The following is a 61,706-nucleotide window of genomic DNA, read 5'->3' on the forward strand; positions in this document are numbered from 1 at the left end:
GAGCCAACGTCAGATGCTTAACAGACTGAGCCACCCAGGCACCACTGTGTGGCAATTTCTTTAAGTAAGAACCCCTGATTGAGAATCCTGCTAACTTCCTGTAACACCTCTCTGAGCACCAAAAGCTCTATTTTCTCCTCTCTTGGTTCCAGGAGACATTTGCTTTAAGAGAGCATTATCTCATAGGACTACAGAAACAAATATTAGGTTATATATTAAGACATCTACGGCAGCTCAGAGAGGAGGTTGCAGGCTTTTATTGTGGTCCTGTATCGTGTCTTACCTCACCATTGCCTGGTGCTTCTCTCTTTGATGCTGAGAGAAGAGGAAGAAATGCTAAGACCCAATAGGAGTTTGCCTCTGTCGTCATATTGTCCTAAGAAGTATTTTCTGATCCCAGTTCTCTACAAAAGTCAGGAGAATGGACCTGATTCATATGTGCATTTACCTCGCCCCTGTAGGCATAAGTGTGAGACCCCTCTTTGTACCTGTTGAAGCCAGAAATCTGGAATTTTGTGTGAAATCTCTTGATTTTTAAATGCTGTCCTACATCTTTAACAAACTCTTTGGGAGCTAAGGGAAGCACATCTTCAGGAAGCCTGGCACAGAAGATTCAGTATTTTGGTGTTGTGGAAGCTTACAGCTTCAGGATAGTGTTGGTGGGGAATGACTGAAGGGAAAGTCAGAGACAGATAGAAGAAAGACCTGATGGGTCATGGTGTTTGGAATTCCAGGAAGAGCACTGCAAAGGTGTGAGATCACATGTATTCTCCCTACCAGACCCTCTCCAGTTCCGGGTGGTGGCGTTTTATGTGAGGGGCAGGTTGCACAGGGGATCTCTCCGCCTCGTTTGCAACATTCTTCCTTCTCCCATTTCTCATCCACGGTCCCTAGATTACTGAGCATAAGGCAGGACCTGAGAGGGCCACCTCAATCACTCCTTCCCATCTTGAATCGATTACAGCCCAGGAAGGGTAAAGGCAAGCTCCTTTGGAGAGACAGTCTGCCTCCCTCTACAAGGCTCCCCACTCCTGGAGGGAATGGCCTTGAAAGGATATAAGGAGAGCCTGAGTTATGTCTCCCTACCCTCCCCAACCACAGGAGTGACCAAAGGAAGCCCATCTTTTCTCTTCCAAGCAGCCTCTGCTGTTCAATGCCACCAATACACAGAAGTGGGAAATATGAACACTGATAACAGCAAGGACTTTCAAACATTTCCACCACTGACCATAGGAGGGGCCACAGAAATACCTTTTATATCACTACCATATAAAAAAGTTTTGCAAAATAACACATAACCATAAACTATGTGCAGTTCACGGGTATCCTCTATTCTATTCTCCAACCTTTTTTTCAGTATGGTCTGTGACCCATTGTATCAATTTCAAAACCCTCTAATGGTTGCTAACCAAGTCTGAAAAACACCTGGTTACAGCCCAGAGTCCCTAAAACTAGTATTTCCCAAAGAGTCTCTTGTATCTCACGTGTCTGAATAATATCTATGCCTACCACCACTAGTAAACAAGGTGACCTGAGGAGAAACGTGGAGACATATTTGTTTCTACTTATTATTTATTTATTAGTTTTTACAGTTTGCTTCCATTTGGAAAGTTATCACTTCCCAGGTGATACTGATTTTTAACTTACGGAATGATTTTAAGTTTTCTTCCGAAGTAAATGTGTTTAAGAGCGATTTAAGTGAAAACGTTAAGTAAATATTAGTATAGGACATATTCAGGCATGTCAAAAATCACAACTATGTTACTTGCGTTCTAAAGTGTAGGTAATATTACCTTGCAACATTCCAAGATGAAATAACAAGAAACGTACTTCCCCCAACAGCAGATCTGCTTTTGCAGAGTGTTACTCGCTATTCCCAGGAAATTTAGATTACATGACAGTACGTTATATTACTTTTGGCATTTCCCTAGCAGCCCCTTAAAACCAGGCCGGTGCTTTTTCCAACCACTTGGGCAGTTTTGAGTTCGGCATCCATTTGCAAAGTGAGCTGTGTGGATCTTGAGAAGCTGGAGCTCGCTTTTCCTTCTTCAGATCATCACGTGCTCTTTCTTTCTCTGTCAGGCGTTCAAGTTAATTATTTCCTGTTTTTCTGGGTCTGCTCCTTATCCCCCTTCCCAGGTCCCTCTACCCTCCCCGCCACACATCCAGTCTTGGCCAAACGGCAGTCAGCTCTGCCCCAGAGCTATCTTTGTCTCTCTGCCTGTCCTAGAGAACCCTCCGACAAGAGCCTTGGAGTTTACCAGAGGGTAATAATCTCAGAGCAAAAGTATGTCCTCACCGTAGAACGAGAAGTTACTTTTCCTTTAGTTGTCTTCTTTTTAGTAACATTCTTGGTCACTTACTGACCTTTTGTTCTTTGAGTCCCTGCCTGCTAAGGTACCGTGTGAGTCAATCTGCCCACGCTGTTGTCTCTTTTGTGACTGCTTAGAATCTCTGGCATCGGCTATGTTATCACTCCTCTCAGGATTCCCACGTAGGGCCTGATGCTCCCAGCAAACTTGATCTGTTGTTCATGTAACACTGTTTCTCCTGCTGCCCCATCCGTTCCCATCAAGGCCAGAGTCTGGGCTCCTCATAATGGTCTTTAACAGTTCAGGATGCCAGGCTGAGCTGAGCTGCACCCCACAGAAGCTTCGGGCATAGTAGCCACTCCATTCCTGCGGTCTTTCCTTCCTCATGCCCGTCCTCATTCCCAGAAATCTTCGGTCTAGCCTTTTATGGCTGTCTGGCCTTAATTTCTCCAAATTCTTTAGACAATCCTGGCTGAAGTTTTATCTGAGGTCTCGAATTCAGTCTTGTCTAGTTTATTCATCATTCTCTCCCCTAGCCCCATCCCAGTTCTACTCTCCTCTTGTCTCCTCACATGCAAACACCTGAGGTCTTTAACGTCTTTCACCTAGTGTACAGCTGCTGAATATCTATTTCTGGCCCACTACAAATTAAAAAGCCCTACATGAACCGTGTGTGTGTGTGTGTGTGTGTGTGTGCGCACGTGTGTGCGCGCGCATACGTGCATGTGGCATATGTATATGTATACGTATACGTATATACGTTCAGTGTGGGAGAAGGGGTATAAACACAAAATAGACTGCCCAACGCTGTTTGGGGGGGAAAAGTGCCCGAGAGGCTCCCAACAGTTCTAGTTAGTATGTTAAGCATATTTCACTCTGTGACCAAATCTGTATCATTTTCAAACACAGCTTCAAGAAAGAAGAGCCTTGATGCTTATTGAAGATTTAGATCACTACTTCCCTGTTAAGAAGAGATTTTTTAAATTGTGTTTTCATTATGACTCCATCTCCATTTATTGATCAAGGGATTTCTTGCCTCACTTAACTCCATAATCTGTTGCTCAGATTAAGAAAATGTGAAAACTATTGTTTGGGAGCATGACTACAGACTTTAAAGTGACACCTTGGAGGTTAGATGATTCAAATACTATAATCCAAGAAAAGCAACTGATTGATCATGTAGAATGTTGTTTTTTATGCATCGCTCTTTTTAATGGACCGAGCATGCAGTGAAACGAATCGGATTAAGTGTTTTGTAGATGGGCCGTTACAGAAGCAAGAATTTACCAGTGTAGAAACATCCAACTGAAAGCACTAATACAAGAGATAGGAAATAATACATGTAAAAAGCCCTAAATAAACAAAACATATAAATCATTATTCATTCAACACATTTCAAGCATCTAGTACATTATTATATAAAGACCTGTCTAAATTCTTTTTTTTTTTTTTAATGTTTTTATTTATTTTTGAGACAGAGAGAGACAGCGCATGAGCAGGGGAGGGGCAGAGAGAGAGAGAGAGACAGAATCTGAAGCAGGCTTCAGGCTCTGAGCTGTCAGCACAGAGCCCGATGCGGGGCTCGAACTCACACACCGCGAGATCATGACCTGAGCCAAAGTCGGATGCTCAACCGACTGAGCCACCCAGGTGCCCCAAGACCTGTCTAAATTCTTGAACAGGCCTGCCAGTTAAAGCTTGGGCATCCTGGAGATTGATAGTTTGGTTAAGACTTATTGCATAAAGTTATAAAACTATGTTTTATAACTATTAATATATTAAATATGACAGTATCTGACCTGTCCCTGGAAAATTTTATAGTCAAGTGTAAGAGTATGTCTGAAGAGCAAAGGAAAGGGAACACTAATTTGCTTAGTACCTATTACCTGAGAGATTCTGAACTGTGACGTTCACACTGCTTATCTCTTTTATAGTTTACAATTTCCCAGAAAATTGTAGAATTTTCATCTTATAGATGAGTAGAATACTCCTTTTACAGATGTGGAAACTGAGGCTCAGAAATACTCTGACCAGTCTGTTTGTAAGGAAAACCCTAACAGCCTCCAAAGCACAAGCTCCTTACGGAGGAGGACCGGAGACTGCTGGCAGCTTTCACTAATCTACGCTGTCCACACTTAACATGGGTAATTGAAAGCTGACCCTATGTTCCTTTCAAAAAATCTCCAAGGAATCTGGCTGTAGAGACTTCATGGATAACTCGTTTCAACAGCTGAGAAACAAAATGCTTCTGTGGAATAAACACGGCCTTTATTTCGCTGGGGTTGTTTTTCTTCCTTCCTGAAAAAAAGGAGAAAAAGCATCCACCATAGCCCTTAACAAGAACTCTCACAGACTGGACAAGTCTTCAAATTGGGCTGTGCAGATTAACCAAGGAAATGGTGACAGCACTTGGGCACTCTGACCTAACATGTGAAAGAGACGATGTAACGAACAGCTGGGGATTTCTGCGGCACAACTGAAAGACACAGGAAGGCCAACTGTTGACCATCCTCACTGAGGGCAGCTGCCGGGCTCAGGTTTGCTTCTGCAAACCTCGTCCCTCGCCCTCGACCAGCTGCCTGCCGCAGCGCCTGCAGCGGCCCGCGCCAACCCGCCCCCGCGTGCCTGCCAAGGCCGACGCGGCCCGGATGCGACGGTGCCCTCCCCACCAACCGCGCACGTGACGGGGGGGGGGGGCAGTTTTCTTACCCCTCCCCCTCCTCGAAACCCCGCCTTCTCCTGAGAGGCTGCGGCTTTCCATTGCGCCACTACCGGAGTGACGGCCGTGCCAGCCAGTCAGAATGCGACCCTTCCAGTAAGGCCCGCCCCCTGTCGGTCCTGAGGTTCCTTCCCGCTCACACAGGAGTCACTTCCGAAGAGAGAGAACCGCCATGAAGAGAGAAGGGGGTGCCGCCCAACTCTGCTCCGACAGCCTCCTCGAGTCCCAGCAGCAAGACGGCAACCACGCACCCAACTTCTCCAGCCACAGCTCATGCCGCCGTCGCCAGCGGCGCCGACATGACAAGGCGCTGCATGCCCGCTAGGCCAGGTTTCCCCTCATCCCCAGCCCCGGGGTCGTCGCCCCCGCGCTGCCATCTGAGACCCGGTAGTACCGCCCCTGCTGCAGCGGGAAAGAGAACAAAGAGTCCTGGGGACAGGTACCGTGCAGAGGGCTGGAGAAGGGGCCGGGTCGCGGGGGCAAGGGTATGAGGGAGGACTGCGGACGCCCGCTCTTTCAGTTCCCGCCATCCTCCGCGAGCTTCGGGCCTCGGCGTTTTGCGGCCTGGCAAACCCCTGCCCCGCCTCCGCGCGGGGCCTTCTGGGACTTCGAGTTTCCTTTTCTGTAGTTGGGATGCAGGTCTCCGTTCAGTGACCATAGCCAGGATGGCTACGGAGAGCCCGCCTTAGGTAGAACGTGATTTTTGTCCTTTACGATGGTGGACCCGGGGCCCTAACTGCTTAGTGCATATTTAGGTGGGTTATTCTGTACGTTGTCAGTTCTGATCGTAGTAGCTTAACAGTATAAATCTTTTCTAAATCGTGGGTGAAATTATGTACCATGGACGAGGGAAACCCTTCCACGAATTACTTTATAGCCCAGTATACACGATCATTCATACTTAAAAGGAACGTGCCGATCGGGAATGTGATGTTTTTTCCTTCAGTAACTATGCTTCTCCAAGAGGCTAGGTACCTTGTGAAGATTTTGTGGGAGCTATGTAATGAGATGGGGAATTTTATCAAATGACATCCTCTGACAATAAAATATGTTTAAATTCTCTACGCACTTGGTACTGTCTTTTTTATTTTAAGTTTTAAAAAGCTTGTAACTTAAATTTAACAGTAATTTTATCTTCTAATATTGTGCTACAGGTCTACAATCCCTTATCTCAATTATGAAAGCCGGAGTGCTATGAAAATCAAAAGTTGTCAGTAAGTTTGGCACCACATCTTACTTGGCCGCCAAACCTGACTAGAACTAATGGAAAGCTGTATATGGTCATTATCTCATTAAGTGTATTTATATGCCGGAGACATATTGATGCGTTCGCTTTGGGGGTGCAGTGTCACACCCGGTGGGGACTTTACATAATGCATCTAAGTTACCCCCTTTCTAAAATCCAGTAAATTAAAAATTCAAAAATACATTTGACCCCAAAAGTTTCAGATAAGGGCTTGTGAGCTGTTATAATTTTTTAAAGCTAGTTATAAATAACTAATGGGTATTTCTGTGCATATGAAATTAGGCAACTGTTCCTACTTGAAAGTTACATTCATGATTATTTTACAGATTTCTTGTACGTTTTACCCAAAACCATTTTTCTCTTTGGTGTATTAATCAAAAAGGAGCCTGGGATCTCATATTTTGGGAAGAGATAGAACGTTATTTAGTAATTAATGTAAAGGCATATTTAGTATAGTCTTGAATTAGCTGCCGCTTAATCCTTTCCTGTCTCTTTCCTCCCCCAGTAACTGAGAACATCCTCTCCTTTCCTCCTTTGCAGAACCTCTAGCATTTCTAACTGTATTCTCCATTGGAGTTAATTTGGCTGGTATAATTTATTATATGCAAACAGATGCATAAATTCTTCCTTAGTCTGTCACTCCTATTCATTTCATAACCAGTTAGCCTTTCTACCAACATCTATCTCACAAACGTGGATTCTCAGTAAACCATTATAGATGGATGTGGCTCCTTTAATGTGACCTGTAAAGTGTCCAAGGGACTTGGATTGTTCAAGTTTTCTCTGAGTATTCCCACCTCATAGTGGATTAATGTTTAGGGAAACTGGTCATATACTGCTTCTCTTTCAGTAAAATGAATACATTTTAGCAGGATTTTGGCAGGAAGTTAACTTTTTGCTCTACATGTGACGTTCCTTTTTGTGCCGCTGACAAATAACTCTAGAAATATAAATCGGAGTACAAATTCCGGTAATACAATTCACTCTCTTTTACTGTAAAGTGCAGAAATCCTTAAAACAATTCGGTTTTTGTAATTGTTAACTTTCTTCCTTTTCTCTGTTTCGTGTCTTCTCCAGGCAGTGTGTTATTTTTGTAAATACCTTAAGAATTCCTAGATAAAAAATAAGATTTGAAACACTGTTTAGTCCTGAAGACTCATTCTAATTTTTGCTGTTACTTAGATTAACATCTTACTGTAGTACATAAAGAGGATAGTATAAGCTTGGTACTTAATCCTTTTTGTCTTTGGGCCAGCATGCCCTTCAATTCAGCTGTTTCCCCGGATGGGCCAAATCACCGATATTGCCATTCTACCATTTACTCTTGTTTTGAGTCTGTTTAGGTTTTAGTCTGTTTTTATAATCTCCATTATTCGTTTGGAAAACATCTATTGAGCATTATTTTGTACCAGACACCGGAGATACCAAGCAATAGGATCAGATCCCCTCAAAATCATTTATTCTACCACGTAGCAGTAAGCTTGTCAGTCCTAGGAAGGACACTACCAATTCCATACTGGATCCATACTCCAATCTTATTTTGGTACTATAGATTATATAAACCTCAGTTGTGCTTTTATAAATTTACTCCTACAGGAAATGCAAACTATATTTTCAGTTTATTATAATCAGCTTAGCAAAGCATTCCTGCCATTGTCAGAACTTGATTAAACCAGGTAGTGAAATCAAATCTATATCCTGTAAACCAACTAGTATTCTCCCCTTAATCTGAATTATTGAGGTTTTAATATTTACTTATGTGATACCATATTAGTTATGCTTTTATTTTCAGGAAGCAGTCAATTATAGATTTCTTCAAACCAGCTTCAAAACAAGGTATGTATGCTATTAATGCATTTTTTGCAGGATCTTTTGAGGAGGGAGATAGATTGAATTTTTAAATTTCTCTAACAGCTCTTATTTGATTAAACCTAATGTTCAAATTGAAAATATGAAGATGCAGTGTTTTTTACAAAGATAAGCCAGTTCTAAGCATCGTGAAGAAACTTTTTGCTGTTATGCTTACATTTAAAATATTCCAGTCAATAATGTTCATAATGCATACTATTTTGGTCCTCTAATAACATTTTATAAACGGAGCCACAGTGAGCTTACAAGATGTAGCAAAAGGGAGCTTTATGAAAGTAAGGTTATTAAATAATAAGCCATGTCTTAATCCCCACCCCCCCATAAAATGTGTATCATCATCTAAATATTGATTTGAAAGTTTTTGTTATAGTTTAGTATTTTAAATATTAACTTAAATAAATATACAAAATGTAATAGATTGTGTTACTTTTAATAACATGCAATTTGTGTTTTAATTGGCCGTTTAGACAGACATATGTTGGATTCTCCACAAAAATCAGACATCAAATATGGAGGAAGTGGATTCTCCATCACTGGGACAGAACAGTTTGAAAGGAAACTATCCTCACCAAAAAAATCCAAACCCAAAAGGATGCCATCAGAAAAGAGCACTATTTTAGAGGCTTTCATGAAAGGTGTTAAAGAGCACCATAAAGATTGTGGTATACATGAGTCACGTCGACCTTGTGTGTCAATAGCCACCAAATATCCAAAGGCAGTTACAAAAGTCTATGTTCCTCCATATTGCTTGTCAAAGGAGATGAAGACACTGAAGAAAAAACATCGATCTCCAGAGAGAAGGAAGTCACTGTTCATTCATGAAAATAGCAGGGAGAAGAATGATAGAGATCGAGACAAGACCAGTGCAGATTCCAAAAAGCAGGCCACAGTGACAGAAGCTGACATCTTCAAGAACAGCTCTAGAAGTCTTAGCAGCAGGAGCAGCCTGTCCAGGCACCACCCAGGAGAAAGTCCTTTGGGGGCTAAGTTCCAGTTGTCATTAGCTTCTTACTGCAGAGAAAGAGAACTAAAGAAGTTGAGGAGGGAGCAAATGGAGCAGAGAATCAACTCAGAAAATTCCTTCTCAAAAGCAAGCAATCTTTCCTTAAAATCCTCTAGTATAGAAAGAAAATGTAAACCAAGGCAGGAACAAAGTAAACAGAATGATGTCACACCTGGAAAGAGTAATCTTTCAAACCTGGTATGTGTAGTAATTACTGAATTAGCTTGGTTGCTGCTTTATTATATTTAGAACACTAAATCTAAAAGCATTTCATATATTTAATATTTTTTAACATTACATTGGTAGCTTTTGTTCAGGAAATACTGATACACGGCTTGTTTAAAAGCTAATTACATTAGGTTTCCTCCCAACTGTCCGTAGGACTCAGTAAAGCGGTATTTCTTGCCTTTAATTTTTTCAGACTGGGAACAAAAAATCTTTCTTAATCAAGGAAGTAAGCATTCTTTTTTTAGGCAAGTATAGTCATTTTTAAGTGAGGCTGTGCTGAAAGGAAATATTTGAGGAATAGAAAATCTAAAATAGTAGGAAATGGTTTAGAACAGAGGTTCTCAAAATGTGGTCCCCGGACTAATATCAGCATCACCTGGGAATTTAGAAATGCAAATTCTCAGGCTTAACCCTAGACTCAATCAGAAATTGGATCTAAGAGTCCAGCAGTCTGCAGTTACCAAGACTTCTGGGTGCTTCTGATGTACTTTAAAGTTTTGAGAATCACTGATTTAGATTATATAGAAGTCCTAAGGAATATAGATTCCTTAGAAGTCCTAAGTTGTCTTAGACAACTTAGATGATAACACTTAGAAAGCTATCCAGATATATCTTAACTTCATCGTATTCCCTTGAAAATAGACCAACTTTAGATTAGCATAAAAGGTGACCCTCTCCCTTAGAAAGATAAATACCTCTGTTTCATAGAGCCTCTCTATGTACAGATGGAATAAAGGAAGATCAGATACCAAGAAAAGGCAGTGTTGGTAAGATGCTATGAGATTTTAAAACCAGATAGACCAAAAGTAAACCAAACTATGACACTTTAAGAGTGAATGGAGATTGTTGCCTTATATATTGCTTGAAAATGTATTTGTAAACTCCAGGGTTTGTTTGCAAGGAGTTTGGGGTCTTTACCAGGGAGATTTGCTAACAATCAGTGGAGGTTTGTAACATTTGCTCCATCCTGAGATTTCAGTGTTTGGTGGTGCTTCAGCACTTGAAGTATTGAAGAGTAAGTTGTATCTGTTTAATTGGCAAATATTAGGCTTACTGTTTCTCTATCAAAATAATGGTATAGTGCTCTAATATTAATCTTGAATTAATATAAATCCCTAAATTTGTATTTTGAAAACTGGCTTTATTTTTTATGGCATTTTTACCTTTTTATGATATAAAGGCCCTTCGTTTTTGTAAAACTTTAAGAGTTTAAAATATTTTACTATAAAAGTTTGAGTTTACCTCCAAATGAAGTGCTTGCTTTATTTGGTCTAGAAATCTGTGTTTAGATGTTAGGAAGAAAAGTTCATATTCTTTACTGGCCCCAGTTCCTAATTAATTTTTTCTCATTTTGCTAAAAGGAAAATGGACATTTCTCAAGGAAAAGAGCCTCTTCTGATTCATGGGAACCTGCTTCAGGTAGAATCAAAATTAATTTATTAATTTTTAAATAAAATTGTACGTCAGTGGCACTTTTTAAAAACAAATTTGTTTAAATGCACAGTTGGCTTCCTAGAGGTGAATTGAATGTCTCAGGTTAGTTAAGAGTTTGGTAAAATTACATTGGAAAGGAATAGTCCTTGAATTTAGTTTGTGTAGCCCGTGGTTTGTCTTGACTTTTTTGCCTTTTTTAAGAGTTCCTAGCAACATGTTTCTCATTTTGGTATTCAGTGTTCTGCTGAATCTTGCCTACATTAAGCAGCATAATCTTACATTATTGGAATTATGGACTGTCTGAGGTCTTGGTATTATAGATGCTTTGTATAAAGTTGAAACTGCTATCATGATCCAAAACAGTGTTATCCTAATATTTCAAATACTAAGATACCTTTTTAATATCAAATTTCAAGGACACCTATATGATAACTGGTTTGTACTTCTAGTATCTGTTGGCTGAGCAAATAACATAACTAACAAACAGCTAGTGTTAATTCAGTAATTCCTAAAGTATCTTTATCTTTTTTTAAACTAGAAAATAGAACAGTATAAAATTCAAACACTTGCAGGAATTTATAACAGAAAATGAAAGGCCCTTAGAAATAACAACCATTAATAGTCTAGTGTATCAGATTTTTTTCTGCCATGATTACAAACTTTGAAAAATGGATTTTACAGATTTCTACACTCAGTAAGATACAGTGGACATAATAGCCAAGGTTTATTGAGCACTTACTGTGTGCCATGCCCTCTTCTATGTGCTTTTAATTTGTTTGATCTTCACATCTTTTTAAGATACTTTTAGAAATGAAAAAACAGGTACAGAGAGACAGTTGTGACTCCTTGTTCTTCAGGTTTCATGTAAAACTCTTAGTTTGTTTTTTTTAAGCTTATTTATTTTGAGAGAGAGCACAAGCAGGGGAGCGGCAGAGAGAGGGAGAGAGAGAATCCCAAGCAGGCTCCAGGCTGTCAGCGAAGAGCCCAATACAGGGCCCGATCTCACAACCGTGAGATCATGATCTGAGCTGAAATCCAGAGTCAGATGCTTAACTGATGGAGCCACCCAGGTGCCCCTCATGTAAAATTCTGTTTTTTATATATTCTAGAGGTACATTGCATTTTGACCAGGTGATCTCAGGTGTTAAAATCCGAAACCATAGTTTACCATCATAGAAGGAGCTTCTAGAATACAGGAATAAATTTGAAGTTTTATGTGGTTTTTAAAGTTTTTATTTAATTTTTTAAAAATTTTTTTATGTTTATTCATTTTTGAAAGACAGAGAGAGAGAGCACAAGCAGGTGTGGGGCGGAGAGAGAGGGGGGACACAGAATCTGAAGCAGGCTCCAGGCTCTGAGCTGTCAGCGCAGAGCCCAACGTGGGGCTCGAACTCACGAACTGAGAGATCATGACCTGAGCCGAAGTCGGACGCTCAACCGACTGAGCCACCCAGACGCCCCTATTTTTTATTTCATTTTTACATTATTGTTGGTTTTAGTTTCAAATTTCATTGAATTTTGACATTATGAAGTACAAGAACAATAATTTCTTAGCAATGAGATTATTCCTGTACTCAACGGTATTACACATTTGTAATAAATGATCACTTTGCACTGAGGTGAGCAGAAGAACAAAATATTTTTAGGTTTGCTCTGCCAACATAAGGGGCTGCTGGTGGTGGTGTTGCCACCAAGCTCTTCAGCTTTTTTTCTCTCTGATGATGACTAAGATAAAAATTCTCTTCAGTTCATGGGTTGCAAATTTCATCAGTGTTGCCTGCAGTGGTTTCATTTATACAAACCCACATACTGAAGTTTTTGAACAGTGCTTGAAAAAGATGTTTTCTGCATATTGTCACAGGCAGATTTAAGATGGTTGCCTTCACTTATATTTTTATTTCTAATATCTTTGCATGTTTCATAATCATTAATTATGGTTTTATACTTTTTAAAAATTTATGTTATTTTTTTAAGTTTATTTCTTTATTTTTGAAAGAGGGAGGGAGAGAGAGAATCCCAAGCCGGCTCCGCACTGTCAGCGTGGAATCCAGTGCAGGGCTCAAACTCATGAACCATGAGATCATGACCTGAGCCAAAGTTGGATGCTTCACCAACTGAGCCACCCTGGTGCCCCTTATGGTATTGCATTCTTAATAAATACACATTTATACTGCATTTGACCATCAACAGAATATAAAGGACATAAAGGGCTTTTTCACTCTAGATAACGTGAAGAATGCTACTGCTATTATACTTCTCAGTTGTGAGGGTGATATATATAATCACACCTTTATTAATCACACACAAGTTAAAAGATGTCAGAAATGTTGCTAAAGGCATTTAGCCCTGGGGTCTTGCACAGTCCTGTCCTTGTGCTGCATTCTGAGGTCCAACTTATTCTAACATCCCTTGCTTATTCTATAATTTATTAATGACCTATCTTCTATTAATGAACATTTGGGTTTTTACCTTTTTTGTATTTACAAACTCAATCCCTGTCTATTTTATATATATATTAACAGATATTTGAAATGTGCTTAAACGGTCTACAATTTGTACAAGCAGTGCAAAAAGAATCATGCAGGTAACCCACTGCCCTAGAGAACTTGCAGAAGGGGAGCCTACCTACGGTACCAGTTCAACGTCCTCTAATTCTAGGTGTCAGAAGCTCTTAATAAGCTGCTTTTTCCTAAACTTTGCCCAAAAACAGTTTCTCTCTCCTCCTGGTCAGGTCTTCAATTCTTGAGCAAAGCAGGAATTTCTCCTCATTTCTAGCTGTATGTAAATTGATTTCTCTAGGAGAATGGAACTGAATTCATACTCGCGGTTCTGTAGGTATCTTTTTTGTAACCTCAAAGTTGAAATATTATCAGTGTAAATCCACCCCAGATCTTCTTTTTCTTGGTTATGTGATTTCTAATCCTGTACTCTAAGGGACTCCTGTTCTTTTTTATATGACAGTTAACCCAGTAAACTGAGTGGGCATAGGATGGTTTTTTCAGGTAATAGGAAATATCTGGAGAAAAATGGAGATAGCAGCATTTGTTTATTAATTGATTTTTCATGTTTATAAATTGAATTTTTCAGATTATGTATTAAATTACCCAAATAATTGCTTTTAACTCTTGAATTATTTTATTTTCTTAAACTGTTGATTTGAGGACATCTACCCATATGCAGAGAGAAACTTGATTTGGGGAATACTGATTATGTAAATAGTAATATTTAATGAATAATGGGTTTTAATTAATGATACTTTATTTATTTATTTATTTATTTATTTATTTATTTATTTGGGGGTGGGGGCAACAGCAAAGGTTAGAATCCCGAGCAGGCTCCGCACTGTCAGTGCAGGGCCCGACACAGGGCTCAGTCCTATGAACCTATACATCACACTTTTAAATACAATGAGAAATTTTTTAAACTTGGTTAACTCAAATAGATATGCTTTACTAAAGGTCTTCTGGGTGGAGCTCCTAAATCTAGGTGGCTTAAAACAACAGAAATTTATTTTCTCATGGTCCTAGAAGCTAGAAATCCAAAATTAAGATTATTAGCAGGGCCGTGCTCTAACCAGTCTAGGAGAGAATCCTTCCTTGCCTTTTCTAGCTTCTGGTGTTTGCCTACAATTCTTGGCATTCCTTGACTTGTAGATGCAGCACTCCTATCACATGGCATCTTTTCCCTGTGTGTTTTCACATCATCTTCCCTCTTCAAGTGTGTCTCCATGTCCAAATTTCGCCTTTTGAAGGAACCCAAAGAGAAAGGTACTTGGGTTCAACTAAAACGCCTCCCTGCTCCGCCCAGAGAAGCACATCTTTGTGAGAACCGATGGAAAGGAGCTTGAGGTGCTGCAATCCATTCCCTATGAATTCATGGCATGAAATGTAAAAAAAAAAAAGATTGCAAATTTCCCCTTTATCTAAGGACACCAGTTATGACTGCATTAGGACCCACCCAAATGACCTCATTTTAACTTGATTACCCCTGTAAAGATCCTGTTTCGAGTTAAAGTCAGAGATTCTGGGAGTCATTTTCCAGAATTCATCCACAACTCATAACTCAGCTGAAGACTAGAAGGATGCACAGGAAAAATGAAACACTGGCGAGAGAAACTTGGGTGGATTTATTTTAATTGAGAAATTAAAATTTGTCTGCTTTCAACTAGTGATTGTATACATGTTTTAAGGTACTATAAATTTAGATGTAGAAGTATTTCATTTCTGGAAGCAGAGAGTCCTTGGTCTAAGAAAGAATATCTGAACTTTGAGGGAAAGTGCCTTTCCAATCCTTTCCATGATACAGATAAGCAATTTTTGTGTTTGGGGAGCAGCACCTTAAATTTTGTTTGGGTGATAAACTTTTAATAGCTTTGGAATGAAAATGAGCATTGTCATTAGCTTTAAATTTCTTAAGACACCAGTATTTATTATTAATGAAATAAATGGTAGTATGAACTCTTTTTCCTTATCCTACATATGTTAAATGATCTCAGCCTAAACTTTTAGAATTTAAGCTTTTTGTTGGAGTGTTCTAAACACTCACTGAATAAACTTTACTAAGATAGGAAAATATACTTTTCACTAATCTGGCAAAAATTAAATTTTAGCAGGGTCTAAGCAGAATAAATTCCCTGACAAAAGAAAAAGGAACTCTGTGGACTCAGATCTGAAAAGCACAAGAGAATCTATAATGCCAAAAGTAAAAGAGTCCTTCCTTGAGAAGCGTCCTGACGGATCACATCAGAGAGAGAAATTTATAAAACATATTGCACTGAAGACACCTGGGGATGTATTGCGCTTGGAAGATATATCCAAGGAACCCAGTGAAGAAGTTGATCGCTCCTCTGGAGGCTTGACACCTTCAAATTCTGGCCACCATTCTTCCAGGAATAGTGACCAAATCCGTGTGGCAAGTACCAAAGAGACTAAGATGCAGAAACCCCACTTATCTTTACCTCAGGAAAAGTCTGCCGATAAAAAAGCTAGCAGCCTTCAGAAAAATAAACCTGCTAGCTCTGTGGCATCAAAGGAGACAAAACTTCTACCTTTACTTTCCCATGTTCCAAGTGCTGGTTCCTCTCGGGTACCATTAAATGCTAAAAATTGCACTCTTCCAGTTCCTAAAAAAGAAAAAGAGCGTTCCTCATCTAAAGAATGTTCTGGGCATTCTACAGAGTCCTCCAAACACAAGGAACACAAAGCAAAGACTGATAAAGCTGATTCTAATGTATCTTCAGGGAAAATTTCTGGGGGATCTTTGCATTCAGAATATGGCACTCCTACAAAGTCTCCCCCAGCCGCTTTGGAAGTTGTGCCATGTATCCCAAGCCCTACAGCACCTTCAGATAAAGCCCCTTCAGATAAAGAGAGTTCAGGAAATTCCAATGCAGGTAGCAGTGCACTGAAAAGAAAACTAAGGGGTGATTTTGATAGTGATGAAGAAAGTTTAGGTTACAACCTAGACAGTGATGAGGAAGAGGAAACACTAAAATCACTGGAAGAAATAATGGCTTTGAACTTCAATCAGACTCCCACAACTACAGGAAAGCCTCCTGCTCTTTCCAAGGGGCTTAGATCTCAGTCATCAGACTATACAGTAAGTAGTTCTGTGACATTTATCTTTACTTGAAGAGGGAAAGATTGATTAGTAGAGGGATAAATGGTTAGAACTTATTTTAAAATTTAGTATTTGTTGTGATTCATAATTGGACTGAAACTGGTATAGTTCTTGTTTGGTTGTAATGGGTTTCCCATATCTTTAGTTTTATTACTGTAAATCAGTGGTCTCCAAACTTTTTAGATCATACACACTTCTATTAGTAAAAAAAAATTTTTAAGCATGTACTCCAATATATATGTATACGTATAGATTATATACATGTACCACTATACTACTGTGTACTTGCTAAAATATATACAAAAACAGAATTTAAAAGGAAGAAGAGAAAAGTATTTTCCTTTAGAAGTTATGTAGAAGTTACTATAGACTAAGTTCTACTGGAGTTTCTATAGAAGTTCCATATAAATAGAAGTTCTATTATTTTCTTCCTGCACCCCAATGGATCACCTTGCACACCCCCTGCTTTGGAGACCACTGCTGTAAATGAAGGTAGAGTGTAGAAATGTTGTTAATTGTGGTGTGCAATTTTATTTATAAAGTGCTTCATTCTATCTTGGGGATAAGCTGCATTAAATTCTAGTATGTCTGTAAAATTTGGTGGGGAAGGTGTTAATGTTCCATGGTAACACCTAAAAATTGGTAGTTTGATTCCACTAAAATAAAATTTAAAAATAAAGACAGGGTAGCCATGGAGCCCTTGGGTGTTTACAGTCAGTTCCTAAGGCTGGCAGGGTTTTGTAAGTAGTGCCTTTCCTAATAAGTGGTAAAATCAAATTGCCTGCAGTACAAAATAATAGATTTAAAGCATGATGGTGAAAATTCTCTAAGAAAGGTATCCTCCTGGCCTAGGTTATTAAAAGAGAAAATATTCTTTAGTACTCTGAATAACTTAAAACATCCCAGTTCTTCTAAGATATGTTATGAAGTATCCTTAAATTTTCTTCTGTTTTAGGAACATGTTCATAGTGGAACATATACAAATACTTTAGAACGTCTAGTGAAAGAGATGGAAGACACTCAAAGGTTAGTTAGCATCGTGACTACCTTGCTAAATTTAACGTTCTCCTTATTTGCGTGGCTGGCTTTCAGTTTACCTTAAAAAATCATGAGAAATTCGCATTTTGCACTAGTACTATTACCGCAGTTTTGCAGTCAATTGTGTTAGAAATAAAGTATTCTTGTTCACAGGCTGGGTGAAAAGCTCAGGTTTTTGTGGTTTACTGCATTCAGTAATAATACAAATTCCTTTCCACTTACCACAACTAGAATCTAACTAGTAGCTGAAATTCTTGATCAAAAGTATGGGGAGGAATTTTTTGTGCATTTTTTTTTTATTGTGATAAAGTATAGATAACTTCAGTTACCATTCTAATCATTTTTAAATGAGCAGTTCAGTGGCATTAAGTACATTCACATTGTTGTGCGACCATCACCACCATCCACCTCCGGAACTTTTTTTTTCATCTTCCCTAATGGAAATTCCATACCCATTAAATAATAACTCCCCATCTTCCTCTTCTCCCAGCCCTTGGCAGCTACCATTCTGCTCTCTGTCTGTATGAAACTAACTACTCTGGGTACCTCGTATAAATGAGATCATACAGTATTTGTCCATTTATACTGGCTTATTTTGCTTCGCATAGAGTCTTCAGGGTTTATCTGTGTTGTAGCATGTATCAATTTCCTTCCTTTTTAAGGTTGAATAATATTCTGTTGTGTGTATATACCACATTTTATTTATCCATTCATCCTTTGATGGACACTTGAATTGCTTCAATTTTTTGGCTGTTGGACGTGTTGCTGCTGTGAACATGATGTAGAAATATCTCTTCAAGTCCCTACTCAATTCTTTTGTGTATATACCCAAAAGTAGAATTGCTGGATCATACAGTGATTCTATACATAATTTTTTGATGAATTGCCATACTGTTTTCCCCAGTGGCTGCACCATTTCACATTCCCACCAGCAGTGCCCAAGGGTTCCAGTTTTTCTACATCCTCACCGAGACTTGATATTTTTTGGTTTTTTGGTAATAGCCATCCGAATGAGGATGAAGTGGTTCCTCATTATAGTTTTGATTTTCACTTTCCTAATAACTAATGATGTTGAGAATCTTTTCATGTCCTTATCAGCCATTTGTATAGCTTCTTTGGAGAAATGTTTATTCCGATCCGTTGCTCATTTTTTAATTGAGTGGTTTGGGGGTTTTTTGTTTGCATGGGTAGAACTTTTTAAAATATTCCTATGTTCACCTAGTCCAAATTTTGAAACCAGCATGGCCAGACATGGTATTTCCACATCAAGTTGCTCTTAAGGAAGAAGTGTAGAATTATGTGTCTCTCTCTTTCTCTCTCTCTGTCACTGTACCTCTCTCCCTCTCTCACACACACACATACACACACAGAAACCAAAAAGTTGAGGATCATAATGGCCCTAATAAAATTTGCGTCACTAGTTGCAAACTGATTTTGCTAATGAGGGGAAAAATATATTCCTTATTTAAGGAATATCCTCAAAACTACCCCAGAGAATTTCACTAAAAGCTCAGCTGACTTGAAGTGGGTATAGATGTGTCCCAAACTTGATAAACAAGTTAGCTAACCATAGGAATTACAATTAGTAGGTCAGAAGTGTTCCCTTTTCTACATTTAGTTAGAGAAATTATCTCTATTATAAAATTCTTTTAAACATTTCATGAATTCATGTGATTTGTGATGTCAGATCTGAAGTGGTTTATTTAAATTGAACGTTGTACAGACCAGAGGCAAAGATGCTAGTTTGATGTGATGATTGATTCTTTCCTGTATTGATAGAGCATTATATTTACTGCTCATTTACTCTTGTCTTATACTCATCTACTGTGGGACGGGAGCTGGGAGTAAGGACCTTGATTAAAATAGCTTATTCCTGGCAAGCAGTATAAGCCAGGACTGCAGAGCTAGATTCTCTGGCTTTGAATCCCAGCTCCTTGCATTGTGAGCTTGAGCAAATTAGCTTTCCTAAAGTCTGTTTCCTCATGTATAAAATGGGTAATAATAAACTACTACATGGGGTTGTTGTGAGGGTGCAAAGAATTAATACATAAAGTCCTTAGTACATGCCTGTCACGTAGTAAGTGCTCAGTGTCAGCTATTGTGATGCTAGTGAAGATGACAGTGATGCTGCTAGAAAGCCTGATTAACATGGTCACGTTGTGTTTTATCTTTTGGTGCTGCTTTTAGGCATAAACTAAAGTTATTTTTAGGGTAAACCATTGACTGTAACATTCTTTCAATTCTCAGGCTAGATGAACTGCAGAAGCAACTACAGGAAGACATAAGGCAGGGCCGAGGTATTAAATCCCCCATCAGAATTGGAGATCAAGACAGTACAGATGATGAGGATGGCCTCTTAGAAGAGCACAGGTATAGCATTTTTCATAATGTATACTCTATTTAAAGCTTACATGTTTTTAATTTTGTGTGAAATAAATGGACCTTTGATGGGTTATTTACTTAGTAATCTGTGGTGGTTTTCTAATCCATCCATGATGAGTTTGAAGGGTAGATGTTAAGGCCAAGTTGCATTTTTATCTTTTCTCCTGGTTATGGTTTCTTTTCACACAGACCCATTTACTGGTTTTGGACTAACTACTAGCGAAAAGTGGGAGGAACAAAACACATGTTCTCATGCTAGTCTTCTTATCTGGAATTAACATTGTTCCCAAGAAGAGTTTTCTTTGTACCCAGCCTTTAAATACAAAACCATATACAGTGTAACTGTCTGGTATTCAATAATTTTTTTTTATTCCAGGGAATTTCTAAAGAAATTTTCAGTTACAATTGATGCTATCCCTGATCATCACCCAGGTGAAGAAATATTTAATTTCCTCAATTCCGGAAAAATTTTCAATCAGTATACCTTGGATTTAAGAGACTCTGGCTTTATAGGACAGAGCGCTGTAGAAAAGCTTATTCTTAAGTAAGTAGAAAAATAGAAAAACATTTTACTTTTTCCCATATAAAAATTTTCCTTAAAGGAGTTCTAACTGGCATAATCTCCTAAAAGATTAATTTCTGTGATAACCTATCCAGTTTCCTAATCCTCATTACTATCGTTTTTTGTGTTTTATTAATTATGGAATCAGTGTAAGATGGTCTCTTGGCATATTACATGCCTAACTAATAAAGATTAGTTGGGATTAAGATTAGCATATAATAACAGCAGCTGTCAAAATAGCAGGGGCTTTAAACAAGAAGTATATTCCTTTCTTATGTGAAAGAATTTCAGAGGTAGGAAGTCCAGGACTGGTGTTCCACCATATAATCTTTCTTTTCCACCACCCTTAGCACCTGGTTGCCTCAAGTGCTACTGGTATTCCAGTCTTTACATTCAAATTCCCAGAAATCCCACACATTTCTACTTATGGCTAGTTAGGTAGAACTTAGTCAACATGGCCACACCTAATTAATAAGGAAGACTGGGAAATTATTTTTGTTTCAGGCAGCAAGTGTACCTAGATCAAAATCAGTGTTCAGTTGCCAGGAGGAAAGGCAAGAATAGGTATTGGATTGGGCAGCTACCAGTCTGTACCACAATGCCCAAACTGGTCTATTTTCTCTCAGTGCATGAAATCTCAGATCCAGAGAGATCACATTAATTCCGGTGGTGAGGTTTTGGAAGTACAAACCCAAGCTGGCAAAAGCAGATGATGCGCTAAGCTTGATACTTTCTCAACACTGCCAGCTAGTGTAGATTTGTCCACCACATAAATCTGGAGGTAGGCCAACAGACTGGATCAGCTTTAGACTAGCACTTGAATTTCCTTTATGAGTAACCCATCCATATTGGGGTAGAGTCCACCTCCAAGGACTGAGGATAGTGTGCTTGCTCGTTTCCCTATAATGTCAGATGTGATGGTGGTAGAAGTTTCTTACCGTGAGAGTAACAGTCATTAATTTCATTTTGTTTTTTCAGATCAGGAAAAACAGATCAAATTTTTTTGACAACACAAGGCTTCCTTACCTCTGCTTATCACTATGTCCAGTGTCCCATACCTGTGTTAAAGTGGCTGTTTCGGGTAAGAGAACGTTTGGGGAGTATAGTTGTCTCCTGTTGCATTTCCTAGTCAAAAGCAAGCAAAATACCACATTTGCACATTACTAGAGAAAAAATTAGCATATCAAACCCATGATTTCAGTGGGTTAAAATGAGGCAAAAAGAGTCAGTGTAGGTAGATTATAAAGGAAATGCTAATACCAGTAGTGTGCAGAATAGTCCGTAATGTTAGTTGTGCCTAAGACATTTCATCACGCTGGTAAATCATTATTATAGTTAGCCTTTTTTTTTCTTTTTTAATGTTTATTTTTGAGACAGAGAAAGACAGCGCAAGTGGGGGAGGGGCAGGGAGAGAGGGAGACATAGAATTCGAAGCAGGCTTCAGGCTCTGAGCTATGAGCACAGAGCCTGACATGGGGCTCAAACCCACGAACCAGGAGATTGTGACGTGAGCTAAAAAGTCAGACGCTTAACCGACTGAGCCACCCGGCCACCCCTATTACACTTAGTTTTAGAAGAGTTCTAATTCTTACATTATCTGTTTTGGGGGTGGGAGCTTTGTGGGGTTTTTAAAAATCTTTTTTTGTCCCATTTTTATGGAGATTAGTGCATAGATATTTTTAGGATTTTACTTGTTTTCTAACATTTCCCCATTTGTATATAAATATCTCCAACCAAATGTTTCTCTTCCCCATTCATGTTTAATTCTTAAGTCTACTTAAGTAATTATATAAATTTGGGGCGCCTGGGTGGCTCAGTTGGTTGACTATCTGACTTTGGCTCAGGTCATGATCTCACAGTCCGGAGTTCGAGCCCTGCATCAGGCTCTGTGCTGACAGCTTGGAGCCTGGAGTCTGCTTCAGATTCTGTGTCTCCCTCTCTCTCTGCCCCTCCCCTACTCATGCTCTGTCTCTCTCTCTCTCTCTCTGTCAAAAGTAAGTAAACATTAAAAATAATAATAATTATCTAAATTTTGGGGTGCCTGGGTGGCTCAGTCAGTAAGCGTTTGACTCTTGGTTTCAGCTCAGGTCATAATCTCATAGTTTCATGGGTTCGAGCCCTGCATAGGGCTCTGCACTGATAGCGCGGAGCCTGCTTGGCATTCTCTCTCTCCTTCTCTCTTTGCCCCTCCCCCACTCACACTGTCTCTGTCTCTCTCAGAATAAATAAATAAACTTAAAAATTTTTTTTTAATTTTATAAAAAGTAATTATCTAAAATTTTATGTTATCTGCATGGTAACTTTGTAACAAAAAAATATGATTATTGTGTGTGAAGTGAGAAGTGAGAGAAACATAAGGAGTTTATTCTGGGATTTAAGATAACATCTCAAAGAATGATGAGAACCTAGATATTCCAGTGTAGCCTTTTTTTTTCATTTTTTTCATATAGCTGGCATTTTTGAGTCCCAGGTGCTGGAGAGAACAGCAATGAGAAAATGTACATTTCTGATCCCCTGAGAGCCACATTCTAGTACTATAGAGGAGACAGACAGTAAATGTGTATGTGGTGTGCATATTTAGAGATCTATTATGTCACATGGTAAGTGCTATGAAGAAGTAGTAGGCCAGAGTAGATACAGAGAAGTGTCAAGATGGGAAAGTTTGCTTTTTTATTTTTTTTATTTTTTTATTTATTTTTTTTTTTCAACGTTTTTTTTTTATTTATTTTTGGGACAGAGAGAGACAGAGCATGAACGGGGGAGGGGCAGAGAGAGAGGGAGACACAGAATCGGAAACAGGCTCCAGGCTCCGAGCCATCAGCCCAGAGCCTGACGCAGGGCTCGAACTCACGGACCGCGAGATCGTGACCTGGCTGAAGTCGGCCGCTTAACCGACTGCGCCACCCAGGCGCCCCAAAGTTTGCTTTTTTAAATGTATGTGTAAGATAGTTGATAATGAGTGCCTTACTGATAAGGTGACATCTGAATAAAGATCTGAGAAGAAGGTGCTGGAATGAGTCACGCCACTGTGTGGGAAAAGGGCATTCTAGGCAGAGAGGATAAGTGGTGCGGACCATGAGGCAGGAGTATTACTTCCAGCGGTGAGGAGCTTCCTACTTGGACCCCGGTAAAAAAAAAATTTTTTAAACAGTCCTAATTAAATCAAAATTTGCCTCCCCGTGGTTTTTATATAGTGGTACTAATTATCTTTTCAAGAGCTCTCCAGAAGACGTTTCATCTAACAGTCCTTCGTTCATTTTAAAATAGCTATCATGAGGGGCGCCTGGGTGGCTCAGTCGGTTAAGCGGCCGACTTCAGCTCAGGTCATGATCTCGCGGTCCGTAAGGGCTGTGAGTTCGAGCCCCGCGTCGGGCTCTGTGCTGACAGCTCAGAGCCTGGAGCCTATTTCAGATTCTGTGTCTCCCTCTCTCTGACCCTCCCCCGTTCATGCTCTGTCTCTCTCTGTCTCAAAAATAAATAAATGTTTAAAAAAAAAATAAATAAAAATAAATAAAAAAAAAAAAAATAAAATAGCTATCATGACCCTCATCTCTCCCCAGCACTAAACTCTCTCCAGTCACCAAATTTCTAGTCTCTTTACTGATCATCTTTCTGAATGACCTTTAGCTCCTAAAATGTGTCCCCCATAAATGCACATATGCTCCAGATAAGGTCTTTTTTTTTTTTTTTTTTTTTAATGTTTATTTTTGAAATAGAGATAGACAGAGTGCGGGTGGGGGAGGGGCAGAGAGAGAGAGAAGACCCAGAATCTGAAGCAGGCTCCAGGCTCTGAGCTGTCAGTACAGAGCCCAATGTGGGGCTCGATCTCACAAACCGTGAGATCATGACCTGAGCTGAAGTCAGACACTTTGCTCCCAGATAAGGTCTTTCTTAACAGCAGTCTCCAGTGAGACTCTTTCCCATCTACCCACCGACATATTTTTGTTTTATGCTATATTTATACTTTACGTATATTTTATATTATATATACGTAAATATGTATAAATATATATGTTTTTATATTTTTTATATTTTATTTTATACTATTTTGTACTGTAGTTAAAAATTTCATTTGCAGTCATGCCAGAGCTTTGTTATTCTCTGATTATGTAACATATCTTTTCTTAAACTTACAAGTAAAATTTTGCATTTATCTGTGTTTATTTTTATCTTGTTGATGTGGGTCCTCATATCCTTTTTTTAAATGTTTATGAGAGAGAGAGAGAGAGAGAGCATGAATGGGAGAGGGGCAGAGAGAGAGGATCACAGGCAGGCTCCGCACTACCAGCGCAGATCCCAATGTGGGGCTCGAACTCATGACCCATGAGATCACAACCTGAGCTGAAATGAAGAGTCCGATGTTCAACTGACAGAGCCACCCCGGTGCCCTCCTCATTATAGCCTCTAAAAACCCTGATGATAACGTTAAAGCATATCTTCGTGTAAGCAGTTTTTATACTCTTTGTATTTATTATTTGAAAACTGTAACAATCATTCATTAATTACTTTTTCTGTGTAAAACACTGTCTCATCTCTCTTTTTCAATTCCAAGTCCATTTTTCATGATGGATGGAGCATACCAACTTAAAACTATTTTTTCTTTTTTAGAAAGTGTGTCAGAATTTATTTTAATGCTACGGTTCTAGCATTTTTTTTTTTAATCTTTTTGCCCAAAGAATACGAAAACACTAACTCAAAAGGATATGTACATTCTTACGTTTATTGCAGCATTATTTATAATAGCCGAATTACGGAAGCAGCCCAAGCATCCATCAATAGATGAGTGGATGAAGATGTACATGCAGCACACACATACACACACAACGGAATTTTTTTCAGCCATAAAAAAGAATGAAATCTATGGTACTAACAGTTTGTAAATTTAATTGTTAAAGGGTAATTAAAATGTTCGCATTTTCCTGATTTTATCCTAACTGTGTAAAACTAGGAAGACACTTTACTACTTTTTAAAAGCGTTTTCAAAGGGATTCACGCTCAATTTTGAAAAGTTCAAGTAAAATTAAGATTTTTTTTAAAGGCTTGTTATTATTTAAAAGGCATTAGCCTCCCCAGTTTCCAGGGACTGCTACATTTTAGTGTTTTCTAGATTGTTCTCTGTGTGTACATAGATTGCTGTATGATAGTATCAACAGAATGTGTTCCGCCTTACGATTTTTTTATTGCAGATAACAAATTATTTTCACATCAGTATAGGTATGTTGTCATCCTTTTCAAGGGCTTTATAGTATTCTGTTGTAGTGTTATGCTGATTTATTTAACCCAGTCTCAATTGATAGACATTAGATTGTTATATACACCTCTTTGCACATTTATTGAATTATCTCCTAGTATTGTGTTGCCCACCTTAGAATTCATTATCCCCCCCCCGAAAAAGATTGTTATCTAAAACTTGTCCTGTTTCCAAACATGCCTTTGAGGGGTGCTGCCCACTAGTGGCAAAACATAACACAAACATGATAACCGACTTTTTGACTCAGGTAGATTTTGAAAATGGCAGAAACACACAAATGACACAAATACTAACATACAGTAACACAGGTATGCCTGATTGAAACCAGTGTTTGAGTTATTCTCCCTTATGTGTTAGATTTAAATTTACTGTAATCATAATCTATGGCTACAAAACAAAAGGGAAAGAGGAATGTTTTCCCCTACAAAACCACTTTAAAATTACTTTCAGGGGTACGTGGGTGGTTCAGTTGGTTAAGCATCCAACTCTTGATTTTGGCTCAGGTCATCATCTCTGGTTTGGGAGCTCGAGTCTCCGATCAGGCTCTGCCCTGACAGCGTGGAGCCTGCTTGGGATTCTCTCTCCCTCTCCCCCTCTGCTCCTCCCCTTCTTGCATGTTCTCACGCTCGCTCTCTCTCTCTCTCTCTTAAAATAAATAAACATTAAAAAGATAAAATCACTTTCAATATGTCACATGATTCTTTAAAAATTTTTGAAACTTGAGGGGCACCTGGGTGGCTCAGTCGGTTGAGCGTCCGACTTCAGCCCGGGTCACGATCTCGCAGTCCGTGAGTTTGAGCCCCGCGTCGGGCTCTGGGCTGATGGCTCAGAGCCTGGAGCCTGCTTCCGATTCTATGTCTCCCTCTCTCCCTGCCCCTCCCCCATTCATGCTCTATCTCTCTCTGTCTCAAAAATAAATAAACGTTAAAAAAAAAAAATTAAAAAAAAAAAAAATTTTTGAAACTTGAGATTTTGTTCCCAAAAAATGGTCTTGTAAAGTTAAATTTTATGCCTCTGCATATAAATTCTGTATGTAAAAAGGCTAACTGGATCAAAGTATAAAAACAATAACCTTGCTTAAATATTACCAAATTCCTTTTTAAATTTTACCAAATTATACTTACACTAAGTATACTACCTCTTTCCTAGTACCCTGTGAATACTGGGTATTATCAATATTCTTGATCTTTAACAATCTCAGTCAAGCTTCTCTTGACAAGCTAACGATAGCTTGTCATTTCTCTTTGTATTTCTTTGATTACTAATGATATTGAACATCTTTTAAAAAGTATATTGGTATATTAATTTACATGTATCTTTTCAAATACTTTGGCTAGTTTATGATCTGATTAGATCAACTATCAATCAGCCTTTTCCTTGATGATTAAACAATCAGCATGTTTGAATTGAAGGGGCCCTGATTTTAGAATCAGACCTGGATTTAAATTCCAGCTCCTCATGTATTACTTTGGGTAAAGTATTTTAATTTCTCTGAGCCTGTCTGCTTATATGTAATGATGTATGACCACTTCATAAAACTATTGTAAAGTATTCAAATGAAATGCACATAAAATACCACATTAAAGGAAATGCACATAAAACACTTTTATATATGCATGGCAAATAGTAAATGCTCGTTTTCTTCTTTCTTAATACTTTTATCTACTTTGGCAGATGATGTCGGTTCATACAGACTGTATTGTGTCTGTACAGATTTTAAGCACATTGATGGAAATAACAATTAGAAATGGTGAGTATGTAAATTTACTGATTTAGCATTGTGAATTATTGGTTGCTATGTACGCAGTCTTTCATATCGCTAAACATGTAGATTATTCAGAAATATAGAATAAAAAATTTTTTTTGATCTAAAATCTTTAATAATGAAATGAAACTCCAATCAAAAATGAGTATCTGCATTTTTCTAGTTGCACTGAGAAAAAGGGTATAAGATCTTGAGGTGACAACCCTTACCTAATACTTACCTACCAACTCATGGGTTACTGTCCTGGGTAAGTGGAAATAGCAAGTTTGTTTATTTATTTAGCCATTTACTTTAACTGGCTTATTGGCAAACAAGTATTGTGCTGATTATGCACTGAGGAGACTGAAAATATCCGCTACAGAAATGTGACAATTGCTTTCTCACCTTTGAGATCCCTTATAATGAAATAAGCGTTATGATTTATGTGTTTCATTTGTTTTGAGGATTGGGACTATATGGGCACTGAAGATGATAAAATCTTTCTGTATTAGCAGTAGTTGATATTTTACCATTGTTATTTTCAGATTTTTCAAAATGTGTTACTTCCTCCTGAGTTACACCCATTTATTCATCATCACTCTCAGATACTTTCATAAATGTCATTTCCTTCACATTTACTTAAACACCTATAATTCCTATATGATCATTCTAAATAACTATATTGCTTACATATCATTACCAGATGTCATTTCTGTAAAATGGTAATAATCCATGTTTCACATGCTGACTGTGCATCTGTGAACCTGGAATTTGGGATAAAATATTTTTTTCTATTAACTAGATACCTTCAGTGATTCACCAGTTTGGCCCTGGATCCCATCATTATCTGATATAGCAGCTGTGTTTTTCAATATGGGAATTGATTTTAGGTCTTTGTTTCCTCTGGAGAATCTTCAGCCAGACTTTAATGAAGACAATCTAGTGTAAGTTTTCTTTTCATAATTAACTTCAAAAACATTCTTTTAAACAATTTGTAATACACTAACAGTTAATATTCATTTGATAGGTTCAGTACCCATCCTTGATTTTTTTAAATCTCTCAAAGTTGAAATGGATCTTAAGTTAGACACATTTTTAATCTAAAAGTCATCATCATGGGGGTACCTTGGGTGGCTCAATCGATTAAGCATCTGAGTCTTGATCTCAGGTCAGGTCTTGATCTCAGGGTTGTCATTTCAAGCCCTGCATTGGGCTGCATGCTAGGCTTGGAGCCTACTTAAAAAAAAAAGGCGGGGGGCATCATCGTGTTTAACAAGGAAGAAATAGAAACATTTAAAATCTTTAATTTTTTTTTTTTTTTAAATAACACTGCCCATTGTTATTTGACATTATTCTGTTGGAGGTACTGAGTAAAGCAACTAGGTAAGAGAAAAAAATAAGAGATACAAAAACTGCAAATGAGTTGAAGGTTTCATTATTTGCAGAAGTATGTTAATGTATGCAAAGAAGCCTAACACTCAGCTAAAAAGCTATAACAAATTAAAAAAAAAAAAGAGAGAAATTGGTATGGGGCTCCTGGCTGACCCAGTCAGTGGAGCATGTGACTCTTGATCTCAGGGTTGTGAGTTCAAGCCCCACATTAGGCATGGAGCCTACTTTAAAAAAGAGAAATTGTTATGGATGCCAGGGTACAAAGTTAATAAAGAGAAATTAGTAACCTTCAGATAGATGAACTGTACCTAGTTTAAAAGATAAACTGGCTGGCTTAGTCAGTAGAGCATGTGATTTTGATCTCAGGGTCGTGAGTTCGAGCCCCACATTGAGGGTAGAGATTACATTTAAAAATGTTTTAATAAAATCTTTTAAAAAGAGATAAACCAGACTTCATTTACAATAATAAGAAAAATATATGAAGTACCTAGGAATAAACTTAAATAGAAGAGAGTGTGTGTGTGTGTAAAAACATTACTAAGAGACAAAATAAAAGACCTAAATAAATGAAAGAGCATACCATGCTTTCAGATAGGAAAACTCAAAGCATTGTAATATAAGTATGTGAGAGCACCTAAAGTTGAGCCATTAACTTAATGAAATTCGAATAAGAAATGCCAGTCAGATATTTTGTAGGGAGGGGGAGAGTTGAGACTATACAAGTGATTCTAAAGTCATATGGAAAAAAATAATATGCTGAAAATCTTTGAGAAAGAAGAGTTAGGAGGCAGGATCGGCCTTAGCAGATATAAGTATGGGACAAGTACAAGGTTCAAAGCTGTCAGTGGAATGAAATAAGTCCAAAATAGAACCAAGTACATATAGATACTATGTAAATGCTAAAGGTGATATTTCCACAAATGAGGAAAGAGTAGGCTTATTGAGTATCTGGTATTATCCAGTATTTGGAAAAATGAGTAGCCATCTAGAAAAAATTTTTGCATCCATACCTCAAACTAATAGAGCAAAGATTTAAATGTATGCAATGAAACCATAAAAGTAATAGAAGAAACAAGATTTTTATAACCCTAGAAAAGACGGTTTTATGTATGAACTAACACTCAAAAGGCATAAAAAGGAAAATTAACTTATTTGACCACATTAAAAACAGATTACCATGACAGTGTTCACTTTACACAAAGTCAAAAGAAAAACTTCAAAAAGGAGTGGGAAAGAGATACATATTCAGATGAATTTTCCATGTTCGTATATGTATGAATGAAACAACTCTGGTTACAGACAAAGGTTTAGTTTCAAATTAAGAAAAACAGAAAATAGACATAGAAAAATGGACAAAGGAATAAACTGATCACAGGAATAAAAATGGTTCTTAAGCATGATAATATACTCATCTTAACTTCTAAGAGAAAGGTAAATTCTTGTTACTTGGTATATCTAAAGCCAAACTCTTATCTCTCCAGTTCCCTTTCTACTCCATACATGTTCCTTTATTGCTCCGATGCAATCTGTATCTAAAAATATATTGGATAGCACATTTTCAGATAAGACTATATTCCAGCACTTAATTTTTTTTTAATTTTTTTTTTTGACATTTATTTATTTTTGAGAGACAGAGACAGTGAATGAGCAGGGGAGGGGGAGACAGAAAGGGAGACACAGAATCCGAAGCAGGCTTCAGGCTCTGCAGGACTCGAACCCACAAACCGTGAGATCATGACCTGAGCCGAAGTCAGACACTTAACCAACTGAGCCACCTAGGTGCCCCTCCATCAGTTTAAATAGGGAAAATAATGCTTTCCCAGCCTATCTAAAAAACCCAACCATTTCCCCCAGATATTACTAAGATAGTCAAACTACCTATATTTAAAAAGTTAAAATACCAATGATTTTATTAACATTTAATGAATTCAATCATGTGTGGTAATTTTGTATGTTGTATGCAACAGATTTGAATTTTTCTTCACTGTTGCAAGCAGGTACTATAGTGGAAATAGTGAAATAAAGATATAAATGCATTAAGACGTAACACATGCAAATGATACTTAGTAAAGTAGTTTATTTATTGGTTACTTATCAGTTGAAAAGTTGACCTCAGTGAGGTTTGGTGACTCCAGCAGGGAGGTGGTGGCTGTAGTCACTGTTGCTGTGTAGTGATAGGCATTGATGAGGACAGGAAAGCAGGAGGGAGCTGGTAAAGGAATGAGCGAAACGTGATGAAATGCCTGCGTAGGCAACACAAGTACAAGACTGAATCCTGTTGAGATACGACTGCAGCTCTTCTCACTAAGACTCACATGCAGCCTAACCATTTTTGCTGGTAGGCATGAAATGTTTGAAGGTGCTTAAATATTCAGATAGGGAGACTAAGATACTAAAAGATAGATAGTAGAACAGTTCTTTTCTTTTTTTTCTTTTTAATTTTTTTTTATGTAATACTATGTATTGCCACATTATTATTTTTTAATTAATTTATTTATTTTGACGGGGGTGGGAGGGAGAAGCCCAAGAAGGCTCTGCGCTGACAGTGCCCCAGTGCAGGGCTCAAACTCACGAACTGCGAGATGGTGACCTGAGCCAATATCAAGAGTCAGATGCTTAACCGACTGAGCCATCCAGGCTCCCTGAACAGTTCTTTTCTTGACCGTTATTCTGTTAGATGTACAGACTTAAAATATGAGTCATAACTCTTTCTTTTCTACATTCCATCAGCTCTCACATCCCTGTGTTCTTCCTCTGCTCATCTCACAGCTGTTCCTTCTTTTTTTGTTCCCAGGGTCAGTCTGATTCAGATCCTCTTTTCATGCCTACTCTGGTAATAAAAAAAAAAAAAAAAAAAAATCTCCTTTTCCCCAGGGGCTTTCTACCCCCAAGATATTCTTTTCAATGTTGGAGGATTCCTTTTATGAAAGTATAGCCTTAAACTTCTATCTCCCCTATTCTCAAACCTTTACATCTTGTATTTAAGACTACAGTTTGATTCTGACCTATTTTCTATTTTGCTCTCCCTTTTGTTCTAACCAAATTGATTTGTTCACTGTTCCTTCATATTAGTCATTGTGGCATTGGCTTTTCCTCCTGCTGGTCTCTCACCTCCATCATCAGTGTCTGCTCACCAAAACATTACCTGTCTCACTTATTGAAGCACTGTCGGAAAGAGCAAGACAGTATGGAGACAGATTAAATAAATCATGATACGTTTATAATCAACACAAGTACTAATAGTTATATATTGCTTACTATGTGCCAGGTGCAGTTCTGAGGGCATAACATATAGTACTTCATTTCATAGTCACTACAGCTATTAGATAGTATTTTCACTCCCATTTTACAGGCAAGTCAGGCACAGAGAGGTTAAGTAATTTTCCTGAGGTTAACTAGCTAAGAAGGCACACAGGACTACCAAGCAGAGACTTTAAGAGATAAGAAAGCTTTTCACTTATAGTTATGGAAGTATCTGTAAGATATATTAGGTGAAAGTGCACAACAGAGCATATAGTATATGTTACCATTTATATTAAAGGGGGCCATATATTCATATTTATTTGTGTATACATAAAATGCCCGTGGAAGGAAGGGTTAAAACTAGTAGTGATTGTGGGGAGGGAAATGGGTGGCAGAAGGTCTAGACTGAAAGGGTGGTTCTGCGCAGCGTACCATACCTTCATACCTTTTGAGGTTTTTTAACCATATGAAGATATTTATTCAAAAAAGTAAACAAGGGGGTCGCCTGGGTAGCTCAATTGGTTAAGCATCTGACTTCAGCTCAGGTCACGATCTCATGGTTCATGGATTCGAACACCGCGTGAGCCGTGCTGACAGCTCAGAGCCTACCTACAGCCTGCTTCGGATTCTGTGTCTGACTTTCTCTCTGCCCCTCCCCCCCCCAAAAATAAGTAAACATATAAAAATTTTTCCTTAAGTAAAATAACTTTTGAAAGCCAAATTCATGTGTCTCCTCCTCCATGAACCTTCACCGATTACCTCAACCGGAATTGGGGTGCTTAAAATTGTTTCTTTATATTTGCTCTCTATTCATGAGGTCTTTATTATGAGTTCTTCGTAGCCAGAGCTACCTTCTACATAGTTCTCTGACACCAAGAGCAGTGAGGATACTGCCTTATAAAAAGTAGCTTTTCAAGGAAAAACTAATGCATAAAGACGGAAATCAGACTGTTTACTGAAATGGGAGATAGTAAAGTTACTTGGATCTGGCATGAAGGGACTTTTGTGGGTAATGGAAAAATGTTCTACTTCTTGATTCTGTTGGTGGTTATGCTCCTATATACATTGATCACAACTTAAAATGGATATGTTCCTTTTATTGTTTATAAGTTATGCCTAAACAAAACTTAGTTTTTGTTGTTCAGTATTTCTTAAAATCATTATTTTGTGCCCAATTTCACATTGTTTTATTCACTTTTCAATAGTTCTGAAACACAGATGACATTGGGAGGGAAAGGAAGTGAAGATTCATCTTGTAAGCCAATTTTTTCAACTCTTCCTGAAACCAACATTTTAAATGTGGTTAAGGTAGGGAAAAACTCTTTTTAATGTCTTTAGCACAAAACTGGAACCATTTAGTTTTGTGGTTAGTTGTTTTAAAACAAAATCACTAGTGTTTTTACCAGGTGATTTCCAATCTCTGGAATTTCTTAGCAGTAATCTTTGTAGTAAACATTGTTTTTGCTGTTTTTATTTTTGGTTTAGTATTAGGAGTGAAAGGGAACTTTAGCTCAAAGTTACAGAATTAATGTATTTCTAGGAATACCTTTACCAAGAAGCTTTTAGAAACCAGTATTTTTTAGAAACAATTTTTTTTAGAGTTAGGATGTATGAAAATAAAAGTTACTACTTACCATATGACTTAGTGATTAAGAATTAATAATAGGGTCACCTGGGAGGCTCAGTCAGTTGAGTGCATGACTTTTGATTTCGGCTCAGGTCCTGATACCAGGGTCCTGGGACTGGGTCCCAAGGCAGATTCCTCACTGAGCATGGAGCCTGCTTAGGATGCTCCCTTGCTAGCCCTCGCTTGCACGCTCTCTCCCTCTCTCCCTCTCTCTCTCTCTCCCCCTCTCCCCCCTCCTCCTCCTCTCCCCTTACCACCTCCCTCTGCCCCTTTCCCCACTCAGACATGCACATGTGCATGTATGCCCACTGGCTCTGCTTGCTCCTGCTCACTTGCGCTCTCTCTCTCTCTGTCTTTCTCTCTCTCTCTCTCTCTCTCTCTCTCTCTCTCTGAAAACAAAAAACGAATAACAGTGTTAAATCTTTTTAGTGGCTGAATCAAAGCAGTGATACTGAGCCATTTAAAAAAAATCTGAATGAAAATTAGAGAAGAAAATACTTATGTCCTAATTTAACTATTAACATGCATGTTTCTTTTTGCCTTCTTTTTTCTAGACATCTGGATGTTTTGTTTTCTATAACTTCTCTTTTGTATTTTTTGTCAGAAAGTTTTCAAATTTAAACTCTTCAAGTAAAATGTATCTCCTTAAGTTGTTTTGTCTCTACACTTCTGTCACAGTTTCTAGGCTTGTGTACATCTATACATCCAGAAGGTTACCAGGATCGTGAGATAATGTTGCTTATTTTAATGTTGTTTAAAATGAGTTTGGAAAAACAGCTGAAACAGATTCCTCTAGTGGACTTTCAGAGCCTCCTGATAAATCTGATGAAAAACATTAGAGATTGGAACACAAAGGTAACTGTACTTAAAGCCTTTCTATTGGTTTTAGCGTTGGTCTTTTTGTCTGCATCACAATTTGACTTTCATAGTGCATACAGAATTAATAGTTTCTAAACTCAATTAAGATCTTTGGCAGATGAAAAATAAACTGAGGAAGGGGTCTTCTTTGCTGGAACTGTATTTAAATTTATGATAATTGAATCTTCTCTAAAACTGCAGCCGTACATTCAAAAAAAAGTATTTATTGGGGATTTACTGTGGTTCAGCAGTAACGTAGGTACAGCTGTGAAAAACCTAAAGCCCTTGCCTTCGTGGCAGTTTTATGCTTGTGAGAGGGTTAGGTAATAAAGTAAATGTAGATTATAATATGTCAAGTTGTAATAAAGGCTACAAATTAAAATAAAGCAGGACATGGGTATAGAGAATAGCAAGGCTGGGAGGCTCTGCTATTTCAGGTAGGGCAGTCAGGGAAGGCCTTTCTGAAGTGACCTTCAAGGAGAGCCCTACATGAAATGATGAAGCAAAGTCACACATATAATAAAAATTTTAGTTGCACATCTGTAGCCACATTGAGGGTAAACATGTATAATTTTTGATAGGTTTTTAAAAACTAGATTTTTCAATCTTTTTTGGTGGAAAATTTCAAACGTGCAAAAGTAGAGAGATGAGTATGATAAACCCCTAAGTACCTATCACGCAGTTTGAACAATTAACAAGATATAATCAACCTTGGCTCATCTGTTACCCTCATCCCATACTTCACTCCCCCACTCAGAGATTATTTTGAAGCAATTTTGTTAGACTTTAAATACTGTGAAATAGTTGAGGATCCCTAAAATGCAAGAAAGCACACAGGTCAGAAACGTGCGATCTTCTGCAATTCTCATTATACACCTTCAGAAGATGGCATTTGTATTTAGATCAGTTTAGATTTAGATTTGTAATTCTTCCAGAGGACTGTTTAGATACAGGTAGAGGTATAGCACAAAACCTGAAAGCCAAGTGAAATTCTGCTAAATGTATCTGTTCAGTCCTAGAGTTTAAAATAAAACTAAATCCGTGTACTGTGTGTGTTTTATCAGGTTCTAGACTCCATGCTATTTCTGAAAACGAGTGCTCTTTTTGTCATAATACTTCCATTAAGGCAGTAAAGGACGTGGATGGTCTGTTAGAAGTTGGTTCCACTGACCTGTTTGAAAAATCTTGCTTATTCTTTGTTTTCAGGTGCCTGAACTCTGTCTGGCCATAAATGAACTGTCTAGTCATCCCCACAACCTTCTGTGGTTGGTACAGCTGGTCCCTAACTGGACATCTCGTGGAAGGTATTGAAAATTGAGAATTAAGCGTGAAGAAAAACGTATGTTTATATTAATGAAATGCTTTTGGGCTCTTTATTCCCTTTCATCATTCCTTTGAATGTTAGATCAGTCTTTTATTTCATATTCAACTGTGGGAAAGGGCATTGACAGCCTGACTCTAATACTTAAAATATTTTATGTATTATGTATTTTATGTATTTTATTTATCATAAAATAAAATATTTTATGATATTCTTGAATTTTTTTTTTTAAGTAGGCTTCACGCCCAGTGTGGGGCTTGAACTCACCACCCTGAGATTAAGAGTCACATGCTCTACCAATGGAGCCAGACAGGCAGTCCATAGTATCCTTTTTTAAATTTTAGCTTGTAACAATACAGATACAGATGGCACATATGAAAATGAATGAACTGGCTTTTTTCTTTTTTTTCTTTTTTTTGCTTTAGTAAAAATAAATTCAGGCAATAAAATAGGTTTTCTCTCAGTAAATCAGCATGGTCAAAGGTAAAGGCTCTTAATGATTTGCCTGAGTTTCACACAGTTCTAACTTTATGTACAAATATTTTACGTGAAAATTTTACTGTTCTATGGAAGTTTATACGTTCTTGTACTGCCTTCTCTTGAAACATTAGCTATGTTTCCAATTAGAAGAACAACTTTTGGCTCATTGCTTCTCAAGCAGTGTTGATTAAAATGCATTTTAAATACTTTTAAATTCTAATTCCAGGCAACTGAGACAGTGCCTCAGCCTAGTGATTATTTCAAAGCTTTTGGATGAGAAACATGAAGATATCCCTAATGCCAATAATCTTCAGGTATAAATAATATTTCTGCTTTCTTTTTACAAATGGGAAAGATAGTGGGGTAGGTGTAGGGAAAATTGATGTTTCTTAGGTCAAAAGTTCTAGGGGTTAGATCTCAAGTCTCAGGCATAACACTCTTTATGTAATCTTTAGAATGGTCCTTCCTAATGAGATCCGTTACATGGAGATGATACCATACCCAACACCATATAGAATGGTTGTGGACAATTAGATGAATTAATGTGTGGACACTCCTGGGAAAGTCATAATGTGCTATATAAATAGGACTATTTAGTTCACCTTATCAAGATTAGCAGTTTTATCACAGGATTAGAAGTTGCAGAACCACTGTACATTAATTGCATCTTGTACCTGTTTTAATACTAGTCTTTAAGTTGTAGAGCTTAAACATGGTTGTCCTCTAGTACTTGTTCAGTACTGAATATATCATATATATGTGAGTGGGTTTAAACATGTCCACTGGAAGCTCCACTGAGAGGCCCTGAAAGCTTTTTACAAACATTAATAGCACTAAGGGGGCTACAGGGCCTACACATAGTTGGAATTTTAAAACTCAATGTATAATCTGATCTAGATGTGTTCTTGTGTGAACTTCAATTCAGTATAAGATACTCTACAGGTCCTCGGGATGAAAAAATGAATTAGATAGAGACTCTGCCCTTGAAAACATAATCTACGTTGAAACAAAATAAACCAGCCGTTGTGGTTCATTGTAGTAAGAACAATGATAGAAGTATGCACAGGATGCAGAGGGACACAGAGATTGAAAGGGATAGTAGAGTTCTGGTCGATTTGATTCCAGATATATGGGAACCATTTCTGAGCCACCAGCCAAATAGCTCTCAATCCTTTCAGTGATACCTACTTCCATCAAAAGAGAATTCTTTTCAGAATTCAGTGACTTCTCTTCACAGCGAGATTCAGCTTTGCTGACTTTCAAATAATTTCACAGAGAAAGCATTCCCTTTTGCCTCTGTTGTAATGCCGTTTAGTCTCCTCCTCCAGCTTTTATCCTCCATTACAAGTATTGAACCTTTTAATTTAAAATCCCTTTTAAGCAATTGAGGACTTTTAAGTAAAGGAGAATCGTTATCGCTGGACTATAAAGAAAGCTAAAGGGGCAAAATTAGAGAAGTCCAGATGAACAGAGGATCACTGACAAAAAAGTAGACTGGGAAAGAGCAGTTGCATTGCTTCATATTGTTCAGTTTCTCTTCTTTCTGTTAATAGATATCAGTCCTACATCGCTACCTTGTGCAAATGAAACCGTCGGATTTGTTGAAGAAAATGGTCCTGAAGAAAAGGGCTGAACAACCAAATGGCACTATTGATGATAGCCTTCATTTGGAGCTTGAAAAGCAGGTATCCAGGGCTAGGTCATTTCAAAAAAATACATATGAGCGTGACTGATGCCAACTTTTTAACTACAGACTGATTTAGAGACTCAGATACATTCTAGCAAACACAGTTATAAAGTAAATGATATTTTTTTACTTCTTGCTGTCATGAAACTCCACTATTCTTGAGAGTTGAGAATTGAAGTTATAGGATGGTTTTTGGTAATTTAATACTGGGAGTATTTTTTGTAGTCCTTTACTAGGGCAGTTAGGAGATGGTAAAAGGAACACACTTGACTTAGGAGTCAGGAAGCTTAGGCTAAATGGTTGGCATTTCCCTACATACCAGCTCAGTTAACTTTAGCAAATTCTTAATCCTTCCTGGGCAACTCTCCTAACTTGTAAACTGGGATGACATCTATGCTAGCAAATTCATGAGTGTTTGTTTTATTTATTTCTCTAACAGGCATATTATCTGACCTACATTCTTCTTCATTTAGTTGGTGAAGTTAGTTGTTCTCATTCTTTCTCTTCTGGACAACGGGTAGGTAGTTTTTAGTGCTATTTTGTTTTCAATAAGTGTCACTATTGATGGAATGAATGAATGTTCTTTACATAGGAGAAAACTTGGTAAAAGTTAACTTGGAGTTTGCTCTAGAAATCCCAGTGTACGCTGAAAAGAGGGAAGTAATAGTAGCTTTGCAACCATATCATTGACAAGAATTTTTTTCAGTACGTGCTAGTTCTGTTTATTGGAGTGTAATTTAACCATCATAACTTGACAACAATGTAATACATTAATAAGATAATCAAGCTCACCAAATGGGCCAGCTCTAAGCTGGTTTCTTCCAGTCTCTTTTCCCGCTACACTTTCTTTTTCTTTAGAAATAATAGTTGCCTTCAGAATTAAACTGATAGTAAGTCAGGCTACTTTAGATACACATTTCTTAATTATCCCCCTGCGTTAAACTTTTCATCTTGAATTATTCTGTTCTTCCAAAACTACCATAATCCGTACTTCTGGAGAAAGTTCTTGTTTAAGTCCTCATGTTTCTCTAGGTATTCCTAGAGAATACTCTAGGTATTCCAACCTGTCTTATATTTGTTTACTTTTTTTAATGTTTATTTTTTTATTTTTGGGAGAGGGAGAGAGAGCGCATGCGAGTGGGGGAAGTGCAGAGATTAGGAGAGACTCTGAAGTGGGCTCCAGGCTGACAGCAGAGAGCCCAAGGTGGGACTCAAACTGCAAAAGTCAGATATTTAACCAACTGAGCTATGCAGGTCCCCCTTCCAGGCATTGTGAAAAGGACACGAGACTGGTTGATGTGGGGTTTTCTTGGTTTTTGTTGTTTGTTTGTTTTGTTTTTTGTTAAGTAGACACACAATGTTGCATTAGTTTCAGGTGTATGATGCAGTGATTCGACAGATTTATGTATTACGCTGTGCTCACCACAAGTGTAGCTACCATCTGTCACCATATAGCGCCATTACGGTACCGTTAAGTATATTCCCTATGCTGCGCCTTTTATCCCCATGACTTATTCCTTCCGTAACTTGAAACCTGTATCTCCCCCTCCCCTTCAACCATTTTGCCCATCTTCTCACCCCTCCTACCTCTGGCAACCATCAGTTTGTTCACTGTATTTATAGGTCTGTTTCTGCTTTTTTTATCCATTTGTTAGGTTTTTCAGGTTTCATGTATAAGTGAAGTCATACAGCATTTGTCTTTCTCTGTATGATTTATTTCACTTAGCATAATACTCTCTAGGGCCATCCATTTGTCTCAGATGGCAACATCTCATTCTTTTTGTGGCTGAGTACTATTCCATTGTGTGTATATATCACATTTTCTTTATTCATCTGTCGCTGGACACTTGGGTTGCTTCCATTCTTGGCTCTTGTAAATGATGCTGCAATAAACATAGGGGTTCATTTTTTTTCTCACATTAGTGTTTTTGGGGGTGCCTGAGTGGCTTAGTCATTAAGTGTCGAACTCTTGATTTCAGCTCAGGTCATGATTTCGTGCTGGGCATGGAGCCTACTTAGGATTCATTCTCTCTCTCTCTCTCTCTGTCTCTCTCTGTCTCTCTCTCTCTCTCTCTCTCCCTCCCTCCTTCTCCCCTTCTCCTGCTTGTGCACCCACTCTCTCTCTCTCTCTCTCTCTCTCTGTCTCTCAAAACAAACAAACAAACAAAAACAAAAAAAAAACCGACAACAAATTAGTGTTTTTGTTTTCTTTGGTAAACACCCAGTAATGGAATAACTAAATCATATGGTATTTCTATTTAATTTTTTGAGAAACCTCCGTACTGTTTTCCGCAGTGGCCACACCACTTCATATTCTTGCCAATGTGAGGGTTCCTTTTCCCCACATCCTCACCAACACTTGTTTTTTCTTGTCTTGATTCTAGCCGTTCTTGACAGGTGTAAAGTGATATCACATTGTGGTTTTGATTTGCATTTCTTTGGTAATTAATGATACTCAGCATTTTTTCATGTACCTATTTGCTGTATGTCGTCTTTGGAAAAATGCCTTTTTAGGTATTCAGCACATTTTTAATTGGATTATTTCTCAGTGTTTTTATATTTTGAATACTAACCCCTTATCAGATATATCCTTTGCAAATATCTTCTTCGAGTCAGTAGATTGCCTTTTCATGTTGTTCATGGTTTCCTTCTTTGTGCAGTGATTGGTTCATGTATTTTTATAAACATTATTGTACATAGAATTATGTTTGCTCTCCTGGTTGGAATCTATTGTCATGTATCTATATTGTTCTTACATGGTCTTCACATTTTTTTAAATTATTTTTTTCTGATTAGAAGCAGTGATTATTATTAAAAAATTCAACTGTTTTAAAACTATGTAAGGTAAAAAGTGAAAGACTCCTATAATCCAGTGCCCTCCTATAAATTTCTCCATAATTTGTGCATATACTTAACAAAAAATGGAGTCATACTGTTCATATTTGCAACTTACTTTTTTTTGCCTTAAGATATTAGCACTTCTGTCTGATAACGGTAGTACTTCAAAAGCTTTTTGATGAACATTATACTCTTTGTGATTATACCAGTACTAACATGAACATGCTTATTTATAGATCTCTACCAACCTATATAAGCATTTCTATAGGATAAATTACTAGAATTAGAATTTCTAGATCAAAGGTTGTAAATTTTTCAAATTTTAATTATTATAAGATAGTGGTTATTATATTTCCCTTCCAAAAGTGTCCATTTACATTCTCACCTTAGTATATTCAACTTTAGTGTATATATGACAATGACTCTTTTGGCCTATACACTTCTAAAACTTAAGACACTTGATTTTTCAAAAAAGTACTTTTAAAGCTTGTATTGTTCATAGAGAAAAAGTAAGTTAGCTGTTATTTGAATATTCAGTTACAGAACGTGTTAGAAAAAAAGGACTCTAAATTTCTGAGCATTATTACTTCATAGTCTGAGCTCTAGCATTAATTTTTCATTAGTGTAGCTTAATATACAGCAAAACAACTTCCATTTTTGTGTATATTTTTATGTCAACTTGGAGTAAACCTTGACAGTCTTACTGTTGTGGCAGTTACTATTTTCACTGATACGACTGCTATTAAGTTGGATGGTTAACATCAAAAGTCACTAACTAGTTAATGACAGATTTTTAAATGGTTTTTGTTCTTACGGCATAATCTCTTTGTTAATTTACAATGCTTCAGACTTGTTTTCATTCCTCATGCTTGTTTTGCACAGAAACACTTCGTGCATCTCTGTGGGGCTTTGGAAAAGCATGTTAAGTGTGACATTAGGGAAGATGCAAGACTGTTTTATAGAACTAAGGTAAGTGTGTTTTTCAAAGAATTGTTAGGTTTTGTTGTTGAACCTTGATTATGTTAATATTTAAGGAAAAGAAACATATAAGCCTCTCTTTAAAAAAAAAGTACACAGGGGCGCCTGGGTGGCGCAGTCGGTTAAGCGTCCGACTTCAGCCAGGTCACGATCTCGAGGTCCGTGAGTTCGAGCCCCGCGTCAGGCTCTGGGCTGATGGCTCGGAGCCTGGAGCCTGTTTCTGATTCTGTGTCTCCCTCTCTCTCTCTGCCCCTCCCCCGTTCATGCTCTGTCTCTCTCTGTCCCAAAAATAAATAAAAAACGTTGAAAAAAAAAATTAAAAAAAAAAAAAAGTACACATAAGATGGGAAATATGACTTTCTCTTTTAATAACAGAAGTCAGTAGAAGCTTCTACTAAGTACTTCTAACTAGATTAAAAATGAAAGGAAGGGCGCCTGCCTGGCTCAGTCCATAGAGCAATGCAACTCTTAATCTCGGGGTCGTGAGTTTGAGCCCCACAATGAGTGTTAAGGTTACTTTTTTTTTTTTTTAAGTTTGTTTTTGAGAGAGAGAAAGCAGGGGAGGGGCAGGGAGAAAGAAAAAGAGGATCCCAAGCAAAACCCAACAAGGGGCTCAAACTCATGAATGGCAATATCATGACCTGAGCCAAAATCAAGAGGCAGATGCTTAACTGACTGGGCTACGCAGGTGCCCCAAGTGTAGAGATTACTTCAAAAAATAAAAGGAAAAGGAAAAAAAATCTGGAAACAAATACATTTTTCATTTTACTATACTCTCTATTCTTTTTTTTTTTTTTTTTTTTTTTTTAAATTTTTTTTTTTCAACGTTTTTTATTTATTTTTGGGACAGAGAGAGACAGAGCATGAACGGGGGAGGGGCAGTGAGAGAGGGAGACAAAGAATCGGAAACAGGCTCCAGGCTCCGAGCCATCAGCCCAGAGCCCGACGCGGGGCTCGAACTCACGGACCGCGAGATCGTGACCTGGCTGAAGTCGGACGCTCAACCGACTGCGCCACCCAGGCGCCCCAATATACTCTCTATTCTAAAGCTCCTGACAGCTAAGGAGAAAATTCTTCAGTTCTAATGAAATTTATTAGCTTTTGTCCTATTGTACAAATTAAGACTTTTATGCTTAAGTGAGTTTCAAGGGTTAAAAGCATTGTTTAAATAAATATATAAGTTTTAAAAGTGGTTATAAAGTTTTGTGATGGTTGAAAACTTTTGTTCATAGAGAAGAAATAGGTTAGCTGTTATTCTTTGAATGCTCCATTAGAGGATATATTAAAAAGGATTCTTCAGATTTCTCAGTTCTACATCACCCAGTCTGAGCTCTAGGATGGAAAAGGTTCAGTAAGCTTGGTAATAAACTTTTTTCTTAAAAATTTAGTATATTCAAAGACACTAGAAAAGCAGAATATGATAATGGAGTTAGGAAAGCAACTTTAGTATTAATAAAACGATTTGACGTTTTTTTCCGAAACAAAAATAAGTAATACTTTTTTTAAAGCTTTTTCTTCTAAGGATTTTTTTTTATTCCAAATCACCTTTTAGCATTTGTAATGTAAAGCTGTGGTTGTTTTTTTTTTTTTCCACTGTGTTTAGATAAATCATTAAATGTGAAGTTTCAGCTTTGTAACTTTATATCTTACATTAATTAGCTGTAAAGTTTAACCATTTCAACAATGCCTGTTTGGATTCGGTATGTGTATTTATTTTAGTAGATTTAAGTTAAATACAAAGATGAGCAGCTAATGAAGTCGTATCAGATTGCAGATTTTCAGAAATATGTAGGGGATAGCTCTTTGCCTTAGAGTGGAAACCATAGTTTCAGAGAAGCACATGCTTTTGAACATTGACTCGAGTTACTGGCCTGTAGAACTTGGTGGTAGTGGCTGTTGCTGACAGATATGTTGAAAGAGAAAAGAGGACCACCCAAGTTTTCTGTTTCTTAAAGCCAAGGGTCAGGATAGACTGGTGCCAGGGCTTCTCTTACTTAAGAGTGGAGAGAGCACAGAGATGTATGGAAATTGCTTCAGAGGATGGTTCTGCTGAGAAGTTGCCTCTTCACAGCCCATAGTAGAAAAGGTGATTGTTTTGGAGAAACTGAATCTGCCGAACTCTAAAGGGGAAGCGGGGGGAAACAGACCTTAAAGCAGCTATAAAATTCCTGACTTGTTGAAAACATTTTTCTCAAGCAATTATGTTTAAGAGCTTATTGAGTATCTCTAGAGTGGTTGAAAAGTTTGACTTTCAGACAGTCTTACTAAACCTTCAAATGCAGGAATATACTTGGTACTTAAAGAGGATTCATAGCGACACCTGGGTGGCTCAGTTGGTTAAGTATCCGACTTCAGCTCAGCTCAGGTCATGATCTCATGATTTGTCAGTTCGAGCCTCACATCAGGCTGTCTACTATCAACACAGAACCTGCTTCAGATCCTCACTGCCCCTCCCCCACTGGGGCATGCTCGAACGCACTCGCGTGTGCTCTCTCTCTCTCTCTCTCTGTCTCTCAAAAATGAATAAACATTTAAAAAATAATAATAGGGGTGCCTGGGTGGCTCAGTCAGTTACCTCGACGTGGGTCCAAGCCCCGCATTGGGCTCTTGCTGACAGCTTGGAGCCTGGAACCTGCTTCGTATTCGGTGTTTCCCTCTCTCTCTCTCTTCCCCTCCCCCACTCGTCCTCTTTCTCTCTCAAAAATGAATAAACATGAAAAAAATGTTAAAAAATAATAATAATAATAAAGAAGATTCATAGTACTTTGCAGATACCTAGAGAGACGTAACAGTGAATCTTGGATGTTCCAATATGTGGAAAGGAGCAAATGACAACCATTTTTGTGGCCTCAAGTCTTTCAAATAGAAGTTGGAAAGGCAGGGAACAGCCAAAGTCTTCGGGCCTATAACAAAGCCCACACTTCAGCTTCTCTATGTGGGTGTTCAAAAGCCAGCATGTTGAAAATATAAGTGTCTTGAAGGCAGGGAATATGTTTTTCTCTGGATGATCTTTGGTAACTAATGGGAGAATAGAGTCTTAAGCATTCAGTAATTTAGATTATGGTGATCAAGAAAAGTCTTATTATTAATCACTATGATTTGAAAGCCAGAAGATGAGTAGTTTATTTTCTCTTTCTTGACAAAATTAAGTTGAATTGTTGGGTGTGGGCCTGTCATAACTATCAGATAATTTGTATAAAACATTAAATTGATTTTAGTTAAGAATGTTTTGATCTGATCCCTTTTCCCCTTTTTGATGTTTTAAGGTAAAAGACCTGGTTGCCAGGATACATGGAAAATGGCAGGAAATAATCCAGAACTGTCGGCCTACTCAGGTGTCATTTTATTAAACAATTTTATTTTATTCTTAGTAGTTTTGCTAAATGGCATTTCTTCATACTGTTCGTAAAAAATATGACCGAGCACTTGCTTCTTGGTATCTTAAGATAAACTGAAAACTCCCATATAGTAGTGTGTATATGTTTTTTAGTTTTTGTTTGCTTTATATTAATTTATTTCCAGAGACTATTGAGCCCATTTTAAAATGTTACATTGCATCAAAAGGGGGTTATGTCTTCAGGAGCGTTTTTCTTTACAGTTTTATTGAGATAAAATTCACGTATCATACATTTCACTCATTTAAAAGTGGTCTTTAGTATATGTACTGAGCGGTGTAACCATCACTACCAAATTTTTAATATACTTTAAAACATTTTTGTTACTCTAGAAAGAAATCCAACTCTTGATTTCGGCTCAGGTCATGATCTCATAGTTCATGAGTTTGAATTGTTCATCGGGCTCTGCACTGATGGTGCAGAGCCTGCTTGGGATCCTCTCTCTCTGCCCCTCTCCCCAGCTCATTCTCTCTTTCTCAAAATAAATAAATAAACTTAAAAAAAATTGGGGGTGCCTGGGTGGCTCAGTTGGTTAAGCTTCCGACTCTCAGTTTCAGCTTAGGTCATGATCTCACAGTTTTGTGAGTCCGAGCTCCGCATCGGGCTCTGCGCTGACAGTGCAGAGCCTGCTTGGGATTTTCTCTCACTCTTCCTCTCTCTCTGCCCCTCCCCTGCTCACGCTGTCTCTGTCTCCCTCAAAAATAAATAGACTTAAAAATTCAAAAAAAAAAGAAAAAGAATTCTCCATTTGTTCCAAAGACAAATCCCTTGTTAAGTATATAATTTGCAAATATAGTCACCAGTTCTGTGTGTTGTCTTTTCATTGCCTTGATGGTATCACTTGTTAGAACAAAAGTTTTTTAACTGTGATGAGGTCCAGTTTTATTATTTTTCCTTTTGTTACTTAGGCTTATAGTGTCATATCTAAGGGGACTTTGCTTAAGAGGGGCATAAGCACCTGGTATTAAATTTGCCATACTATAAATTTGCCTTTTACATACAAACTAACTGATACGTTGTTGTCTAAAATGATGCTTCTCGGAGCACCTGGGTGGCTCAATTGGTTGAACATCCAACTCTTGATTTCAGCTCCAGTCATGATCTCATGGTTCGAGGAATCAAGCCCCACTAGGAGCTCTGCGCTGATAGCACAGAGCCTGCTTAAGATTTTCTCTCTCCCTCCATCTCTCTTTGCCCCTGACCTACTTGTGCGCACGTGCTTTCTCCCTCTCTCAAAATAAACATTTTTTTAATGTGTTAAAAATAAATAAAAATGTGATTTCTCAAATTCTAATATGCACAGGCATCAACTTACTGAAATGCAGATTTTGACTTGATAGGTGTGGAGTGGGACCTGAGAGATGCTGCGTTTCTCACAGGTTCTCAGATAGATGGCAGTGCTTCTGGTCCAGGGACCATAATTTCAGTAGCTAGGACCTAGCGGTTGTTTATATTTTATATCAAAGCAACAGGAACAGTGAAGATTAATTAAGAAAAGTAATCTCTGTATTTTGTATTTTAGCTCTTTTGCTGTAGTTGCCCTTCATAAGATACGCATGCTCTGTTAGAGAAGAAACCTTTGAGAAATCTTAAGCTGATGAATGTTTTGTTGTTGTTGTTTCGGTTTCTAATCGCGAAAGATTTTAGGCTGGCCATCTTTGCTAATGTGGAATTAAAACAAAAGAATTTAATACCAAAACTTTTATATTAGTCAGCCTAACATTTTACTTAATCTTCTCAAATGTGATTCTCCACATAGGTGTTGGTGAGGAAAACATCTTGCTTTTATTTTATACTTTTTTTAATTTAAAGTTAGACCACAAAATGTGAAAATTGATTACCATAAATTTTCAGAGAAATATACAATATAAAGATGTTACTGCTTTTTTTTATCAAAAGCCTGTTTGATGGTTAGTTTTATAAGGATTAATTCATAATCTGACTTCACTTTGTCCTGTTTTTTCCCCCCCCTTCCCTTTTCTAGGGGCAGCTTCATGACTTCTGGGTACCAGATTCTTAACAGGAGTTGAAGCAGCAAAAATATGAACCAAGAGAAATTCAATAAGAGTTTTTCCTAGAGGAGTAGAAAGAATACTACAAACTCCAGTGGAATGCTTAGAAAATGCGCTGCAGTGTGCCACTTGAATGTCTAGTATGAAGCTGGTAATGAAGAAATTGCCATTTCTGAAGCAGATATGAAACGTGATCTGCTTAATTTTAAGGCAACTGGCCTTTTAAAAAGAGCAGAATCCTATAACAAGAGGGGAGAGGTAGAAGCAGCTAATAGTTGCATGTCGAATCTGCCCCTATTAACTGCTCTTGTTAAATTGTAAGCCAGTTATCCTTTTTTTTTTTTTTTTTGGATTGTATTTATGGCACTTGGATAATCACAGGAAATATGTAGGAAAGGGTTTGGACCAACTTGAGCAGTTGGAGATGGAAATCAAGACCAAGTTCCAGTTGAGTTTAATTTTCTCTTGGTTATTTTAGGACTCAAAAAGAAATCTTAGAACTGAGTTTAATAACAAAAAGGATAAATCTTTTCTGTAACTCCTATAAACCACAGGGAGATTTCAATCCATACATTTTCCTTCACTATTCAAGATTATAAATCTGTTAGGTTTTAAAATACATTTAAAGAGTTGAGAAACAGAAATCTGGTATAGTGTTAGATCCTCCTTAAGGGGAAGAAGTTAAGCTATAAAATAGTATCTCCGTTTTTATGCCAAAACATTCATATGCCGTTTGTTTTGGATTCCTTTTAAGTGTATATATATTTTTTAAATACTGGTTAAATCTTAGATTCTTGGCTAAATCTTAGAATTCTGGCCCTTGGTTAGCCATATTACAGAAGTCTATATTATAGAAGCTTAACGATCTGGACAAGTTTCCAAAAACCTTACTTTCATGAGTATATAAGCTTGGTAGAGACCTGGATGGAGTTTATTCTTTGGAATATTGCACGCGTGTGTGTGTGCTTGTATTTTAAAGTTGTTGCACTTGAAAACCACAGCTGCTCTAAATTCTTAAACACTGGAAAGCCATCCTTTGGTTTAAATGGTGGAGGGTTAGTAGAAGTGCACATGCTGATCGTAGCCCAAGGGCCCTTTGAAGCCTTTGGTAGTAATAGACTCTTACTAGCTAACTGAGCAATTCTTTTGTTGATTGTCCTTTTAGGACGGTTTGTTTCTTGAATGAAAATGCCAACTTTTTTCTTTCAATGTTGACTTGGATGACACTGCTTTCCTGAACATTCTCATGTCTCCAGTTGTGGTGGGGGAAGGACGATGGAGAGGAAGGGAATTGGACTGCGCGTTTATGATTTGAGAGGGGAGAAAATAAATTTTGAAAAAATAGCTTTCTACCTCTAAATTGAGGCTTAGGAGAAAACATTTTATCTTAAATTTATCATTTACAATAGTATAAATAACTTTTGAGCCCATGTCAGGCATTGAGCAGTTAGAGATTTTATAGGGAAGACTTAGTAAATCCAGTTCCCAAGAACCCCAGCTGAATGAGGCTCCAAGAGTCAGACCAACAAAAGTTTTATTCTGTGTTGAGTTTACTGGTAAGAATATTATTATCTTGATACTACCTCTCAAGGGTATTATTAGAAAATGCCACTTATGGTTAATGAGATAGATACAAAGAGTTCTATTTGACAGAAGCTTGAAACTCTGGCATCTATCTGCCCAACAATGGGGGCTTTCACTCTTTGTAATTTAATACTTTGTAGATACATTATTTGTGTGTAATTTTATAAGTGTTCATATTTTTCTCATTTTGCATTGTGTAAAGTGTACAAAATCTCAAAGTATAAAATACTGCTTATATTGCTTGTAATTACAGTGTGTAAATATTTTCTAATCGTGTACATTGACGGGGGGACAAGTGGGTTATTCAGGTTTTTTTTTAAGTGACCCTTTTGTATCGCAGTTTCCACAGATAACTGCTCATCAAATTTAAAACCACTTTGATACATTTTTATTTAGCAGTTCCAATAAGAAAAGTCTCTATTTTTAATTGCCTTTCTTCATTAGAGAAAAAGACTTCATCTGTCCCTTTAAAAATGGCCAGACATCGGTTTGGGCCCTTGTATTTATGACTCTGGTTAGATATCTCCATCTCCAGGTCATACTCCAGTCAGTATTTGCATTGGGTTCTCATACAAATCCTGTGATTCTCTTCTAGCACAAGTAGCCCATGACTTTTCTCCCAAATCAAGGATTATCCTTCTCCCTCTTGAGTCCCCATGTTTTGTCTCCCTCCTGCTGTTGTTGCCCAGCGAATGGGATGGTAGCGGGGGAGAAAATGTTCATTGCACAGAGAATGTCAGGCCACTTTTGGGACTTGGCAAACAAAGCTTGCACTGAGTGGTGGTGTGTTTGGCAATATTACTGTGCCAAAAATAATCTTGTCTAATTTTCTGGATATGTATGTCAAACTTATTACCCTTCTTGCAAGCTAAAAATTAAGGTACTTGTAAGTGTTTATGCTTTTGTGTGTAACTGTTTGCCTTTTCTAAACTGTTTTTTCTCATTATCAGAAAATAATAATTCTATTCGTTATATCATGTTAAGTGAAGAGGCTCTCTGTGCACAAAACGCATCTATGTAGCAGTAAAGTAACAGCATTTGTACATTTCCTATCTCCTGATGGCAGTGGTGCCTTTGTCACCTTTCGGAAGGTTGGCGTTTGGTTTTGTTTTGCAGTACAAATAATAGCTTGCTTTTGACTTCACAAAAATCTCCCCAGATGTAAAAGAGAGATAAAGATGTGTTGTCATCCAGGCTCAGTTAGAGCATTTGCATTTTTATTTCTATCAAAACAAGTATAGTTGGTGGGGACTGGCCAGTAATAATGTGTGGAGTCTTTAAACCAAGGGTAATTTTTAAATTTAAAAATAAAAAATTTAAGAGGTGACCCATTAACAAGTGACTGAGTTGGAAAATTAGGGAAGGGACTGTCCTGGTTTGTCTCTAAGGAGGCAAGATTAGGGTACCGGTGGCTGGGCGTGTAGAGCATGAACCGTGGTTGTTATTTCTTACTCATTAACAGTGTTGGTGCACCTCATTATCTGTGCATTTGTTTTCCCTGGGCAGTCCTGTCAGTGAGTTAATCCACCAGCTCTTAGGCAGTTCAAAAGTAAATGCAGATTTCTTTTCCTCTTTCCTTTTTTTTTTTTTTTTTTTTTAAGATTTTTTTACTACATCTTGTTTAAAGTCCCATGAATGTATGTGTGTGTTATTAAAAATGCTTTTTCTCAGTTTGAACATGTGTTTGGTAATATTTGTTTGGGAGTGGGGAATGGTGAAGTCTCTGGAATGTGCTGTTTCTTCCCCTGCCCCATCCCCTAGTTTTTAAACTGAATTTTTTTCCCCTCTTGCTTTGGATTCTTCAGTCTGTTTTTTAGCTTGATGTCTCCTATTTCTGGAAAACATAAAGCTATAGTAGCACACAGTTCAGTTTTACATAACCCATATAATAATCTGCTGCATACTTGGCAGTCAGCAATTCAGTAATCTCATTCTTCCATTACCCCGATCACTAGGTTCATCAACAACTATTGCGTACCTGCTACATGCTAGGCACTCTTGAGGATTCAGTGGCGAACAACACAGAGCTCTCCTGACTCTTACCCTTCTGGTATCCAGGTGAAAATGCTTTGGTGCTCAGCAAAGTGGACCGAAAAGGAATACCATTGGCCTGGCTCCCTTGTTCTAGAGCCCAGGGCAAAGAAAGGAGAAGCCATACAATGCAGAGGCAGGGCTCGGGACCACCTTCAACCTGCCAGGCAGATACGGTTGTGGGTATGCCAGCTGAGGGGAGACACAGGTTGACGACAACTCACAGGAGAAACTGTTAATGAGCTTATAGAAGGGTTACCAGAGGCCTCAGTTTCCAGAACCATACCAGTATTTCTGTTTTCTGACAGGCTGGTTTGGAGGAGACCACTTGTGAGCATTTTAGAGGTGGGGGGAGTGACAGCCAGGTGGAAGCATAGGTGCTGCCTGAAGTACAGAGAGACAGGCAGTACAGCCTTGTGCAAGTTAAGAGCCTTGACCTTGACCTTAGTCCTGACCTCAGATCCCAGACTGACCATGCCAAACCCTTGATCTTTGTCAAGTTACTTAACTTGTCTGAACCTTCATTTCTTCATCTGTTAAAAGGAATAATAATGATGTCTATCTCAGAACTTGTGAGGATTAAGTGAACTAATCCATGAAAAGTTCTTAGCAAGGTGCCTGACATATATGCTAAGTGTTGTTATTTAGCTCCAATTCAAAGCTCTTCTCAAATGACAGCTAAAATTGAACTTAAGGCACTTGGCGGGAGCGGGGGTGCGGTTCACTGACATCTAAGCAAACCAGATATTAAAATTGTAGTGTGGGTGTGCTCTATGCCTTCTGACAGCTTCAGAGACTTCTCTGTCCAGCTCTGTCTCTACTGGTTAAAAAAGAATATATATATATATATATGTAAGTTTGTGACTTTTTTAGGACTCAGCATGCTAATACTGAGAAGGGGTGGTGGTTGGTGATTTTCCAGCATTTGTGGACATGTCCTGACACTCCCTTTTCCTTGCTAACCATTCCCCAGGCCGGAGTCAAGAGAGGGCAAACCAGAAGGCCCAGCTTTGGGTCTGACTCCAAGACGACTGGCTGGGAGGAAAACTTAACAGGCAAAACAGGCTTCTGAGGCACAGTGGAACAGTGAGACTACAGCATTGGTGCCCTGGTGACAGTCCCTACCGAAGAAGCACCTCAGCTATACATATGGCCAAAATAAAGATCACGCCACCTAAAGGGAGAGTGCTGGGCAAAGCAGGAACAGAAATGCTGCCACAGTGAACAGGAAGCAGGACAACTTGACTAGGCCAGAGTTCTTTGCCTCAGGGAACCTCTGCTCAAGTTTCAGGAGTTCATACCTACCCCCTTCACCTAGGATCCCTGCTACAGTGAGTAACTGCTCTGTGCGAAGCCTGGAGCAAACACTGGTGTGTAGGTGGCTGAGGACAACAGCCACTTTCTCACAGCGGAGTTGGGGAGAATAGTCTAGCAAAAACAAAAGCACGTTTTATGTTCCGTGCTTGTGAAGTACAACAGAAGGTTTTCAGATGGGGTCCTCTCACAGCCACCCTGTGAAGCAGCTGGGGTTAGTGACTTTAAGGATGACTAACGACCTGCTCAAAGAATGCCCTGCCTGTGTCCCAGGACACAGATCCATGGCTAGATTAGGGTTCGTTTCTTGCTTTGATTTTGAGTCGCCTCCACTGTCGGTATTCCCCTCATTCATATTTTATCAGCTTGATTGCAGAGAAGAGCATGGTCCATCAGAGGGGCTTCTCATAGAAAGTTCCATTAATTGTCATGACATCTGATCGTTTCATTAGGTTCAGAGATTGAAGTGGAAGGACAGCAGAGAGAAATGGATTGTGATCTAAATCTATATTATCAGAGATACGCTGCTCAACTACTGTCTTGCAAGCGCCATGCTGGAACTCCGCATTGTAATTTACACATTTTGTTCATTTGGAATGTGTGAGGTTCTGAGTCTGCCATCGTACGCCTTGGAGGAGAAAGGCTTGCCTCACAGTGTAGGCAAGTGGGATGCTAAACTTGCCACCACATCACTACAGCTGCACAGGTACCTGAAGTCAGCGCTGTGAGTTCTGTGAGAACATGGGCTGCGTCTCTTAGCCCACTGGGCCCCTGCAGTTTCATTTGTCTCCTGTCTGGTACGATGGGGCTAGCAGCCTTCCTGCCTTCCCTCCACTGTCACCCCCAACCCACTTGCCCACAGGACCGCAGATTTATTTTTCTTAGCCGTGGCTTTCCTGGACTTCCCAGCGTGGACTTCCTTAATCTATCAGGATTTTCTTCTGTGGTCTTTCTGGAACTATTTGCTGACTTTTCCCTTCTAGTTCCCACTAGGAGCCCTCCCATCTCATCACATCAAACTCACTTTTCTCTTTCACACCCCTTCCCTTCTGCCTACTCCTCCCAATAGACGTCTGTGCATGTTTCTGCCTTTGATAATTCCCCTTCAGGTTTACCCTGTATCTCTCTTCTCAGGTTTTTCCGGTACAGATTCTCCTCTCTGTAAACACAACAGTGAATTTCAAGGCCAGTTACTTAACCCCTTAGAGCCTGTTTTTCCATCTATAAAATGGGGCTATTAATCCCTCAGGACAGAATGAGGGTACGGTGTTTTGAAATGAAGCCTGATAGTCTTTGTAAGTGTGTGTGTGTACACTTTACCATATGCATTTCTCTCAGCTGCCTCCCTCTCCGCATACACACACATCCTATTTAGAGTGCTGGGGAAGTGGAAGTGTAGCGTGGGCCCTGCTGTCTAGCGATCTGGAGTCACACACAGCAGCCCAGACTACAAGCCTGTATATGATGAAGTGCCAAACTAGCTTTGGGAGATATTCAGGAAAGAGGGGTGACATGCCTTTCCCAGAGTCCCTTCAGTTCAATAATGACAAGAGCCACTTGATTCTTGTTCACCTTCTCTCAGGCCAGTGTTCATCTGCCTGTTCCCTGACCCCCTGCCTCTCCAGAGTTCAGACACCCAGGTACCTGCAAGAGTCAGTTACCTATGTCCCTGTGGCCTTCATCATTTAAGTCCTGCTCTTGGGCCCATTGCAATACTGGCATAAATGATGGAGGGAGGAGCAGGCCAGGTCATGGCTAGAGCTCCGGTTTGATTCAAACCCTAGAGGGGTCTTAAACAGGCCCTGAGGCAGAGGCATGGCCTGAGTTGCAGGGAAACCGCAGCACCAAATGTTGCATGGGAGGACCATCATGGTTGAGTCTGAGGAGTTGGGGAGTTGATTCTGAGGAGGGCTTCCTAGATCGCTGCGGGGTGAGGTGGTTGAGCCTAGGAGGGACAGAATGTCTAATTGCCTATGAGGAGAGTTCACTGGAAGATCTGGAGTAAGAATGATGTTCAACATGAGCTGGAAGGGAAGGAAGGAAGTTGAGTGACCCAGTCTCTGAGGAGGTGAGCCCTGTTACTAAAAGGTTTGGTTGAATGGACAGGTACAAACTGTTGTGGCTTATTCAGAAAAACAGCATTTTCTGTGTGAATTTCTTGCCAAGCTGTTACTTCATCCTTCCAAGCCCAACTCCTTTCACCCACTCACAGTCAAGCTGAAGGACCAGGCAGCCGGAGGCTGTGAAGCTGGGAATCCAGACCCAGTTCTATGTTCAGAGCTGCCCCCAAGGCTTGGCCTCCATCTACCCTGGCCCTCAGCACCCTGGGCAGAGAGCCCAAGAGCGTAGCAGGAACGCAAGAAGTGAGGTCCATATTAGAAGACTGGTCAGAGAGCCCTCGGAAAGTTAAGCCCCCAGAGAACAGGTTTGCAAGTCCCCAGCAGTAGGCAAGTCAGAGGGGTCCTGGGGTTAGAGGGGAGGGAAGGTGGGCCAGAAGCCCATGGAGAGAGCGCAGGGGTAGTGAGGCCACCACCAGGGGGCGATACTGGTGCTGCTGCCCTTGAGGGTGGAGGACGCCAGATGCCCGGAGGCCGTGTGAGCCTTGGCCTCAAACCTTTATTGTGTAGGGTGGGGGGCGCGAAAGAAGAGAGCGGCGCCCTTCCCTGCACCCCACCCTGTCGGCCCCGCCTCCCTGGCCCCGCCTTCCAGCCCCCGCCCCACCCCCGGCTCCGCCTCCACCCCCCGCCCCGCCTCCGGCCGCAGCCCCTTCCTCCCGCAGCTGGTGCTGTGGGGCCGCGGAGCAGCGCGTCGCCGTCTCTATGGCCGGGGATCCAAGCGCAAAGGTGAGAGAGGCAGGGAGCGCGGGCGGCGGCGGGGCCTGGGCCGGGGGGCGGAGGCCAGGCCAGGCGTTCCCCACATCCATTCCACCCTCCAAGCTGGGCCAGGCCTTTCTCACCGTCAAGTCCCGGGTGCTGCTATAAAGGCTCTGGAGGGGCGCGGGCCAGGCCTCCTGCCGTGCAGGGCGCAGACCCGCCACCGCGGAGTCGGGGACCGGCGCGGGGCGGGGACCCGCGTGGCGAACAGTGTTCCCCGGGATCTGGGTCACGTCTCCTGGCGTCCGGCGGGATCGAAGGAGAGCTTGTCCTCGAGCTGCAGCAGTAGAGACAGAGGTTAGATCTGAGGAGAGGGAAGACCCTCATACTGTCCAGGATGATGGAAGGAGAGGGTAGCGGGGGAAGGGCTCTCAGGCCAGAAGAGACGGCCATCCTACTGGGCCGAGGGGAATGCCGCCTACACTAAGCAGGTGGACGTCTGGGATGAAGGTCGAGAGCCTGCTGATCCAACATCGATCCTGTTTTGGGGGGGAGGGGGTGCCTCCGTTCCTCAGTTTCTTGAGCCCTAGGATCTAATGCTCGGAAGGTGATCAGAGTTCAGGGGGCTGGCCCTAGGGAGGAACCCAAACTGTGGAACTGGGGGTGGAGTGTGGGGTGTAGACTGGAGACCTTGAAGCCTTGTCGCCACTGGGGGAGGGAGGGCAGCCGCTCCGCCCCCCGTTTAGCCCCGCCCTCCCTCCCAACAGGTTAAATGGAGGCTGAGAGCCCCTGCCCAACTCCCATATCTAGAACGGCTGCATACAGGGGAGTGGAGCGGTGCTAAGTTCCATTCCATCTTTCTTTTGCTAAAGCGAGGGGCCTCCTTCCGTCTGGGTTAGGTACCCCTTCCTTTGCAGAGAAGCCCGTTGCATTTGAACATCTGAGGTCAGATGCCTCCCTACATCACCACACACACACACACATTTGGAATCTGGCCTTAAAATTGGGACTTTGAGGAAGGGAGGTAGTGCTGCTCTGCACCTCAGTGGACACTGGCAGCCTCCAACCCTGCAGTGAGAACTGGACCCCTGTTTGAACATATGCTGCCTCTGCACACATGTAATTTGTGTGTCTGAGCACTGTGTGAACATACATGTACTTGACCCTTCTGTTAACATGAACATGCCTGACCTACTGTATCGGTGGGTTTGTGTGCATGTCCCTACACATATGTATGTGCATGACCTTTCTGTGAATAGGTGTACAATCCTTCATATGCACACGTGTGGATTTATAACCCTCCTTAACTTCTGAGGCTGTGCGAACTGCTGAATGAATGGATGAGAATATGTGAATAGAGCCTTATTTGTCAATGTGTATGAACGCATCTGGCAGGCCCTTTATATGAGCATATGCGTGCACAAACCTCCCTGTGAATGTATGTGTGCATGACTCTCCTATGAGTACATTTGTTCGCAGCCCTTCTGTGAACATGTGTGTATGTGCACCTATTGCGTGCACATCACCCCCTTCTGGACATGTCTGACTTCTGCCATGAACCACACTCTGAGTGGTTTCTCTAACCTGGAGTGTGTTCCTCCTGCCCAGTCCTAGAGCCTGATACCTCATAGCCGTAGGGCTCCCTCTCCACCCCCCACCCCACTTCTGCACTAAGCAAATAGGCCCCAAAGGTAAACAGGTGTGCCTCCACAGTGAGGGGTGGGGCATGGGCAGTTTGCCTGGGGCCTTGTGCTGCCCAGCCCCCAGATGAGGAGCTGACGCCCTCTAGTCTACACTCTTCTCTACACTCATACTATATTCTCCCCCTCTGGGCTCTGACCACTACAGTGCTGACCTTTACCTCTTGAATAAATGCTCCAAATTCCTGTTTTCCCTCTGGCCGGATCCTAGTCCTTCCCCTCGCCTCAAGGCCACATAGTTAATATTTGACCTGGAAAGGAGGGGAGAGGCCAGTGGCCCTTGTGGCTGTGTCTGTGGGTGTCTGATGAGATTGGGTGGGTCAGGCTTCCTCCACACCCAGCCCAGTCCAGGAAGCCTTCAAGAGCCACCTCAGAGATCAGGCCTATTACAGGGGTCAGGGGAGATCTGCCACCTACTTCCACCCCATCCCCACATGACTTGAGAGAGAGTCCAGGTGTGCAATAGTCTCCAAGGTAAGCCAGGGGAGGTGGCCAAGAGCTCCCATCACTCACCATTTCCATGTTGCTTTTATCTCAACTGGCCTTGCACACTAGAGCATCCTGCATAGACATTACACCTGTGCAGTGCAGCCAGGGGGCCCCAGATACCCGCCCCCCACCATGTCTATGAATGCCTATTTGCAGGTAGGGACACGTGTGGATGCCTAGCCAGAGAGTGCAGTACAGACTCGTATGGGCAGAGTAGAGATGTGCACCCCCTCAGAGAGGAATGCTGAGGAGGAGAAGTGTCTAATTAAAGAGAGATTCCAGAGGGAGCTCTCAGGCCAGGGAAAAGAAAAAACAAAGGGAAAACAGGACAAAATCAACAAAGGCCCATTAAATGTCTCTGCCAAGCCTTCTTGCATAAGGCACCCCCGCAGGCAGCAGGGGCAGCTGCTGCCCCAAGTTTGGTCCCATTGTTGGGAGGAGAAGGCATTCTCTCTGAAAACGGAGCTCCACCCGAGTCGGAGGCCTAGCTTAGCCTCTGGGCTGGTCAGAGGAGGGTGGATACTTTGGGTTCGGGTTGGGAGGAGTCTAGGGTCTTGTAAGGAGGGCAAGTTCTACCCAACTTGCATCAGAGAAGTGGACAGAGCGACAGTGAGCCAATCCTGACGTAGGAGTTCTGTGGTCCCTCCCACCAGTGCCCCCTGAAGTCTGGGGGTAATGCCATCTACCTTCCACACACACACAGATAAAAGAGCTTTTCTACCCTGTTTTTTTTCTTTAGAAAACGGACCTCAGAGAACCAGAACTAGTCCTGCTGTCGGGGCAGGGTGACCCCATCAGTGACCTACAACCCCCTTATGACCCCACAACTCCTTCCCACCATGGAGTTTGTATTTGATGCAGAAAAGCAGTGTGTGATCCATCCCTCCCTCTGACCTCTAACCTGGGATTCCATGGCCACACAACCCTGTGATTCCATGTCCCCTCGATTCCAGGACCCTCCCTGGCCCCATGACCCCTGACCTTCCAAGTGACCTCCCTGGACCTTGACACCTGTGACTATTCTTGCCATCATACCCTGTGACTGTGGCCCTGGCTCCCCTTGGGGGTCTTACTGGTCTGGGCCTCCCCAGAAAAATGTGGGGAAGGCTCTGGCCCCTCTTCCTGAGCTTCCTCACAGCATCTGCAGTCCCTGGACCCTCACTGCGGAGACCATCCAGAGAACTAGATGCCATCCCACGGATGACCATCCCCTATGAAGGTTAGACACCCCCCCCCCCCCCCGCCAAATTTGAAACGCAGCAGGAGCCAGGTCTGGGAGTGGGGAGGACACCCCAGGGCTGGGCTCACTACTCCCACTCTCCCCAAGAGCTCTCCAGGACCCGGCACTTCAAGGGCCGAGCCCAGAACTACTCAACGCTGCTGCTGGAGGAGTCTTCAGCAAGACTGCTGGTTGGAGCCCGAGGTGCCCTCTTCTCTCTCAATGCCCGTGACATAGGAGATGGGGCTCACAAAGAGGTTAGCCCTTAGAACCTGGAACACCCAGAGGATCTCCGGCTTTATCCACCTCCCTGGGACCTCAATTTCCTGGAAGCCTCGCCAGCCTTCCATAGCCCCCTGGTCAGATAGCATGGCCCTTCCTAACCCACGTCTCCCTTACCATCCAATGCTCCTCCTGAAACCTACCTGTACCCCAGTTTCCCCTGTTCCCTGCAGTCCTATACCTGGTCCCACAGATAATGGTGAAAGGGAAGGGTCCTGGGGTCAACACATCAGCCCATTCCCTTTCCCTGTCTCCAGATCCACTGGGAGGCCTCCCCAGAGATGCAAAGCAAATGCCATCAAAAAGGGAAAAACAACCAGGTATGTGGTCTGTCCTTTCCCCAGCTCCTTTCCTTCTCTTCAGCTGGGGATGTCAAGGTTGGTGGGGACACAGATGGAGAGGTATGGATCAGCCAGTCAGTTGTAGCAACCACAGCAAACACGTGAGTGTAGCCAGAGTGGTGGGCCCTAGGTGCAGCGCTTCTAATCCAAACAGCTGGTCACCTACCAGCTTGGCCTATAGTGGCATCTGAATCTCTTCTGGGCTCCTGAGTAAGAATCATGATAGAAATAAGTAATCTCTAGTAAATGCTGACTTAGCCATTATCTCTCCTAATTCTAAAATAACCCTATGAAATAGTATTATCCTCCATTTTACAGATGAGACAAATGAGGTTTAGTCAAGGACTAGCTCAAATACCAGTATTCCATGGAGGGCTGTTAGCAAATTGCCAGTTCTTCCAAGCTAAAGAACAGGGTGTCTGCAGGGGTTCCATGTCTGGCTATGTAACAGATCCATCCGGAGAACTTTTTAAAAATACGCATTCCCAGGGGTGCCTGGCTGGCTCAGTCAGTAGAGCATGCAACTCTTGATCTCAGGGTCATGAGTTCAAACCCCACATTGGGCATAGAGCCATCCCCAAAAAGAAAGAAAAAAAACTATATTCCCTGGCCCAGGGGTCCTGATTCAGTGGGTCTGGGGTGGTGTCGGGATAGGTGTGTTTGACGAGGCACCGCTAAGAGATTTCATCAAAAGTCCTGCTGGAGCAGCATGGGTAGGAAGTGGGGCTGGTGAAGCAAGTGGAACCCAGTCACAGAGCACTGCAAATGCCCAGCTAGAGGTATGGGTTTTATTCTGTGACAGTGGCACCCTCACCATTTGGTACTTTAGAGACTCTCAGACTTTAGTGTGCACAAGAATCACCTGGGTATGTTATAAATGCAGGTGCTAACTCAGTCAGTCTGGGGAAGGGGCCCAAGATTCTGCAATTCTAACAAGCTTCCGGGGGAAGCTGATACTGTTGCTCCCCAAGCCACACTTTGGGTAGCAAGACTTCAGGAAGACAATTCCCAAAACATGTTCTGAGAAACATTAATTTTCAAAAGGGGGGGTTTAATGGTCAGATGAGTTTGGGAAATGCTGTATGCTTAATCCCACAGTGCACAGCAACATCCCTAAGGCCCTCAGAAGTCCCCTGGCAAGGCAGGTTTTAGCCATGGTTTCCAACTTATTTGACCACAGTATTCCTCCCTCATCCCCCCTTATTTGTTTGTTTATTTATTTAAGTTTATTTTGAGAGAGAGTGTGTGTGCATGAATGGGGGGGGGGGGGGGCAAGCAGAGGGTGAGGGAGAGAATCCCACACAGACTCCTCATGGGGCTTGATCCCACAAACCATGAGTTCATGCCCTGAGCCGAAATCAAGAGTCAGACACTTAACTTACTGAGCCACCCAGGTGCTCTCCTTCCCACCCACCCCCATCCCACCCACCCCCCCACTTTTTTTTTTTTTTTTTTAGTGTTTATTTATTTTTGAGAGAGAAAGAGACAGAGCATGAGTGGGGAGGGGCAGAGAGAGAGGGAGACACAGAATCCAAAGCAGGCTCCAGGCTCCGAGCTGTCAGCACAGAGCCCAATGCGGGGCTTGAACTCACAAACTGTGAAATCGTGACCTGAGCCGAAGTTGGACGCTTAACCGACTGAGCCACCCAGGGACCCCGACCTTTTTTAATGTAAACATCTTGGGGAAACACTACTAGAGTAATACTAATCCAGGCCCAGGCACTAGATGGATTAAAATGGAGTAAGTCTATGGGACACCTGGGTGGCTCAGTTGATTAAGCATCTGACTCAGTTCGTGATCTCGCGGCTCATGAGTTTGAGTCCTGCAAGGAGCCTGCTTGGGATTATCTCTCTGCCTCTCTCCTACCCTCTATCTCTCTCTCAAAATAAATGAAAATAAACTTAAAAAAAATCCTTCAAAAAAAATCATAAAATAAAATAGTGAGTCTGGAGGCAGGAAAGGCAGTGAAGGTTGGGGGCATCATGGGGGTCAGAGGAGGAAGGCATGAGCAGGCTAGTGGAGAGAAGGGACCCGGGGAGGCAATGGGATGAGACAAAAAGGCCTGCATGGATTCAAACCCTGGGTAACAAGCAGGAGGAGGAATCGTGAACAAGGCAAACAAGTCGGGGAGGGGGCGCTTAGCTTGAGGCATTTAATGGGCAGAGAAGAGCAGTGTGGCTGGAGCAGGTGAGGGAGGGGAGGAAGGGGCAGAGCCCTACCATGCAGGGCCGGAAGTGGTAGGCTATGTTCAGGACTCTAGTGGGCCACTGAAGGTTTTTTAAATACAGCAGTGACACGATCTGGTTTACATGTTTAAAATATGCCTTGGAAAGTGGGTTGCCAGAGGGTGCTAATCGGTAGAATATCTCTGGAAGGAAACCAGACAATGGTAAGAGCAGTCCCCTTTGAAGGCAACAGGGATAAAAGGAGACGCTCTGTTTACAACCTATCCCTTTGTACCTGCTGAATTTTACACTGTGTACATGCATTCCTCACTCATTGAATAAACAAGTAGCTTTTACAGAGTGGCGGAGGCTTGGGAGAACTGTCAGGCAGTCTCTACAGTTGTCCAGGGAAGAGGCAACAGTGGTGACATGGACTAGGGTGGTGGAGGGGGAAGTGGACCACGTCAGGAGACATGACAAAGAATCTCGAGGAAGGACTGAACATGGGGGTGAGGGAGTGGGAAGCAGC

General features: G+C 40.2%; 1 protein-coding gene across 9 annotated transcripts; it reads left to right on the forward strand.

The window, feature by feature from the left end:
- Nucleotides 1–5,163: 5,163 nt before the first annotated feature.
- On the forward strand, nucleotides 5,164–58,265 carry SLF2 (SMC5-SMC6 complex localization factor 2). Of its 9 annotated transcripts, none has more exons than XR_006194662.1 (23): nucleotides 5,164–5,470; nucleotides 8,070–8,113; nucleotides 8,614–9,347; nucleotides 10,739–10,796; nucleotides 15,421–16,409; nucleotides 17,386–17,456; nucleotides 19,716–19,838; nucleotides 20,227–20,394; nucleotides 21,391–21,493; nucleotides 27,338–27,413; nucleotides 28,210–28,351; nucleotides 33,248–33,350; nucleotides 34,348–34,524; nucleotides 35,734–35,831; nucleotides 36,555–36,642; nucleotides 37,882–38,013; nucleotides 38,455–38,532; nucleotides 41,736–41,822; nucleotides 45,098–45,166; nucleotides 47,211–47,685; nucleotides 50,778–51,036; nucleotides 51,827–52,873; nucleotides 57,909–58,265. XR_006194662.1 is itself a non-coding variant. In XM_042908783.1 (20 exons), the coding sequence occupies exons 1-20, from the start codon at nucleotides 5,331–5,333 to the stop codon at nucleotides 47,244–47,246; spliced, it is 3,516 nt and encodes a 1,171-aa protein (XP_042764717.1). In that variant the 5' UTR covers nucleotides 5,164–5,330; the 3' UTR covers nucleotides 47,247–50,499. The 9 variants fall into 9 exon arrangements, 2 of the variants coding, with proteins under 2 accessions (XP_042764717.1, XP_042764718.1); XR_006194660.1 differs by lacking the exon at nucleotides 57,909–58,265 and adding an exon at nucleotides 54,380–54,592; XR_006194657.1 differs by lacking the exon at nucleotides 57,909–58,265 and having other exon boundaries at nucleotides 51,827–52,184; nucleotides 52,620–54,592.
- Nucleotides 58,266–61,706: the final 3,441 nt, after the last annotated feature.

This window comes from Panthera leo, chromosome D2 (assembly GCF_018350215.1).
Source record: "Panthera leo isolate Ple1 chromosome D2, P.leo_Ple1_pat1.1, whole genome shotgun sequence".
Taxonomy (NCBI): domain Eukaryota; kingdom Metazoa; phylum Chordata; class Mammalia; order Carnivora; family Felidae; genus Panthera; species Panthera leo.

What these genes read in the sequence shown, in the direction of transcription:
- SLF2 (XM_042908783.1), top strand. Translation starts at nt 5,331, where the DNA reads ATGACAAGGCGCTGCATGCCCGCTAGGCCAGGTTTCCCCTCATCCCCA. An exon ending in GGAAATAACAATTAGAAATG is followed by an intron (nt 27,414 to 28,209) that starts GTGAGTATGTAA and finishes TCTATTAACTAG; the next exon opens with ATACCTTCAGTGATTCACCA. An exon ending in GACTGTTTTATAGAACTAAG is followed by an intron (nt 41,823 to 45,097) that starts GTAAGTGTGTTT and finishes TGATGTTTTAAG; the next exon opens with GTAAAAGACCTGGTTGCCAG.